Below are 72,089 nucleotides of genomic sequence, written 5' to 3' on the forward strand. Positions count from 1 at the left end.
CGAACATGGAGAGACATCGTCTGATTACCAGCCAATGATGTAAGCCATTAACAGACGCGAGAGGAATCACCGATAATGATAATGACCCTCAAGGTACTTCAGTACATTTTGCATGGTGTGAATAAATGATTTGATGTCAAACACCATACAAAGTCTTTTGGTCGAAGGCTAGTGATGTCAACCTATCACCAGAAGCGAGAAACCTACCATTGATGTATGCAAGCCTCAAGGTACTGAAGGGGTGTTTCTAAGTCAACTTCTTAGACGATGTGCTGATGTCGAAAAGAAGCGACTCATCGCAGGAGGCCTTGATGTATCCCACATCAATGTCACGAAACAAGGTAAATGATTTTGGAGATGAAACAACGACTGACGACACAAGGTTCAGGAATGGCGGGCATGAAAATGAAGGTTTATAATATTGTAAAGGATGAAGTTTTGAGCTGAATGACTTCTCTTGAACATATCAATGACACTGAAGTGAATTGGTAGCATTGACCCAAAACAAAGCAATGGATGGTATGATAGACCAATAGTGTGATAGCCATCAAGTTGAATGACCCAACCCACATAGTCATGATGATGAGGTGAAAGTGTCATGTTCAAGAGCGACTTGCTACCATCAAGTTTTCTCGGCTTTTTTCCATTTTCCCTAGTCATTTCTGACCAGTACCTCTTTATTTTTAATCAAGCTTGAGGAGGATAACATATGCTTGTTGTATAATTCCACCCTTCAGGTGAACCCATCGCTATCTGATGTTTTAAAGAGTCTAGCGAAGGTGAAACTCGGTCTTGTCTAGATGGACAAGTTTGTCGTTATTTAATGCTTTTTAACGAGTTTAACGACAAATATAACTCAATCCTTTTCACATTTAGAGAGTCTGAAAAGGGACTAAAAGGAAACTCCACAAGTTTTTTTTCGTAAATTTGTCTCTCAAGTCTGAAAAAGTATAAAATAATACTAGAGAGAACCTATTGATCATGTTTGATCAACAAGTACCTTTTTCGTAGTTAATCTATCTCAGCCCGAAGAAGGGGTAAAACTATACTGAGTAGATATCGATTCTAATCCATTAACGAGGTAGAAACGACAAGCGCTCAACAACCTTTTCATGTTTAGAGAGTCTGAAAAGAGCTTAAAGAGGACTCCATTTTGAGGAACGAGTGGTGTCTAGGGTAGCAGCTGGTTCTGGTGATGTTGTAACTTCTCAAATCATGTGGATTTATGTGAAGAGGCTAGCTAATAAGACCACTAATTGCAACTCCTCAAAAAAGGGTAAAACAACCAAGTGAAAGCGTATGATCGACCAAAGGGATGGTGGAGATTGGATAAAAATAACCAAGGCTCATCTAACGAAAAAGGCTGATAGAATGGAAATCATGAGGGTTAAAAATGGAAATGGGTTCATTTTTAGACAAGCTTGAACCATAGGGAACTATGCTCGGATTCAGTTTAATGTTTACACAAGCTTGAAACGAAAAACTATGCTTGGATTCAGTTTCATGTTTACACAAGCTTGAAACAAAAAACTATGCTTGGATTCAGTTTCATTTTTACACAAGCTTAAAATGTTGAGATTGGTTTACATGCCCCCAGCATGATGAAAGGGAGAGTCTCCTGTAACCAGATGGAAGTCATTGCGGTGAAGTAGGACGATTATCCAACACCTTTTCGGTTTTGTCCAGATAGGGACAAAGGTGAATGGGATGATTCCCTTCACATAACCTACAAGGAAACTTAACTTTACCACTAGGTGCATGCCCCCCAAGCTTCATTACATTCACCTAACTAGAATACTCGTGGCTATCAGGTGGATGGAATGAAGGTTCTTTTACGAGATCAAGTGAGAGACTCGACTGAGATTTTACAAGATCTACTCAAAGACTCAACTTGGAACTTTGCTCTAGGGGACACAAGACAAGGAACTATGCTCATTGGCCTATTTCATTTTTTAACGAGGTTGACATAGTAAAAGAACTGTCCTCATGGACCTGTTTCATTTTTTAACGAGGTTGACACAGTAAAAGAAATATCCTCATGCTCCTTTGTTTCATTTTTTAATGAGGTTCACAAAAGACAAGGAACTATCCTCATGGACCTTGTTTCATTTTTAACGAGGTTGACACAATACAATGAACTATCCTCAGGAGCTTTCGATCACAACTCATAAGTGGTCATGAAGGAGAGATCTGGTTCCAATGCCCCCAGTACATGATGTACAACATCACTGTATTGATCGTCAGTCGATGTAGGTATGGAACATGTTGCCACATAATTAACCCGTGGCGAGGATGATACCATTGGTACAAAAGGACCATTTATGGAAGATGGTTGACTAGGAGCCATATTTGGACGGGGAAATGAAAGCTGGTAAACAATGACAATTCTGCCTTCATGCAAGAAACAAATCACTCAAAATAGTGTTGAAACAATAGCTCCCATGTCATAAACATATTCGTGCCCAAGAATTAAATTGTAATCCAGAGGGCCTAGGACTACCATCACGTTCAGATAAATGATTTTTCCTCCCAAAGTAATGGGTAACCGAGGGAGGATCCTTAATGGTCGGCTGGTTCCTCTGTTAAAAGCCAATAGATTCTGGGTAACTAGCACAAGTGGCGGTGAACCAAGCGCTTGCCAAGCAATTGAGGAAAGGATACTCATAAATGCACCTTCATCTATAATAGTGCCAGATACAATCATATTACAAACCTGTACTATGATTTGGAAAGGCACATAAGAATGAAGGCAGAATCTTAACAATCAATTCCAATCAAAGGAAGTGACTAGACTACTTGAAGGGGGTACCGTAGAAACGGGAGAATTAACCCCTTGTGTTACCAGAGCGGGAGGATTTTCATCCTGTCTTGATGGAACAAGAGGATTGCCTCCAAGCTCATTAGAATTTGAAGAAACAAAAATAACCTGAGTGGTATCATTTTCACTCTCTTTGGGAAAGGTACGATTTGATGAAAGTGAAATCGGGTCAATTGTTACCTCGACCAGTTGATTTGGGTTAGGTATAGACTCATTGGATTTACTTTCAGAGAGAGTGGGTTTGACCGACAGTTGATTTAAGTCAGTAAATTCATCAACTAGTGAAGGATTTAGGGAAAGTTTCCTATAACCAGATGAAAGTTGTTGTGGTGAAGCAGGACGGTTATCCAACACTCTTTTGTCTTCGTCCAGATAAGGACAAAGGTGAATGGGGTGATTCCCTTCACATAACCTACAAGGAAACTTGACCTTCCCCTTCTCTCCATGAACTTTACTATCACTAGTTGATGTTGTGTCACCTGCAGATCTCAAGAAGTTGATGACACAGGATGATGTGAACAAGAAGACCATTCTTCTAATATCAGAGGAATATCAGGACAATTTTAAAGAAGATGTTCTCCCACGCAAAGTTTGCATGGATATCGAACTTTGTGAGGCTTGACGAGAAATTTCTCATCAAATGTTGCATTCAAAGAAATGGTTGTTTGGTTTCCCCTCTGTTGAATTTACTTCTCTTCTTCTTCTTAGCCACTTGGTTACTAGTACCAATATTTTCACCAAGCAAAGGGGAAGAAAGGGAGGAAGAAGGCAAAGGGTCAACTTTAGGATCAACTGGAGGTTGATTTTGTCCAGTTGGAGGAGTACTCGATTATGGAGAAATCACGACATTTTGAACCAAGGAGGTTGAAAACAACCATACTGGCAAGCCAATGGTAAATCCCGCAAGGGACAGTGTAGCCATATAAGGAGCACCAATATTTCCGAAAGGAGGAAAAGGACTAGGATTCCCATCAAAAGGAATTCCTTGATCAATGGACTCTGTATTTGTCGCCAGATGTTTCAACCTAAGATCAACTAAGGAATAAGCGTGGAGGATGTTATACGCGGTCAATTAATTTTTATGACACTGGAACACAACTTCGTTTTTTCATTTTTAAAGAGTCAAGAAAAAACAAAAGATGACTCTAGTCGCCTTCGATGTTTAATGAGCCTGAAAGGACAAGTGCTTAGATGATCCTTTTACTTTTAAAGAGTCTAAAAGGAACGAAAGTGACTACTCTAGAGATTCTAGACAAGAGTGTTTACCAGACAAATCGCAAAACTGCAATATTCACCTTGGTGATAAATGAAAGAGAAATGACCAAGGACTTTACGTACGACAGTCAATCTTCCCGAATGTTGTGTTTGGTGCGTTGCGATCGTTAAGGTGGCAAACTCGGCTTCCTAGGGATAAAGGATTTCAACCTATTAGGGTCTCTCACTATATAATCGACGGTACAGGGAGCACAAGTCCATACTAGTACTTATCGAATCAAAGAGGAATCACCCAACCAGTGAAAACGACAACCACTAGGTTTAAAAACGCTGGAACACGTCTCTAGCGTAGATCTATAGATGTTTTCGTTAAGTTCCAATGCATTATTAGATTAATTCAGATAAATTTTAAGTTGATCTTGCTTAAAATTTTCCTTTAAAGGTTCACCATGAGATGTTTTCCAAAATTCCTAAGAATGCAACTAGAATGAGAAGCACTCTTTCCATTTAATTTCAGCAATGAAAATCCTGGCTATGAGGGATAGAGCATACAAGTACTTTTTGAAAAAGCAACAAAGAGCACAAACTAATGCAATTCGCTAAACCATTCCTTTTGAACACACAAACTCAAACTCTAAAATGCAAATTGCATGTATTTCTTTTTCTTTTCGGTTTGTCTTAATGTGAATGATGCAATAAGAAAAACTAATACAAAAACAATTCAGAACTCTTTTCATAAAAAATGTGTATTTATCACAATTTCTTTTAAAGGGAAAGGAAGATTGTATGACACTTTCGATTTTAAATAAATGAAGATTTTTGACACTTTAAATGAAAATACAAATCAAATGCACACTTCAATCAATCGATCTTTCATGAACGAAGACTTTACAACAATTCAACTTTCGAAAGAAAGGACGATTTTACGACACTTTCTTTCGACAAAGATCAGTCAACTATATTCTAACTTTGACTATAGACTAATAATGACCAAGAAAACATTAAAGGAACATTAATGAATCCAATAAAAGTAGGGTTGGATTAAGGAGATGAAAAAAAATTGTTTTTAGAGATAAGACATCATTGATTTTCAGCAAGCAAGCAATCAGAAGAATTTTGGCAAAACTCAATCCAAAGGTGGGAATTTAACCTAAGGTTGATTAGCGCAAGTCACAGAGGAGCTAACTACGTTGTAGACCACTGGCTCTCACTAAAGATTGCGCTGATTTCAATGATTTCAAAATTGATCAGTGCAGGTCAAAGAGGGCCAATATGCACTAATCAACACAGGTCAAAGAGGGCCAAATTGCACTGATTAAAATATTCCAAGGTAAATCAATGCAGGTCAAAGAAGGCCTAACTGCACTGCAGCGCACTGTCTCTAAGGCTAGCCTGCACTGATTCCTATGAGGCCACTGAAGAGTGATCTAACCTCAAATTTTGACCAAAATTCAGTGCAAAAGAGCTAAGAAGGTGTCTAAGAAGGTGGATAAGCTACTAAAAGGGCTAAGATTTCCCCAATGGAGTCTCCAATTTGTTTTGGGAAAATTTAGTGTTTTATCAAACGCCTAACCCTCTATACTTAGTAGCTAGTCTAGAAACAACAGCCAAAGTAATTCGCTACATTTTCTTTATTCAACAGATAAGAGAGGTGAGAAGGGAAACCAAACTGTAGCTTTCACTTGCTCCCTCTCTCCCTTGACTGATTCCGCCACTCCTTTCTGTACTTAGCTTGCTTGGAAAGTACACGCACACAAGCTGAGATAGAAACCCATCAAAGCATAAAATAAAGATCTGTTAATTAAACATATCATAGAATCAAGAATACGATATACATCATATAAGAACATGAATGGAAAAAGCTTTGAATTATTTATTGATAAAAGGAAAGATTACAACCCATGAATGTTCATGCTTGATTCAATTTCTTCCTTCCAGTTTCGATCCATTCTCTCCTCATGAAGCAACAATTCAACATCATTACAATACTCTTACTAATCTCATTCAAAAAACATCTCCTTAGCTCAAGAAATTCCAACCTAGACCAGCCTTTGAATGCTTGATCAATTTATAGCTGAATGGAGGAGGTTAAGTCATTAATGGCCCTCATGAATGCTCTGCCAAAATTGGGAGGTGGTTCCATGGGGAAGGGATAAGGGATTAAGGTTCATTCATCCTCTTCCTCATCCAAATGCGAGCTCAATCCATCTGGAAACTTCTAGAAGCATCCATTGAATGAGGAATCCAATGGATTCATTTAAAAAATTCAATGAATCTCGCTCAACACAGGTGAAACAAAGGCCAACTGCGCTGCAGTGCACCTAGCCAGTGCAGTTCCTGCATTGCAATGCAGCCTGATAAAGGGCCACCTGCGCTAACCTCCTTATGGGAATTTTTTGGATGAATGGTGACATGGAAACTCTTGGGAGGCAAGCATGATGTAGGTTGAATTCATTAGGGAATGAAAACAACTAAATTAGGGATTGATGGACCCTAATAATACGGATCTGGAAGTTGGGGTTGATGTGCCCAAATTGACCTATAATAGGAGGGAAGGCTGGTTGCCCTCAAAAATTGTGCAATTTCTTAAGGGAGCTGCTCAGTCTGCAACTGGACCAAGTTCGGATAAACAACCTGTCAGGGGGAAGCAATAAGCTTAAATGGACAGGTTTTCATTTTGCAGGAAAATCAGTCAAGCTTGTGTACTTGATGAAGCAAGACATGCTGTTGTGGAAGGTTGGTAGGGAGGCTCCAAAACAAAGCTAAGGAATAATTTTGGAGGGCGGTTGTAGTCGCTACAACACAGTCATTCCACTCACAACAATTCTGATTGTTGGTACATCGACATCAGGAACTTCGACTTCAACAACCATCATAGTAGAGGGACAATCTACAGACACATCAACAGATTTAGTCAAAGCTATGGAGGACTTGTCTATCAAAGGGTAGGAGATTAAAGTTGAAAGCTCAAATAAACAATCTCCAAAACAAAAATTAAAGATTGATATTTTGAACATAGTAGAGCTTCAAAAGACTCGTAGGTTAACCTATAGAATTAAATAGTTAGAGAATCAATCTGCCATGGTCAAGACAATTGTACAGGAAAAGGAGAACATTTGGGTGGAAATCAATGAAGTTGTGGCTGAAATTTGGCCTTCTATTGAAATAATTTTCGAGCAGGAGGAATTAGTGCAGAGATCAAAAGATGTTATTGAAGAAATAAAAATAAAGTTTGAGACAGAAACTAGGTGAAGCTACTACCCTAATAAGGATTCTAAATTCAAAGACAAAGGAGGAACTAGAGGAATTTGAGATTGTAGATAGGACAAAAACAATCCTTGAGGTGAGAAGAGTCCTTACAAAAAGGAACTTCATGCTACAGTTGGAGAACAAATGTCATAACTTGGAGGCCAACATCCAAAAATTCCACAGAAAATTCATTGTACAAAATCAAAAGGGGCTACCAGGTTTGAAAGTAATTGGAGATGAGTTGGTCAAGTTAGATGATTATCAACAAAAGTTGTATACCATAGCCAGAAATAAGTCAAGGTTTTCCACCATCAAGAGAATCATCATAGGAAAGCTTTCATGGAAGGTTTGAAATTCGATTTACTTATCAAGCATGAGATAAAACATTTATTTGTAATTAAGCCCACCTTCCAAAATATACTGAGGTAGATGAAACCTATAGGAAGCTAATTAAAATTTTCTACCCCGAATGAAGATAGATGGGATCAACTATGTCAAATACTGGAGTAAAACAGGTGTTCATATTCAATAACAAAGAAACAATTTTCTAGGCTAAGTCAGCACTAGAATCCTTGAAGATAGTGCCAGAAATCTACAACAGTTTTATTTTCCTATATTTCCGTACTATTTTTGTAAACAATCTTTTAAGATATTTGTAAAAATCTTGATTTTTCAAATCAAGATAATTTGATAAGTTTTATATAAACACTTCATAATTTGAAGTACAAAGGGTTGGAACTTGTACCAAGAAAGCAAACCGTTGATGTAAAGCAATGTACTAAGCTAAAGTGATCATTTCATTAATACAGAAAATCCTTCCTTGATTCATGTGTGAGGAAAATTGGTGATGTTTTTCCTCTTATGTAATTGGTATTTCTCTGTTTCTCCATATGTTTTTCCTATCTATATTGTTTAAAGAAAATTAAGAGTTGAACTTGTTTAATTACTCTATGCTATGGATTATAAACAATATCTGTGTTTTCAAACTGAGATTAAATATATAATTCATTCTAAAATGCTCTATGTTTAATTGAATCTAAATCTTTTCCTCCCTTTCATTCCTCCAAAGCTCCAAAGATCCAATAGCCTGCCTAACGTTCCCTGTTACAATATGTTATGTTATTTCTATATCTGGTCAACCTAAGAATTGTTGATTCCATTGCCCAATGGCCTTTCCTTGCAGTTTCAACGAAACATTTGAAAAAACCAAAATCTTAACCTAATAACTAGCATAAAATCTCAAAACAACAAATCTAAATCCAATAGAGATATCCCTCTCTGAGTTTAGAAGGGCTAGCTTCTAAGCTTACAAGTGGATTTGTGGTTACTGTTGGATTTCTTTTACAACCTTAGGAAATTACAGAGTGATAACACTTTGCTCCCATACTGCTCACTAGCTACCCCTTAGTCCTTCAAAGGACAACACATCGAGACTCTAGGAGAACTGCCACGTAACATTGTTGCAAGTCACTTTTGTTGCGTGTACACGAGCTGATCTAATTTTCTCTCTAGGTTGGCCAATTCCCGAGCTCCAATTTGCCAATCTAGCAATCACTTTCTTGTTGCCCTCCACCAACCACTAAGTTCCCAATCCAATCACTATGAAATATGCTCCTAATCAAAGTATTCTTTTCACCCAAGTCAACTTAAATTCATGGCTCCCACAGGCTACATAAAAAATCGATCCAAAATTGGTCAAAAAAATGACCCAATGCAAGACAAAACTCAGTCAAAATATCCCTTTTGACTATTGTTCCAAACTGAAGTGAATTTATCTGATGAGACAGTCTGGTTAGGGCTTCCAACAAGCACTTTTTAGCCCACCCAAGCACCCTTAATAGCCTCCTATAGCTGCGATGTTATCTGTCATCCTTGTTGTTGTCCCATGTTGTAATATAGGGCCAAAACCAACCCCTATACACACCTAACAACCCTCTGTTTAGGGCTCAGCCTTCCTACACACAGACCTGTAGCTTACATTGCCCAAACAAAGGTAATTCCAGCCACCAAAACCTTCACAAACAACCAAAAATAGACCTCCTCTTCCTCGGCCCTCTAGGGAGGCTCGTCGACCCTCCAAACAACAACTTAGCCTCCACACGGTGACCCTAAAACATTCCTTTCCTTCGTTGGTTTGTCCCTTTCCTTATTGCGGCCAAAACAGAGAATGTCCTCCTCCAACGAGTTATTTTCTCCTTGTTTGTGTTGCACAATTAGATGAGGAAATTACTCCTCTATCACCTTCTATTTATACACTAATAGAAGGGATCCATGAATTGATGAAGGGTCATGTCTATTGGACGAATTCCTCAAGCCTACATGACTTGTCTTGTCCAAATATTAATGTCAACTTAAAAAATTCATAACTTCATTTCTAAAGCTCTGGTTTGAGTGATCTTTGGAGCGTCAGAATCAACACGCCAAGCTTTAACACCTCAAATTTTCTCATGCTCAAATTCATCATGGTTTTGACCCAAATCCTGATGGGTGCAAAACCCCTATCTTGGGTTCCAAGCCCATAAGTGACTCTTGTGGCACTTTTTCCCCTAATCCCAAACCCTAGGGCTTGGAGTACCTCCCAAGCTACTCAAAAATCAATTGACTTAATTAATTATGATTAATTAACTAGTTTTCCTAAGTTTGGATTTAGAAAACATTAAAAAAAACAGGTTAATAATCTAAATTAGTCATTTGTAGGTGGAATTTCGAGAAACGATTTATGGGTTTTGGAGATCTCACACATTCTAGCCTTTACACCAAATTTTGTGGCTAGAACACACCTCATACTACAAAAACTAACACAAAGAAGCAAGTTTACTTATCAAGAACACATGTCAGCTAGGAACAAAGTCAAGTTGACCTATTAGCATGGGTGAGAAGCTTATATATAGGAGGACACGACATCATTGAAGGATCAATCGATCATCCATCAAGAAGTTCAAATACAAGACAAGAAGAAGTCTCCTATCAAGCGAAGAAGACAAAGTAAAAAAGAAAGAAGGATTGAAGTAATTTAAGGTTTGTTTTTGGACTCTCTTTCCTCACACGTGCAAAGTTAGGGCATCACTCTTGCTATAATAGATACCGAATTCCAGTGCCTAAAAGAAGCTGAAAATTTTCCTTTAAGGAAGTCCCTTTGTAAGCCGAGTTCTCTAGGAGAGAGAATCAACCCAAGCAAAGAAGAAAGAAGGAAGAATCTACCTTAATTCTCTCACAGGCAAGATCTAGGGTTTCTGCAGAAGAAACTGTTGGAGAACGAAATTCTAGAAGAATCTATTGGGAGGTCGAAGTTGCAGAAGAATTTGTTGGGGATCAAAATTGCAAAAGTTGTTGCGGTTGAAATTAATGGACGGAGCACTCATCAAGGAGGAAAGGTGGGACTTGGTCTTAGAGGGGTCTTGGTTAAGGGTCACAGGTCTTCGAATTTTTCAATTGAAGTTCTATAATAGAAAGTTCTTATGGGTTTTCCTCTCATCAGGAGAGGTTTTGTGCCTAGATGATAGCTTATATCTTGTGTCCGCTTGTCTCATTCTTCTTCATGATATGGGAGCTGTTTGATGATAAGAATACTAAATATAATCAAGAGAAAGAAGAAGCTAATTAAGCTAAGTAAAAATGCATAACAAATAGTTATCAAAGAATGAGAAATCACCTTTTCTAGTTGTCTTAGATTTCTCAACAATCCCAAGTTAGGGTTTTTGCAGTAGAGGCCAAGAATTGCAGATCTGAAGTAGTGATCGAAAATCTGAAATAGAGGCTAAATTTTGAGAAGCTAGGTGGACTTGGGTTGAATTTGTGGAAGAGAAGAATCACAAAAAAAGAAGTTGAATTGGTCTTAGAGGTGTCTTTATCAAGAGTCTTAGGACTTGGAATTCGTCAATTGAAAATTCTATAACAAGATACTATTTCTTGTGGGTTTTCCTCTCAATAGGAGAGGTTTTGGCCCTGGCTAGCAGCCTATATTTTGTGTGCTCTTGTTTTTTTGATATTCATAGTTTGGTAGTTGTTTGATGATAAGAACACTATAATAATCAAGTAAAGAAGAAGCTAACTGCGAAGTACATCAAGTTAAGTAAAAGAACATCACAAGCAATTATCAAAATAAGAGAAATCACCCTAATGTAACTTCCCTTGATTTCTCAACAAGGTCATTGATATTATTAAATAATTAAGAAAATAGAGAAATAAAATATCAAATAATAAAAAAATTAGAATTGAATTTAAACTAAATTAAATTAGTATTAAGAAATAGAAATCATTATTAATAATAATGGGTCAAATATTTCATTAATGAAATAAAAAATTATGAAATAAGATCATGAGATAATAGGAAATGGAAAAATTAAAATGACGAGAAATTTGAATAAAATATTATAATTATATAATTAGAATGAGATTAATATGAGTTGAATTAGAATTAATATAAAATTAATGAATTAAATTAAATTAATGTTTAAAAGATATGACTTAAGGTAAGGAGATTAAATATTAAACACAAACATATTAAATGAAATTGGAGTAAATTTAAAATATAGAAAACGATAAGAAATGAGATTGAATAAGTAACATACAATGAATTTACAATTAAATAGAATCTAAAGAAAATTGATTAATTACTTTAAAAGAAGAGAAAAATAAGTTATTACCATTAAAATTATTACAATAGGAAGGAAGTAAAGGGGAATGGTAAACTGGACAGATAGGAACAAATAAATGAAGATCTGGAACAAATAAATGAGGAGGGACGAAAAGAAATAAAGAAAGATATAGGAAAAAGAGTTAGAACAAGGAGAGAGGAAAAAAGTGGAGTTTGGTTTATGTGGAGTTAAAATTGATATTAATATAAGGGGATTGGGTTTATAAATATATTTATTTTTTATAATTATTAATTATTTTTATATAAATTAATATCTTAATTATTTTTTTTTTTAATTTAATAGGTTTAAAAATATATATGATATAATAAACAAAACCATAAAAATAATATATTTACCCTAAGAACCTATAAAAGATAGAAATCAGTGAGGAAGTATGTTATAATAAATAATCATTATGAAAAAAATATGTTTCAATTCAAAGGATATGACTCTTTATAAAAGGGAACTTTTTGCGGTTTTTTTTTTTCATCTATATTAATTTATTTATATTATTCAATATATATCAGTTATGGATTACATAATATTCTATTTACTTTGGATTATTTAACTTGTAGCTCAGGTTTGACTATGATATTTGGTATTATTGAATTGGATAGTTTTTAGAATTAAGAAAAACGAGAAAAAAAAATAAAAAAATATCAAAGTCTTTTTATAGCTTTTCTAAAAGAGATAGTAATGTTATGAACATAAATATGTAAAGTAAAAATAATATGTATATATATAATCATGGTGAATCAATGACTTATTAAAGTAATTTGAGTGAGAGGCTAGATTAAATTTAATAATTGTCTCACACTAAAAGTATATCCAACATCCAAATATACTAGACATATTATGTAAAATAATATAAATAAATATTAAGTGATTAATAATAATAAATAATCTTTAGGAAAGTCGATGTCACAAAGTACATGACTCTTTTTGAAAACACACTCCCCTAACTATATAAATAGAGCCCCATTATATTTCATCCATATCACTTTATTCATACATTATTCAATATATATTTATTACTTAATATTTCAAATTTGTTGAATTATCTAACTTGTGAGCCAAATTTGACTATCACAACCTCTAAGTCGAGGAGTTGTCTTCCGAAGTAGCAAATTTACCTCAATGATAAAAAATTGGGAGAGCCTCATTATATTTCAACCATATCACTTCATTAATACATTATTCAATATATAATTATTACTTAATATTTCAAATTTGTTGAATTATTTAACTTGTGAGCCAAATTTGACTACCACAACTTCTAATTAGAGGCATTGTCTTCAGAAGCAACGAATTTACCCTGATGATAAAAAATGACCAGAATCAACAATTATTTTTTCAAAAAATGTAACATATGAGTATTTGAATTGTGTCTTTGATGATGGAAATGGATTCAACACGTCAAAAACACCTGAAACACCTAAAATATTGAAATTTAACAACTATAATCTAAATTTACAAAAACTTATACAATTTTATGCAAATCTTATCAAAATTTCAATAATTTTTTAAACAATTTTGAAACCTAATTAAACTACGACCTAATTACATATGTACCCACTAACTTCTACAAAATGTGAAAAGTGATAGGTGATTAACTCCAACCACGTGTTTGGACCAATTTTGTGATTTGAAAATATCCAATAGACTCTTTTTCAATCTTATCCGATAGGTAAAAGTACAAAATGCGACCTCAAATAATGTAGTGAGTCAGGTATACATATGATCCCACCAAGACCAAGAATGCTAGTTGGGCCATCTCCAATACGAAAAAGTACATTGTGTTTGTCCAGAATAAGATGAAGTGTTTGTGTTGGAATCTGATAAAACAAAGTGTTTGTGTTGGAATCTGATAAAACAAAGTATATAGTAGTTGGAAGCTGATGTGGAAAAAGGGAGACATTAAATTTGTGATTTCAAAATATTAACTAGATTTTTTTGCAATCTTATCCGATAGGTAAAAGTATAAAATGTGATCTCAAATGAGTGAGTGGTAGGAGTGAAAGTTGATGGTTTTTTATTAAGGGTAATTAGTCAGCGAATTAATTATGATATTACATTGTGGTTTCTTTGATTAACAGATTTGAGTCAATCTACATTCACAGATAACAACTAGAAATAACTATCTTCATTATTGATTTGACAACTAAATTATAATAAAATTTCTTTATAAAAACATATACTAATTTACATGAAATATAATCCATACACATAAACCATAAAAAACATCCCTAAATATTTTATATATGTTTTACAAACTTTTACCACCCTGAAATACCTGGTCACATCTCTGAATTTTACAGCCAAAAATTGCACGTCCAACTGCATCTGAGTTACGGGTTGTGATCCACACTAGTCAAAGTTCAACTCTGGGTTCTCGAGCCAGCTAGAAAGTACTAAATTTTAATTTGAATTACTTCTCTCGAAAAGTGGCTCCGTGTTTTATAAGCTGTATTTGAAGAGAATTCTAGGTTCATTCTGGATCCCTAAAGAAAAACTCAAAAAATATCTCTCAAAAAGGTACGAATAAATATGTCGATCTGTACAATTTCTGCAGTATCATACGTACTGACAGTAAGGGAGGGTTAGCTATAATAGTATTGACTTTGCACCAACTGAGGTATAAGCTTTAATATACAGGACAATTCCCGGGATGAAAATCTTGGAAGAGAATTCTGTGGCTCTTTTTCTTGGTTTTCACAAGAAATTATCGATGCAATTTGCGGGCCAACTTTTTGAGTCGGTGCATCGACTCATTTCGTGGTTACTGCCGGTAAATTCTTGAATGGCTGCAGAAATTTCTAGAACAAAAGCGACGATTAGTACGTCGACGCCTGTAGCTATAAAAAAAAATAAAGGATTTTCGTCCTGTAGTTTTCGTATAAGAAGTACAAATCGTCTAAAGAGAATAGTGCAATCGATTAATACGAAAAGAAATGGAGTTGTCTATAATGCGACTTTTTGAGATTCCGGTGACGGAATCCGGCGGAAGAAATTGAGATGAAATCATGATTTGTTGTAGTTAAAATGGTTTTTTAACTTCATATTCGGATTCAGCACCCTGAAAAACCCCTGGGACGCTTTCATTGTGCAGAAACTAGTTATCAAACTTGGATTTCAATAAATTACTGCCGGATTTTCACCGGAAAAAATCGCCGGAAAGGCTTTCAAAAAGTCGCGTTAAAGACTACGGCAAAAGAAATGGGACGCGTGACGGAGAGAATACGCGTGCTTTTAGCTCCAATTTCTTAAGGATCCGATTCTTTCGAGGATCTTGAAAAATGGCTCTAACTTCTGAAACAATTCCGTGGAGTCCGGTCAATATTTAATACCAGATCCGTAGAAGAATTATCCAGATTAGGGCATTATAAGCAATATCCGATTCGAGGTCGAAAGTAAATGTACTGTAATGCTTTACCGGGTTCTTGTAAAGCATTTATTCGAAAACATAGGGGAGTGACGCCATTACATTAACTATGCGCACTCCCCCTCCACTTTAGCGTTTTTCACATGGACGTGTGCTAAGTGGACTCTGGTCCATGTGCTAAGTGGAGTCTATTACGTGTTGCGGTGGGGGGGAGCATTTAATTTACCGTTTAAATCGCTGTTTAGGGTTTTATTGATGTTATTTTGTCTTATGTGTTTTCTGCCTTGTGTTGTTTTGTTTGGTCTAGTGTGTGGGCGATGCACTCCGCCTGCGATGGCTTGGGACGTCTCCAATACTTATGCGCTTTGTCCACCTTTTTTGACCTGCGAAGTTGCTTACTCTGTCTCGTTAGCAGTTTAGAGTTTACGTTGTGGTCGTTTGATTGCGCCTCCCATTGCAACCTGCTCACCTGACGAGGTTGCTTGCTTTGTCTTATTAGCAGTTTAGGGTTTATGTTGTGGTTGTTTGATTGCGCTTGCCATTGCCACCTGCTCACTTGACGAGGTTGCTTGCGCTGTCTCGTTAGCAGTTTAGGGTTTACGTTGTGGTTGTTTGATTGCGCCTGCCATTGTTGTTCAGGGTTTAGGGTTTTGTTTCATTCTCGCGCCCTGTGCGAAATTCTAACCAGTTCGAGGTCCATGAAGGAGCCAGTGCGAAATTCTAACGAGTTCAAGATCCATGAACGTAAATTTAGGTAAATTTCTAAATACATGGTTTTTTTTCAAATTCCTTGTAATTTGTTTGTATGTTTTTGCCATCCACTAATTTTTTCATTTTGGTTGCAGGTCTGACGAGGTCTGGGGGACGTTTGGACACAATGGTGGCTTCTGCATCTATCTGGTAGGATTCTAAAATCCTACCAGCGACTGTGTTTTTCAACACCTAAACTTGTTGTTCGGATTTTGGTTTTTTCCTCTTGTTGCGCTGTTGTGTTTATGAACACTTGAATTTACTGGGAAATTAGCTCTTATCACAAGTTTTCTGCAATTTCTTATAGTTTTTATCAATTTTGTTTGCTCTATTAACGTCCTCTTACCCTCCCCCTGTTCATGGACATGTGTTTTCTGCTATGGAGATGGAATTACAATGAGGACATTGAATCTTTTCATCTACGGCTTGGAGGGTAAATTGTTGTCCGAGTTAGGAGGGTTGAGGGGCATTATGTCTCTCGACATGAGCTACAACTCACTCTTAGGATAAATCCCTCCAGAGCTTTCTAACTGCAGCAGATTGCAGACTCTATTCTTGAACAACAGTTATTTCTCGTTTTTCAAGTTCGATTTGCATTGTGTTTTAATTCATTTGTCTATTGTTTGGAATAGAGTCTATGATAATAAGAACCCTTTTGTAAAATCGAATTGCTCTTGGCAAATTTGCATGTGCATTCTGTTTCTTTCTTTCTATTTTTGTAGAATGTGCTTAAATGGGTGGTCACCAGCTTTGAGTTGGGGGCTCTCTTTTGTTGTTTTCCCTTTATCTTCGTGGCATGTTGATATCCTTTAAACTCAAGGTCCTCTAACAAAAGAATCATTGTAAAGTCCTTTCTTGTATTTTATCTTTTCAAATTCATTGAGGAACGTTTTTCCTTCACTGTCCTCCGACCCAGAGATAGGAGGCTTCGGTGCATGAGTAGCACTTGGCAATTTTATTGTTCTTTGAAAAATGCATAGAGGAAGATACTTTAACATTGTGCAATTTTAGAAATGTTAAGATGACTTAATGCATGAGTGTATCTGTTATACTCTGACATTGTTTGCTTGACCCTTTCATTAGAGTTCAAAACTACCATCTCTGCAAGCTATATGGACACTAGGATGAAGTTGTTCCCATGATTACAAATTATTTTCTTGCTGAAATATAATGTTTAAAGTAAAACAAACTCCCCTTATAAATGGAACAGGTGGAGTCTCTCTATTCACATCTTCCTCCCTTTTACAATACATAATTGGAGGTATCGAGATGGAAAGTAACTTTTGTGCTATGAATATCAAAATGATTCTAGTCCATTTTATTTGAATTTGACTAATAACATTAATCTCCATGAAAATATATAAGATGGCAAATTTGCATGTGCATTATGTTTCTTTCTTTCTATTTATGGTAGAATGTGCTTAAATGGGTGGTCACCAGCGTTGAGTTGGGGGCTCTCTTTTGCTTTTTTTCCTTTATCTTCATGGCATGCTGATATCCTTTAAACTCAAGGTCCTCTCTCAGAATTCTTCTGTTAGAGCCATTAAGGACTTGTCTCGGGTTTACAAAATGATTAAAGGATAAATGGGTGCATTGTGTTTTCTGATTCACTTACAGTTAAAATATGTAATTTCACTTAATGTCTGGGTTGGAACGAATGTACAGTTGAAAGATGTTTGGGTTGGAACAAATGTACTTGTGTATTGACGTTTCATTCCTTCGTGGCATCTGGTTTGTCTAGAAATCTGGATTTTATGTCATTTTGGAAATGGTTTTGGATCTGGTCATATTTAGTATGTTGTCTTATTGAGTTGATATCAGATGGATCTAAGTTGTCCTTTTGTAAATTGCCATCTTGAGGACCTTCTTTATTGCTTTGTATCCATATTTGTTGATGTATTGAATGTTGGTTTATAAGGGAAATTCAATGCCCAGAGTGCATTGCCCATTTGTATTGTGTTTTAATTGGAAGTGCATTGATGTAAAAAGGTAAACTGATGCTCACAGAAATCTGTATACCAACTCATTTTGCATTGTATATTCATTTATAAGAGTCATTCAATGTCCATAGTTGGCAGAATTGGAGGTAAATTGATTTGTAAGAGCAACTTTGCATTGTGTTTGGATTCGAAGTAAATTGGGTTACAAGGGAAATTCAATGCCCAGAGTGCATTACCCATTTGTATTATGTTTTAATTGGAGGTACATTGATTTATAAAGGTATTTTGTGCTCATAGTGGGCAGTCCAGCCCATTTGCATTGTGTTTTAATTCATTTATCTATTGTTTGGAATAGAGTCTGTGATAATATGCAGAGGTTTCACATTCAGAGGCTTCACATTCGAACTTCTTAGACATATACTTTAAATGCAGTGACTGCATTAATATGTGAAATTAATTTTCCAATTCACTTACAGTTAAAAGATGTAATTCCACTTAATGTTTGGGTCAGAACGAATGTACTTGTGTATTGTTGTTTCATTCTTTTGTGGCATCTGGTTTGTGGAGAAATCTGGATTTTATGTCCTTTTGGAAATGGTTGTGGTTCTGGTCAGATTTAGTGTGTTGTCTTATTGAGTTGATATCAGATGGATCCAAGTTGTCCTTTTGTAAATTTCCATCTTGAGGAGCTTATTTAATGCTCTGTGTCCATATTTGTTGATGTATTGGATGTTGGTTTATAAGGGAAGTTCAATGCCGAGAGTGCATTGCCCATTTGTATTGTATTTTAATTGGAAGTGCATTGATGTAAAAAAGTAAACTGATGCTCATATAAATCTCGTTTACCATCCCATTTTGCATTGTATATTCATTTATAAGAGTCATTCAATGTCCATAGTTGGCAGAATTGGAGGTAAATTGATTTGTAAGAGAAACTTTGCATTGTGTTTGGATTTGAAGTAAATTGGGTTACAAGGGAAATTCAATGCCGAGAGTGCATTACCCATTTGTATTATGTTTTAATTGGAGGTACATTGATTTATAAAGGTATTTTGATGCTCATAGTGGGCAGTCCAACCCATTTGCATTGTGTTTTAATTCATTTATATGTTGTTTGGAATAGAGTTTGTGATAATATGCAGAGATTTCACATTCAGAGGTTTCATATTCTAACTTCTTAGACAAATACTTTAAATGCAATGACTGCATTAATCTATGAAATTCATTTTCCGATTCACTTATAGTTAAAGTTGTAATTGCACTTAATGTTTGGGTTGGAACGAATGTACAATTGAAAGATGTTTGGGTTGGAACAAATGTACTTGTGTATTGTTGTTTCATTCCTTTGTGGCATCTGGTTTGTGGAGAAATCTGGATTTTATGTCATTTTTGAAATGGTTTTGGTTCTGGTCAGATTTAGTCTGTTGCCTTATTAAGTTGATATCAGATGGATCTAAGTTGTCCTTTTGTAAATTGTCATCTTGAGGAGCTTCTTTATTTCTCTATCTCCATATTTTTTGATGTATTGAATGTTGGTTTATAAGGGAAATTCAATGCCCAAAGTGCATTGCCCATTTGTATTGTGTTTTAATTGGAAGTGCACTAATTTAAAAAGGTAAACTAATGCTCATAGAAATCTGGTCTACCAACCCATCTTGCATTGTATATTCATTTATAAGAGTCATTCAATGTCCATAGTTGGTAGAATTGGAGGTAAATTGATTTGTAAGAGCAACTTTGCATTGTGTTTGGATTCGAGCTAAATTGGGGTACAAGGGAAATTCAATGCTGAGAGTGCATTACCCATTTGTATTATGTTTTAATTGGAAGTAAGTTGTCCTTTGTAACTTGGTATGTCTCCATATTTTTTGATGTATGGAATGTTAGGTTCTTTGACATATTTGTTGATGCATGGAATGCTATATTCTTTGTGAATATGAAACCAATAGCTATGTACTTTTGTTGTTCACTGTTTTATGAAATTTTCATATTAAAATAAGTGACTTGTTCAAGATTTCATTATTCACTCGTTTGTCATCATATTTACAACTCGGTTATAAATGTATTGTAAATCATTTGGTATGTAGAGGCATAATAGAAAATCCAATTTGCATTCTCACGTAAGATTTCTACATTATAATAAACAATAGATGTTCCTTCTAAATTGTATTTTGGTTACAACGCCGCAAACAGTATGAAATAAAAACATCTTAGGTTGTAAGCCAAAATATTTATGTGACAAGAAAAAGATACAATTCATCCAAAATCCACATCATAATGTGGTTACAGCAAAAAACATATGACACCCCTATTCTTTATGGCCTTGAAAATCTTGAGTGCCAAATCTTCCCGAGTTACTTGCTTGAGTTAGGTAGGTTGGTTTACCTAAAAAGGGTTTATTAGGAAATGGTTGATTGCTGCCATATGATTGTGTCCAATTTGCACCTTCCAACTGTGGAGAAATGGAGTATACCTCACATTTGCACTACTAACCCCTGCATTAAGTGAAGGTGTGTAATGAGCATACATAGAATTGACACCTCCTCTGCTAGGAATAAGTGGGTAAACCCTCAGTTTCATAGTGAGGCACTTGAATGTTTATGAGGTCTTGGAATAATGGTGTTTATTCGCAATATTGTCCAATGATTTTGAAATAATCTTGGTTTCATCAGCTATGATTTCATCATTGTCAACCATATTGATCATCCCTTGTTCCTTTTCAAGCATTTGTTGTGTCTTTTTTGATTCCTTTTCATGTCTTGCCATTTGTTATTGTTGGTCCTTAACTTGCCTTTCTTTATCTCTTTCAAGCCTTTCATCTGCTCGACGTTGTGCTGCAACAATCCTTGTTTCCTTCTTCTCCTTGACTAGATCCTTCTTTTTCTGTTTTAATTCCTGCATTTCAAATTTCTTTTTTTCAGACTCAACTAACAGGTTTATATAGTCTTCTGAGGTGAGTAACTGTGAACTTTGGCCCAAATGAAGACTACCCGGTGTACCTTTCTTTTTTTCATTGATACTCTCTCTACTGGTAGCTTTAGGAACCAGCCAAGTATCTTCTCCACCCCTCCCACCTGCATGTCATTGCTTGGTACTTCCCTTTCAGTATCTGAGACAATTGATTGAACTATATCATTATCTTCATTTGATGCCTCATTATGTGCTTCATCTTCTTCCATTGATCTATTGTCCACAAAAAAATGAACAATTTCACTGTTCAATTCTGTTGGTTGTGAGGGCATGTTCATGCTTTGTTCATTGGTTGTTGAGACACTATGTCCATTCATATTAATCATGGTTTTTGCAAGCCATGACGGTGGGGTTGGATTTCTTTTACAACCTTAGGAAATTACAGAGTGATAACACTTTGCTCCCATACTGCTCACTAGCTACCCCTTAGTCCTTCAAAGGACAACGCATCGAGACTCTAAGAGAACTGCCATGTAACATTGTTGCAAGTCACTTTTGTTGCGTGTACACGGGCTGATCTAATTTGCTCTCTAGGTTGGCCAATTCCCGAGCTCCAATTTTCCGATCTAGCAATCACTTTCATCCATTAAGGTGCTGCTCATTAGGCTAAAAAAATTCACCCAATCTTCAGCTCTCTTCATCACTTCAAGATTTCTTGTCTGGGGCTACTTTGGTCACTTTCTTGTTGCCCTCCACCAACCACTAAGTTCCTAATCCAATCACTATGAAATATGCTCCTAATCAAAGTATTCTTTTCACCCAAGTCAACTTAAATTCATGGCTCCCACAGGCTACATAAAAAACCGATCCAAAATTGGTCAAAAAAATGACCCAATGCAAGACAAAACTTAGTCAAAATATCCCTTTTGACTATTGTTCCAAACTGAAGTGAATTTATCTGATGAGACAGTCTGGTTAGGGCTTCCAACAAGCACTTTTTAGCCCACCCAAGCACCCTTAATAGCCTCCTATAGCTGCGACGTTATCTGTCATCCTTGTTGTTGTCCCATGTTGTAATATAGGGCCAAAACCAACCCCTATACACACCTAAAAACCCTCTGTTTAGGGCTCAGCCTTCCTACACACAGACCTATAGCTTACACTGCCCAAACAGAGGTAATTCCAGCCACCAAAACCTTCACAAACAACCAAAAATAGACCTCCTCTTCCTCGACCCTCTAAGGAGGCTCGTCGACCCTCCAAACAACAACTTAGCCTCCACACGGTGACCCTAAAACATTCCTTTCCTTCGTTGGTTTGTCCCTTTCCTTATTGCGGCCAAAACAGAGAATGTCCTCCTCCAACGAGTTATTTTATCCTTGTTTGTGTTGCACAATTAGATGAGGAAATTACTCCTCTATCACCTTCTATTTATACACTAATAGAAGGGATCCATGAATTGATGAAGGGTCATGTCTATTGGACGAATTCCTCAAGCCTACATGACTTGTCTTGTCCAAATATTAATGTCAACTTAAAAAATTCATAACTTCATTTCTAAAGCTCTGGTTTGAGTGATCTTTGGAGCGTCAGAATCAACACGCCAAGCTTTAACACCTCAAATTTTCTCATGCTCAAATTCATCATGGTTTTGACCCAAATCCTGATGGGTGCAAAACCCCTATCTTGGGTTCCAAGCCCATAAGTGACTCTTGTGGCACTTTGTCCCCTAATCCCGAACCCTAGGGCTTGGAGTACCTCCCAAGCTACTCAAAAATCAATTGACTTAATTAATTATGATTAATTATCTAGTTTTCCTAAGTTTAGATTTAGAAAACATTAAAAAAAATAGGTTAATAATCTAAATTAGTCATTTCTAGGTGGAATTTCGAGAAACGATTTATGGGTTTTGGAGATCTCACACATTCTAGCCTTTACACCAAATTTTGTGGCTAGAACACACCTCATACTACAAAAACTAACACAAAGAAGCATGGGTGGGAAGCAAGAACACATGTCTGCTAGGAACAAAGTCAAGTTGACCTATTAGCATGGGTGAGAAGCTTATATATAGGAGGACACGACATCATTGAAGGATCAATCGATCATCCATGAAGAAGTTCAAATACAAGACAAGAAGAAGTCTCCTATCAAGCGAAGAAGACAAAGTAAAAAAGAAAGAAGGATTGAAGTAATTTAAGGTTTGTTTTTGGACTCTCTTTCCTCACACGTGCAAAGTTAGGGCATCACTCTTGCTATAATAGATACCGAATTCCAGTGCCTAAAAGAAGCTGAAAATTTTCCTTTAAGGAAGTCCCTTTGTAAGCCGAGTTCTCTAGGAGAGAGAATCAACCCAAGCAAAGAAGAAAGAAGGAAGAATCTACCATAATTCTCTCACGGGCAAGATCTAGGGTTTCTGCAGAAGAAACTGTTGGAGAACGAAATTCTAGAAGAATCTATTGGGAGGTCGAAGTTGCAGAAGAATTTGTTGGGGATCAAAATTGCAAAAGTTGTTGAGGTTGAAATTGATGGACGGAGCACTCATCAAGGAGGAAAGGTTGGACTTGGTCTTAGAGGGGTCTTGGTCAAGGGTCACAGGTCTTCGAATTTTTCAATTGAAGTTCTATAATAGAAAGTTCTTATGGGTTTTCCTCTCATCAGGAGAGGTTTTGTGCCTAGATGATAGCTTATATCTTGTGTCCGCTTGTCTCATTCTTCTTCATGATATGGGAGCTGTTTGATGATAAGAATACTAAATATAATCAAGAGAAAGAAGAAGCTAATTAAGCTAAGTAAAAATGCATCACAAATAGTTACCAAAGAATGAGAAATCACCTTTTCTAGTTGTCTTAGATTTCTCAACAATCCCAAGTTAGGGTTTTTGCAGTAGAGGCCAAGAATTGCAGATCTGAAGTAGTGATCGAAAATCTGAAATAGAGGCTAAATTTTGAGAAGCTAGGTGGACTTGGGTTGAATTTGTGGAAGAGAAGAATCACAAAAAAAGAAGTTGAATTGGTCTTAGAGGTGTCTTTATCAAGAGTCTTAGGACTTGGAATTTGTCAATTGAAAATTCTATAACAAGATACTATTTCTTGTGGGTTTTCCTCTCAATAGGAGAGGTTTTGGCCCTGGCTAGCAGCCTATATTTTGTGTCCTCTTGTTCTTTTGATATTCATAGTTTGGTAGTTGTTTGATGATAAGAACACTATAATAATCAAGTAAAGAAGAAGCTAAGTGGGAAGTACATCAAGTTAAGTAAAAGAACATCACAAGCAATTATCAAAATAAGAGAAATCACCCTAATGTAGCTTCCCTTGATTTCTCAACAAGGTCGTTGATATTATTAAATAATTAAGGAAATAGAGAAATAAAATATCAAATAATAAAAAAATTAGAATTGAATTTAAACTAAGATAAATTAACTAAATTAAATTAGTATTAAGAAATAGAAATCATTATTAATAATAATGGGTCAAATATTTCATTAATGAAACAAAAAATTATGAAATAAGATAATGAGATAATAGGAAATGGAAAAATTAAAATGACAAGAAATTTAAATAAAATATTATAATTATATAATTAGAATGAGATTAATATGAGTTAAATTAGAATTAATATAAAATTAATGAATTAAATTAAATTAATGTTTAAAAGATATGACTTAAGGTAAGGAGATTAAATATTAAACACAAACATAAACACAAACATATTAAATGAAATTGGAATAAATTTAAAATATAGAAAACGATAAGAAATGAGATTGAATAAGTAACATACAATGGATTTACAATTAAATAGAACCTAAAGAAAATTGATTAATTACCTTCAAAGAAGAGAAAAATAAGTTATTACCATTAAAATTATTACAATAGGAAGGAAGTAAAGGGGAATGGTAAACTGGACAGATAGGAACAAATAAATGAAGATCTGGAACAAATAAATGAGGAGGGACAAGAAAGAAATAAAGAAAGATATAGGAAAAAGAGTTAGAACAAGGAGAGAGGAAAAAAGGGGAGTTTGGTTTATGTGGAGTTAAAATTGATATTAATATAAGGGGATTGGGTTTATAAAATATATTTATTTTTTATAATTATTAATTATTTTTATATAAATTAATATCTTAATTTTTTTTTTTTTTAATTTAATAGGTTTAAAAATATATATGATATAATAAACAAAACCATAAAAATAATATATTTACCATAAGAACCTATAAAAGATAGAAATCAGTGAGGAAGTATGTTATAATAAATAATCATTATGAAAAAAATATGTTTCAATTCAAAGGATATGACTCTTTATAAAAGGGAACTTTTTGCGGTTTTTTTTTTTCAACTATATTAATTTATTTATATTATTCAATATATATCAGTTATGGATTACATAATATTCTATTTATTTTGGATTATTTAACTTGTAGCTCAGGTTTGACTATGATATTTAGTATTATTGAATTTGATAGTTTTTAGAATTAAGAAAAACGAGAAAAAAGAAGAAGATATCAAGTCTTTTCATAGCTTTTCTAAAAGAGATAGTAATGTTATGAACATAAATATGTAAAGTAAAAATAATATGTATATATATAATTATGGTGAATCAATGACTTATTAAAGTAATTTGAGTGAGAGGCTAGATTAAATTTAATAATTGTCTCACACTAAAAGTATATCCAACATCCAAATATACTAAACATATTATGTAAAATAATATAAATAAATATTAAGTGATTAATAATAATAAATAATCTTTAGGAAAGTCGATGTCACAAAGTACATGACTCTTTTTGAAAACACACTCCCCTAACTATATAAATAGAGCCCCATTATATTTCATCCATATCACTTTATTCATACATTATTCAATATATATTTATTACTTAATATTTCAAATTTGTTGAATTATCTAACTTGTGAGCCAAATTTGACTATCACAACCTCTAAGTCGAGGAGTTGTCTTCCGAAGTAGCACATTTACCCCAATGATAAAAAATTGGGAGAGCCTCATTATATTTCAACCATATCACTTCATTAATACATTATTCAATATATAATTATTACTTAATATTTCAAATTTGTTGAATTATTTAACTTGTGAGCCAAATTTGACTACCACAACCTCTAATTAGAGGCATTGTTTTTAGAAGCAACGAATTACCGGGATGATAAAAAATGACCAGAATCAACAATTATTTTTTCAAAAAATTTAACATATATTTGTTGAATTATTTAACTTGTGAGCCAAATTTGACTACCACAACTTCTAATTAGAGGCATTGTCTTTAGAAGCAGCTAATTACCGGGATGATAAAAAATGACCAGAATCAACAATTATTTTTTCAAAAAATTTAACATATATTTGTTTGAATTGTGTTTTTGATGATGGAAATAGATTCAACAGGTCAAAAACACCTAAAAGACCTAAAAAATTAAAATTTAACAACTATAATCTAAATTTACAAAAACTTATACCAGATTTTATCTTAATCTTATCAAAATTTCAATAATTTTTTAAACAAATTTGAAACCCAATTAAACTACGAGCTACCCACTAACTTCTAGAAAATGTGAAAAGTGATAGGCGATTAACTCCAACCACGTGTTTGGACCAATTTTGTGATTTGAAAATATGCAATAGACTCTTTTTCAATCTTATCCGATACGTAAAAGTACAAAATGCGACCTCAAATAATGTAGTGAGTCATGTGTACATATGATCCCACCAAAACCAAAACTGCTACTTGGGCCATCTCCAATACGAAAAAGTACATTGTGTTTGTCCATAATAAGATGAAGTGTTCTGTGTTCGAATCTGATAAAATAAAGTGTTTGTGTTTATCCAGAATAAGATGAAGTACATAGTAGTTGGAAGCTGATGTGGAAAAAGAGAGACATTAATTTTGTGATTTCAAAATATTCACTAGACTTTTTTGCAACCTTATCCGATAGGTAAAAGTACAAAATGTGATTTCAAATGAGTGAGTGGTAGGAATTTACTGGTAGTGTGGTTTTCTTATTTTTTAGTTAAGATGAATTTAAGTAGTTATGAGGGATTTGAATCGGTGACTTATCGCAAGGAGTGCTTTAACAGCGTACTTATTCACCGTTAATCCGAAGTCTAGTTGACAGTGTGGTTTTTTATTAAGGGTATATGATAAAGCTGTGGTTTCTTTGATTAATAGACATAAGTCAGCCTACATTCACGGATAACAACTAGAAATGACTATCCTCATTACTGATTTGACAACTAAATTATGATAAAATTTCCTTATAAAAAAACATATACTAATTTACATGGAATATAATCCATACACATCAACCATAAAAAATTCCCTAAATATTTTATATATTTTTTACAAACTTTTACCACCCTAAAATACCTTGTCACATCTCCGAATTTTACAGCTAAAAATTGCACGTCCAACTGCATCTGTGTTACGGGAACGCTATTTCCACCTCCATAGAAACATAAATGCCTGTCCTTACACCCCTCACGTCAATATGCCGATGCATGGTCGGGAACATGTGATGAGGTAAGAAGGAAAGGTGTCTGAGCTGTAAATGACGGCATTTATGTTTCTATGGAAATGGAAATAGACTTGCCCCGAGTTACATGTTGTGATCCACACTAATCAAAGTTCAACTATGGGTTGTGGAGCCAGCTAGAAAGTACTAAATTTTAATTTGAGTTACTTCTCTCGAAAAGTGGCTCCGTGTTTTATAAGCTGTATTTGAAGAGAAATCTAGGTTCATTCTGGAACCCCTAAAGAAAAACTCAAAAAATATCTCCTGCAAGATACGCTCTGAGATATTTGACCTCAAAAATGTACGAATAAATATGTCGATCTGTACAATTTCTGCAGTATCATACGTACTGACAGTAAGGTAAGGGAGGGTTAGCTATAAGAGTATTGACTTTGCATCAACTGTGGTATAAGCAATTCCCGGGATGAAAATCTTGGAAGAGAATTCTGTGGCTCTTTTTCTTGGTTTTCACAAGAAATTGTCGATGCAATTTGCGGGCCGACTGTTTGAGTCGGTGCATCGACTCATTTCGTGGTTACTGCCGGTAAATTCTTGAATGACTGCAGAAATTTCTAGAACAAAAGCGACGATTAGTCCGTCGACGCCTGTATGCAAACGGTACTCTGAAACATTGCTGCACAAAACGAAATAAAGTGATAAAGGTCAATGCAGTGACACCTACTATAAAGCTATAAAAAAATAAAGGATTTTCGTCCTGTAATTTTCGTATAAGAAGTACAATTTTTTTAAGAAGAATAGTCGAATCGATTAATACGAAAAGAAATGGGACGCGTGACGGAGAGAATATGCGTGCTTTTAGCTCCCATTCTTTAAAGATCCGATTCTTTAATCTTCGAAATGGCTCGAGGATCTTGAAAGATGGCTCTAACTTCTGAAACAATTCCCTGGAGTCCGGTCAATATTTAATATCAGGTCCGTAGGAGAATTATCCAGATTAGGGCATTATAAGCAATATCCGATTCGAGGTCGAAAGTAAATGTACTGTAATGCATCACCGGGTTCTTGTAAAGCATTTATTCGAAAATATAGGGGAGTGACGCCATTACATTAACTATGCGTACTCCCCTCCACTTCAGCGTTTTCTACATGGACGTGTGCTAAGTGGACTCTGTCCGGGGTTGTGGTGGGTGGGAGCATTTCACTTAGGGTTTAAATTCGCAGTTGTTTTTAAGAGATTTTTTGAAAACTTTTTCGATGGGTTTTTCAGTCAAAATCTGGCAGCAATTTATTGAAATCGCAAGTTTGAGTGGACTCTGTCCGGGGTTGTGGTGGGTGGGAGCATTTCACTTAGGGTTTAAATTCGCAGTTGTTTTTAAGAGATTTTTTGAAAACTTTTTTGGTGGGTTTTTCAGTCAAAATCTGGCAGCAATTTATTGAAATCGCAAGTTTGATAGCTAATTTCTGCACAATCAAAGCGTCCCAAGGGTTTTTCAGGTCGTTGAATCCAAATATGCAGTTAAAAAACCATTTTAAATAATACAAATCAAGATTTAACCTCAATTTTTTTCGCTGGATTCCATCACCAGAATCTCCAAAAAGTCGCACTAAAGACAACTCCTTTAAATTGTTGTTTAGGGTTTCATTGATGTTGTTTTATCTTATGTGTTCTTTACCTGTGTTGTTTTGTTCGGTCCGGTGTGTGGGCAATGCGCTCCGCCGGCGATGGCTTGGGACGGCTCCAATACCTATGCGCCTTGTCCACCTTTCTTGATTTGTCCACTCGGTGAGGTTGCTTGCTCTGTCTTGTTAGCAGTTTAGGGTTTACGTTGTGGTCGTTTGATTGCGCCTCCCATTGCGACTTGCTCACCCGACGAGGTTGCTTGCTCTGTCTCATTAACAGTTTAGGGTTTATGTTGTGGTTGTTTGATTGCACTTTCCATTGCCACCTGCTCACCCGACGAGGTTGTTTGCGTTGTCTCGTTAGCAATTTAGGGTTTATGTTGTGGTTGTTTAATTGCACCTGCCATTATTGTTCAGGGTTTAGGGTTTTGTTTCATTCTTGCGCCCTGTGCAAAATTCTAACCAGTTCGAGGTCCATGAAGGAGCCAGTGCGAAACTCTAACGAGTTCGAGATCCATGAAGGTAAATTTCTAAATACATGGGTTTTTTTTCAAATTGCCTGTAATTTGTTTGTATGTTTTTGCCATCCACTAATTTTTTCGTTTTGGTTGCAGGCCTAACGAGGTCTGGGGGACGTTTGGACACGATGGTGGCTTCTGCATCTATCTGGTAGGATTCTAAATCCTACCAGCGACTGTGTTTTTCAACACCTAAACTTGTTGTTCGGATTTTTGTTTTTTCCTCTTGCTGCGCTCTTGTGTTTGTGAACACTTGAATTTACTGGGAAATTAGCTCTTATCACAAGTTTTCTGCAATTTCTTATAGTTTTTATCAATTTTGCTTGCTCTGTTAACCTCCTCTTACCCTCCCCCTGTTCATGGACATGTGTTTTCTACTATGGAGATGGAATTACAGTGAGGACATTGAATCTTTCTGTCTACGGCTTGGAGGGTAAATTGGTGTCCGAGTTAGGAGGGCTGAGGGGCATTATGTCTCTCGACATGAGCTACAACTCACTCTCAGACAAATCCCTCCAAAGCTTTCTAACTGCAGCAGATTGCATACTCTATTCTTGAACAACAGTCATTTCTCGTTTTTCAGGTTCAATTTGCATTGTGTTTTAATTCATTTGTCTATTGTTTGGAATAGAGTCTATGATAATAAGAACCCTTTTGTAAAATCGAATCGCTCTTGGCAAATTTGCAAGTGCATTCTGTTTCTTTCTTTCTATTTATGGTAGAATGTGCTTAAATGGGTGGTCACTAGCTTTGAGTTGGGGGCTCTCTTTTGTTGTTTTCCCTTTATCTTCGTGGCATGTTGATATCCTTTAAACTCAAGTTCCTCTAACAGAAGAATCATTGTAAAGTCCTTTCTTGTATTTTATCTTTTCAAATTCATTGAGGAACGTTTTTCCTTCACTGTCCTCCGAACCAGAGATAGGAGGCTTTGGTGCATGAGTAGCACTTGGCGGTTTTATTGTTCTTTGAAAAATGCATACAGGAAGATACTTTAACATTGTGCAATTTTAGAAATGTTAAGATGACTTAGTGCATGAGTATATCTGTTATAATATGATTCTTGTACGTTGTTTGCTTGACCCTTTCATTAGAGTTCAAAAATGTCATCTCTACAAGCTATATGGACACTAGGATGAAGTTGTTCCCATGATTACAAATTATTTTCTTGCTGAAATATAATGTTTAAAGTAAAACAAACTCCCCTTATAAATGGAACAAGTGGAGTCTCTCTATTTACATCTTCCTCCCTTTTACAATACACAATTGGAGGTATCGAGATGGAAAGTAACTTTTGTGCTATGAATATCAAAACAATTCTAGTCCATTTTATTTGAATTTGACTAATAACATTAATCTCCATGAAAATATATAAGATGGCAAATTTGCATGTGCATTATGTTTCTTTCTTTCTATTTATGGTAGAATGTGCTTAAATGGGTGGTCACGAGCGTTGAGTTGGGGGCTCTCTTTTGCTTTTTTCCCTTTATCTTCATGGCATGCTGATATCCTTTAAACTCAAGGTCCTCTCTCAGAATTCTTCTGTTAGAGCCATTAAGGAATTGTCTCGGGTTTACAAAATGATTAAAGGATAAATGGGTGCATTGTGTTTTCCGATTCACTTACAGTTAAAAGATGTATTTTCACTTAATGTTCGGGTTGGAACGAATGTACAGTTGAAAGATGTTTGGGTCGCAACAAATGTACTTGTGTATTGATGTTTCATTCCTTTGTGGCATCTGGTTTGTGGAGAAATCTGGATTTTATGTCATTTTGGAAATGGTTTTGGATCTGGTCATATTTAGTATGTTGTCTTATTGAGTTGATATCAGACGGATCTAAGTTTTCCTTTTGTAAATTGCCATCTTGAGGGCCTTCTTTATTGCTTTGTATCCATATTTGTTGATGTATTGAATGTTGGTTTATAAGGGAAATTCAATGCCCAGAGTGCATTTCCCATTTGTATTGTGTTTTAATTGGAAGTGCATTGATGTAAAAAGGTAAACTGATGCTCATAGAAATCTGGTATACCAGCTCATTTTGCATTGTATATTCATTTATAAGAGTCATTCAATGTCCATAGTTGGCAGAATTGGAGGTAAATTGATTTGTAAGAGCAACTTTGCATTGTGTTTGGATTCGAAGTAAATTGGGTTACAAGGGAAATTCAATGCCGAGAGTGCATTACCCATTTGTATTATGTTTTAATTGGAGGTACATTGATTTATAAAGGTATTTTGTGCTCATAGTGGATAGTCCAACCCATTTGCATTGTGTTTTAATTCATTTATCTATTGTTTGGAATAGAGTCTATGATAATATGCAGACGTTTCACATTCAAAGGCTTCACATTCAAACTTCTTAGACAACTTTAAATGCAGTGACTGCATTAATATGTGAAATTCATTTTCCGATTCACTTACAGTTAAAAGATGTAATTCCACTTAATGTTTGGGTCAGAACGAATGTACTTGTGTATTGTTGTTTCATTCCTTTGTGGCATCTGGTTTGTGGAGAAATCTGGATTTTATGTCCTTTTGGAAATGGTTGTGGTTCTCGTCAGATTTAGTGTGTTGTCTTATTGAGTTGATATCAGATGGATCTAAGTTGTCCTTTTATAAATTTCCATATTGAGGAGCTTATTTAATGCTCTATGTCCATATTCGTTGATGTATTGAATGTTGGTTTATAAGGGAAGTTCAATGCCGAGAATGCATTGCCCATTTGTATTGTATTTTAATTGGAAGTGCATTGATGTAAAAAAGTAAACTGATGCTCATATAAATCTCGTCTACCATCCCATTTTGCATTGTATATTCATTTATAAGAGTCATTCAATGTCCATAGTTGGCAAAATTGGACGTAAATTGATTTGTAAGACAAACTTTGCATTGTGTTTGGATTTGAAGTAAATTGGGTTACAAGGGAAATTCAATGCCGAGAGTGCATTACCCATTTGTATTATGTTTTAATTGGAGGTACATTGATTTATAAATGTTTTTTGATGCTCATAGTGGGTAGTCCAACCCATTTGCATTGTGTTTTAATTCATTTATCTATTGTTTGGAATTGAGTTTGTGATAATATGCAGAGATTTCACATTCAGAGGTTTCATATTCTAACTTCTTAAACATATACTTTAAATTTAAAGACTGCATTAATCTATGAAATTCATTTTCCGATTCACTTATAGTTAAAGTTGTAATTGCACTTAATGTTTGGGTTGGAACGAATGTACAGTTGAAAGATGTTTGGGTTGGAACAAATGTACTTGTGTATTGTTGTTTCATTCCTTTGTGGCATCTGGTTTGTGGAGAAATCTGGATTTTATGTCATTTTGGAAATGGTTTTGGTTCTGGTCAGATTTAGTCTGTTGCCTTATTAAGTTGATATCAGATGGATCTAAGTTGTCCTTTTGTAAATTGTCATCTTGAGGAGCTTCTTTATTGCTATGTCTCCATATTTGTTGATGTATTGAATGTTGGTTTATAAGGGAAATTCAATGCCCAAAGTGCATTGCCCATTTGTATTGTGTTTTAATTGGAAGTACACTAATTTAAAAAGGTAAACTGATGTTCATAGAAATTTGGTCTACCAACCCATCTTGCATTGTATATTCATTTATAAGAGTCATTCAATGTCCATAGTTGGTAGAATTGGAGGTAAATTGATTTGTAAGAGCAACTTTGCATTGTGTTTGGATTCGAGGTAAATTGGGGTACAAGGGAAATTCAATGCTGAGAGTGCATTACCCATTTGTATTATGTTTTAATTGGAAGAAAGTTGTCCTTTGTAACTTGGTATGTCTCCATATTTGTTGACGTATGGAATGTTAGGTTCTTTGACATATTTGTTGATGCATGGAATGCTAGATTCTTTGTGAATATGAAACCAATAGCTATGTACTTTTGTTGTTCACTATTTTATGAAATTTTCATATTAAAATAAGTGACTTGTTCAAGATTTCATTATTCACTCATTTGTCATCATATTTACAACTCGGTTATAAATGTATTGTAAATCATTTGGTGTGTAAAGGCATAATAGAAAATCCAATTTGCATTCTCACGTAAGATTTCTACATTATAATAAACTATAGATGTTCCTTCTAAAATGTATTTTGGTTACAATGCCACAAACAATATGAAATAAAAACAACTTAGGTTGTAAGCCAAAATATTTATGTGATAAGAAAAAGATACAATTCATCTAAAATCCACATCATAATGTGGTTACACCAAAAAACATATGACACCCCTATTCTTTATGGCCTTGAGAATCTTGAGTGCCAAATCTTCTCGAGTTACTTGCTTGAGTCAGGTAGGTTGGTTTACCTAAAAAGGGTTTATTAGGAAATGGTTGATTGCAGCCATATGATTGTGTCCAATTTGCACCTTCCAACTGTGGAGGAATGGAGTATCCATACCTCACATTTGCACTACTAAGTCCTGCATTAAGTGGAGGTGTGTAATGAGCATACATAGAATTGACACCTCCTCTGGTAGGAATAAGGAAAGTGGGTAAACCCTCAGTTTCATAGTGAGGCACTTGAATGTTTATGAGGTCTTGGAATAATGGTGTATTATTTGCAATATTGTCCAATGATTTTGAAATAATCTTGGTTTCATCAGCTATGATTTCATCATTGTCAACCATATTGATCATCCCTTGTTCCTTTTCAAGCATTTGTTGTGTCTTTTTTTATTCCTTTTCCTGTCTTGCCATTTGTTGTTGTTGGTCCTTAACTTGCCTTTCTTTATCACTTTCAAGCCTTTCATCTGCTCGACGTTGTGCTGCAACAATCCTTGTTGCCTTCTTCTCCTTGACTAGATCCTTCTTTTTCTGTTTTAATTCCTTCATTTCAAATTTATTTTTTTCAGACTCAACTAACAGGTTTATGTAGACTTCTGAGGTGAGTAACTGTGAACTTCAGCCCAAATGAAAACTACCCGTTGTACCTTTCTTTTTTTCATTGATACTCTCTCTACTGTAGGAACCAGCCAAGTATCTTCTCCACCCCTCCCACCTGCATGTCATTGCTTGGTACTTCCCTTTCAGTATCTGAGACAATTGATTGAACTATATCATTATCTTCATTTGATGCCTCATTATGTGCTTCATCTTCTTCCATTGAGCTGTTGTCCACAAAAAATGAACAATTTCACTGTTCAATTCTGTTGATTGTGAGGGCATGTTCATGCTTTGTTCATTGGTTGTTGAGACACTATGTCCATTCATATTAATCCTGGCTTTTGCAAGCCATGACGGTGGGGTTACTTGGCTTGGCAATGTCAATTGGTCATTGTCAATTGCATGTTCAACAATGTCATTAACAATATCAACAACAAGAGCTTCATGTTCTTGAGTTGGTAGAATAATCTCCAAGTTACTGTGAATTTGTTCATGATTATACCGTGTTTCACATACAGTGGCATCATCTTCATCATATAAGTGTCCTTGAGAGAGGGAAATCATATTACCAGCTACAACCACATCATCTTGTTCATCTACTTCTTGCACTTCAACACCTGTTTGGACATGCCCTTCTTCCTGAACATCCACATGAAACGCCTGGCTACAACTAGTACCATGCATAAGAGCATCATAATTCAACAGCCAGATTCCTGTCCTCCTAAAGTCAACCTTGATATTTGATGGTGTCAGAGCCCTTTTAAAAGCTTTACTTGCAAGCTCTGATAGCTCGAACCTTTTCACCTCAACCCCTGGATTCTTTGCCATCCATGCATCATGCTCTAACCTAAAATAGTTCTTGAAAGGTCCAAACACACTAACATCAAGGGGTTTCAATCCGTGAGTGGTATGAGTGGGCAATGTCAATAGGTCGATGCCTAAATTGTTTTCTTCCTCAATTGTTTGTACAACCATGTGGCTCCCATGGCCATCTAATATCAATAGGTGCATGTTATTAGGTGAGACACCACCTGGTACTGATGCAACAAAGTGAAAAAGCCAACTTAAAAATTGTTCTTTAGTCATCCATGCATGGGGATGTGCAACCATGCATGCACCTGGTTCACAATTCTGTATATAGTTTTTCAGTTGTTTTTTACCTTTGAATAGATAAAATCTTGGGATCAAAGTACCAATTGCATTGACACAACATAAAATAGTTATCCACTCCCTGCTCTAGGGAAAAATCTTTGGCACATTTCGGCTCCCTCTCTTGGCAATTGCTCACATGCCATAATTCCTCCTTGCCTGTAAACCTGTTTCATCACAGTTCCATATATGGTCTTCTCCATAAGAATGTTTATCGTAAGCACTAGAAAGAGTGTCATAGAACTTCTACACAATTGCATGGCACAAATTTAATTCTGTGTCTCTATTAGGGCCCTCAATTGTATGCAATAAAAGGTATGGATGCCTTTTTTTAACCCCAAACCGCCATTATTTACCAGGAAACCCATCTTTGAATGGGTTTGGCCTCCCTTGACAGATTTGAACAACTGTGGATTTGAGTTTTATCAAGTTACTCTAACCCATGTCCCAATTGGGCCATCTCTTTACACCACTCAACCACCTCGCCCTCCTGCTCATCATTCATAGCTGTAAGAGGCCCTCTACGTTTTGTATGAGTCAGTCCATTTATCCAATAATGTATTGATGAGGGAGGAATACCATGTTTTTTTTGCATATGCCTGAATTGAGTATCCATTAAACTCTATGTTGTCAATTGCAACTAAAATTTCTTCCTTTTTCCGTCCTCTTATATCACTAATCTTTTTAGTTGAACTTTCCCCTTAGACTATTATTGACAGTGGCTCTGTGGGTGATGGTGTGACAACATCAACTTCAGTTGCATGGTCATCCTCAACAATGTTCCTTGGGGCGTTGTTGACATTGAAATCACATGTCCTGACCTCATCCGATGATGGGAATCGCAACTGGGCACCTCTTGTTACTCTCCTGCCACTTCTCCTTGTACGAGCAACATAACTAACTTTTGCGATAGATGCAACAACCTGCAGAATTATTGCATGCATTTAGTTAAGAATATTTGTAAATTATGCTTTCATACAAGGCAAAAATACTTCTACTTTATTACAAGGAATTATCAACATGTATGTTAGTATCCTTGAAAAATCAAATATACAGAATCATTTTGTTGTATGTATTCAAAATGATCAGTGATTGTTGTTTTGATAACTTGTTTTTACACTTAAAATACCATAACTCTATTTGTACTTGGAAAACTACTGTCAGTTTCCACCTTCTTCTAGTACTATGAGAAGATCTGGTAGTTACTGTTGTTTGAATTAATTTGTTTAAACTCTTGTTTGTTATCGCAATTGAATTCTTTCATGGCCCACTTTGTCTCTCAAAGTGGACTTGCATTTTTAATCATGTAGTTCAAGTAGTGTTTGCCTTATGTTGCTTTCAAGTTGAAAAGAACTTTTGAGTAATAAGAAACTTCCATTGTACCAGAAGTTTCTCCTACAAGATTTGATCGAGGATTGCTAATGTCAATATTGCAGGCTTGTCTTGGTGTTTTCATATATTCTAGCCAATGCCAAAAACAATGGTCTGAGTTACCATAAACAACCTGAGAGCATAGTGAAGGGATTGGTTGTTTGCCTACAAAGTAATGAACTCGAAGATGAGGTCAACATTTGGTATTCTCAAGGATGCACTAATTGGAGTGGGCTCATGTGTTTGGTAGGATGTATTTGAGAGTTATATAGTTGGAGGATTAGGTAGTTCAAGTAGTGTTTGCCTTATGTTGCTTTCAAGTTGAAAATAAATTTTGAGTAATAATAAACTTCTACTATGTTAGTATCCTTGAAAAATCAAATATACAGAATCATTTTGTTGTTTGGCTTCAAAATTATTAGTGGGTGTTGTTTTGATAACTTGTTTTTACACTTAAAAAACCATGACTCTATTTGTACTTGGAAAACTACTGTCGATTTCCACCTTCTTCTAGTACTATGAGAAGATACGGTAGTTACTGTTGTTTGAATTAATTTGTTTAGACTCATGTTTGTTATCGCAATTTAATTCATTCATGGCCCACACTGTCTCACCAAGTGGACTTTCATTGTCAATCATGTAGTTCAAGTAGTGTTTTCCTTATGTTGCTTTCAAGTTGAAAAGAAATTTTGAGTAATAAGAAACTTCCATTGTAGTAGAAGTTTCTCCTGCAAGATTTGATCCAGGATTGCTAGTGTCAATATTGCAGGCTTGTCTTGGTGTTTTCATATATTCTAGCCTCTGCCAACAACAATGGTCTGAGTTACCATAACCAACCTAAGAACATAGATTGGTTGTTTGCCTACAAAGGAATGAACTCTAAGATGAGGTCAACATTTGGTATTCTCAAGGATGCACTGATGGGAGTGGGCTCATGTGTTTGGTAGGATGTATTTGAGATTTGTATTGTTGGAGGATCATGTAGTTCAAGTAGTGTTTGCCTTATGTTGCTTTCAAGTTGAAAATAACTTTTGAGTAATAAGAAACTTCTGCTCTATTAGTATCCTTGAAAAATCAAATATACAAAATCATTTTGTTGTATGTCTTCAAAATTATTAGTGGCCGTTGTTTTGATAACTTGTTTTTACACTTAAAATACCATGACTCTATTTGTACTTGGAAAACTATTGTTGGTTTCCACCTTATTCTAGTACTATGAGAAGATCTGGTAGTTACTTTTGTTTGAATTAATTTTCTTAGACTCATGTTTGTTATCGCAATTGAATTCATTCATGGCCCACGCTATCTCACCAAGTGGACCTGCATTGTCAATCATGTAGTTCAAGTAGTGTTTGCCTTATGTTGCTTTCAAGTTGAAAAGAACTTTTGAGTAATAAGAAACTTCCATTGTTACAGTAGAAGTTTCTCCTACAAGATTTGATCCAAGATTGCTAGTGTCAATATTGCAGGCTTGTCTTGGTGTTTTCATATATTCTATCCTTTTCCAACAACAATGTTCTGAGTTACCATAACTAACCTGAGAACATATTGAAGGGATTGGTTGTTTGCCTACAAAGTAATGAACTCTAAGAAGAGGTCAACATTTGGTATTCTCAAGGATGCACTGATGGGAGTGGGCTCATGTGTTTGGTAGGATGTATTTGAGAGTTATACTTTTGGAGGATCTGTAGTTCAAGTAGTGTTTGCCTTATGTTGCTTTCAAGTTGAAAAGAAATTTTGAGTAATAAGAAACTTCTACTATGTTAATATCCTTGAAAAATCAAATATAAAGAATCATTTTGTTGGATGTCTTCAAAATTATCAGTGATTGTTGTTTTGATAACTTCTTTTTATACTTAAAATACCATGACTGTATTTGTACTTGGAAAACCACTGTCGGTTTCCACCTTCTTTTGGTACTATGAGAAGATCTGGTAGTTACTGTTGTTTTAATTAATTTGTTTAGACTCCTGTTTGTTATCACAATTGAATTCATTCATGGTCCACATTGTCTCACCAAGTGGACCTGCATTTTCAATCACGTAGTTCAAGTAGTGTTTGCCTTATGTTGCTTTGAAGTTGAAAATAAATTTTGACTAATAAGAATCTTCAATTGTAGTAGAATTTTCTCCTGCAAGATTTGATCCAGGATTGCTAGTGTCAATATTGTAGGCTTGTCTTGGTGTTTTCATATATTCTAGCCTCTGCCAACAACAATGGTCTGAGATACCATAACCAACCTGAGAACATATTGAAGGGAATGATGTTTGCCTACATAGTAATGAGCTCTAAGATGAGGTCAACATTTGGTATTCTCAAGGATGCATTGATGGGAGTGGGCTCATATGTTTGGTAGGATGTATTTGAGATTTATACTGTTGGAGGATTATGCGATGATTTTTCATGAGGACAACACAAACATTTCCTTTGTTGGAGAAGGATAAACTTTTTATCATTAGAGACCATGGGGCTTAGATAGTGCCAATGGTTAAGAAGAGTAGTGTGGGATATCATTCAATGATATTCACAGTTGTGTTGTATGAGATAGATCCTCAGTCACATAAGTTTGAGAAGGGGCCAACCCTATATCATGATCAATAAGAAAGGGAGAAGGTGGATGTTCCTACATGAGTATCTTAAATTGACAATATGAGTCAATTTGTAGGTTGGGTAGGAGAAGTTGGATCTTAAATTTAGACCACACAGATAATGCCTTCTGGGTTTGTTGTTCGATCTTCAACAAGACTCTTTGCAGGTTCACAAAATACAGAGAGATTGAAGATGATCTTCGCCTCTTTGTCACTATTAAGACTTGGATTTCAGACCTCGAAGATAACTCCCTTTATAAGGACTATCTCTACAAACTATGATTCGGTCAAGTACATAGTGTTAACCTCGGCCAGAAGAATCAGCCCTGCTGTTACTAACTCCTTGATTAGGATTTCAGCTTTCATGCCTAGAATTTGATTTAATGTCTCAAGGAGCTTGGTCCTGGGAATGATTATGATTTTTGAACAAATGAAGCCTGAATGGGGAGAGACTTCATCCAAGTGTCTTCACCAATAGTGTGATGTCAAAGTGAGAGGCCCAAGTGCTTCTTCTAATGAGGATGATTTTAGTGCATAAGTGGATGATAGAGATTCTATTGGTATTGTGGATTATTGCAAATATGTGATGGGGATATATGATTTTCAATTGATTGAGAAATGGCTTGCAAATATGAGTTGCTCGAAGACAGAGATTGAAGGAGTGCGAAGATACACAAGGAAAATACTTTTGTTAGATACCTTAGTTGCTTAGAGTCAAGGGAGTGACTTTCGAGTCTTCCCATCTATATAAAATCTTTTGTGTGAGGGATGACTGACTGCCTTAGCATAGAAATTTCTCCTGCAAGATTTGATCCAAGATTTCTAGTGTCAATATTGTAGGCTTGTCTTGGTGTTTTCATATATTCTAGCCTCTGCCAACAGTAATGGTCTGAGTTACCATAACCAACTTGAGAACATATTGAAGGGAATGATAGAGATTCCAGGGACACCTGCACTGACCTCCTTATGGGCATTTTTTGGATGAATGGTGACATGGAAACTCTTGGGAGGCAAGGATGATGTAGGTTGACTTCATTAGGGAATGAAAACAACTGAATTAAGGATTGATGGACCCTAATAATACGGATTTGGAAGTTGGGGTTGATGTGCCAAAATTGACCTGTAACAGTTGCCCCCTAAAGCATGAAGTCGAAAATAAACATGTTGAGTGAGATGCTTTACCACTTGAAGAGAAGGTTTCGAAATGGAAGGAGACCTGCATCAATTACAATACACATATCATGATACTTCGATTTTTTTTCACAAACTAGCTGAGGGAAAGCATACCGATGCTCAACTTATAAACTTTCATTACACGTACAAATATAGTCGTCTACAGATATATACCCATGAATGGATTACCATGAATGTAAGGCCATTGTACATTTGATATAGTACTCCTGAAAAATATATCGCAGCCTGGACAAATGAAACTAGATCCGGGGTCTTCAATATCACCCAATCTTTCACTTAAGTACAAGTTTAACCATGTGAATAGATGACTTGAGGTCGAACATGGAGAGACATCGTCTGATTACCAGCCAATGATGTAAGTAGTTAACAGACGCGGGAGGAATCACCGATAATGATAATGACCCTCAAGGTACTGCAGTACATTTTGCATGGTGTGAATAAATGATTTGATGTCAAACACCATACAAAGTATTTCGGTCGAAGGCTAGTGACATCGACCTATCACCGGAAGCGAGAATCCTACCATTGATGTATGCAAGCCTCAAGGTACTGAAGGGGTGTTTCTAAGTCAACTTATTGGATGATGTGTTGATGTCGACAAGAAGCGACTCATCGCAGGAGGGCCTTGATGTATCCCACATCAATGTCACGAAACAAGGTAAATGATTTGGAGATGAAACATCGACTGACGACACAAAGTTCAGGAATGGCGGACATGAAAATGAAGGTTTACAATATTGTAAAGGATGAAGTTTTGAGCTGAATGACTTCTCTTGAACATATCAGTGACACTGAAGTGAATTGGTAGCATTGACCCAAAACAAAGCAATGTATGATAGACCAACAGTGTGATAGCCATCAAGCTGAATGACCCAACCCACATAGTCACGATGATCAGGTGAAAGTGTCATGTTCAAGAGCGACCTGCTACCATCAAGTTTTCTCGGCTTTTTCCCATTTTCCCTAGTCATTTCTGACCAGTACCTCTTTATTTTTAATCAAGCTTGAGAAGGATAACATATGCTTGTTGTATAATTCCACCCTTCAAGTGAACCCATCGCTATCTGATGTTTTAACGAGTCTAGCGAAGGTGAAACTTGGTCTTGTCTAGATGGACAAGTTTGTCGCTATTTAATTTTTTTTAACGAGTTTAACGAAAAATATAACTCAATCCTTTTCACATTTAGAGAGTCTGAAAAGGGACTAAAAGGAAACTCCACAAGTTATTTTTCATAAATTTGTCTCTCAAGTCTGAAAAAGTATAAAATAATACCAAAGAGAACCTATTGATCATGTTCGATCAATGAGTACCTTTTTCGTAGTTAATCTATCTCAGCCCGAAGAAGGGGTAAAACTATACTGAGTAGATATTGATTCTAATCCGTTAATGAGCTAGAAATGACAAGCACTCGACAATCTTTTCATGTTTAGAGAGTCTGAAAAGAGCTTAAAGAGGACTCCATTTTGAGGAACGAGTGGTGTCTACGATAGCAACTAGTTCTGGTGATGTTGGAACTTCTCAAAACATGTGGATTTATGTGAAGATGCTAGCTAATAAGACCACTCATTGCAACTCCTCAAAAAAGGGTAAAACAACCAAGTGAAAGCGTATGATCGGCCAAAGGGATGGTGGAGATTGGATAAAAATAACCAAGGCTCATCTAACGAAAAAGGCTGATATAACGACAATCATGAGGGTTAAAAATGGAAATGGGTTCATTTTTAGACAAGTTTGAACCATAGGGAACTATGCTTGGATTCAGTTTCATGTTTACACAAGCTTGAAACGAAAAACTATGCTTGGATTTAGTTTCATGTTTACACAAGCTTGAAACGGAAAACTATGCTTGGATTCAGTTTCATTTTTACACAAGCTTAAAATGAAAAACTATGCTTGAGATTGGTTTACATGCCCCCAGCATGATGAAAGGGAGAGTCTCCTGTAACCAGATGGAAGTTGTTGCGGTGAAGTAGGATGATTATCCAACACCTTTTCGGTTTTGTCTAGATAGGGACAAAGGTGAATGGGATGATTCCCTTCACATAACCTATAGGGAAACTTAACTTTACCACTAGGTGCATGCCCCCCAAGCTTCATTACATTCACCTAAGTAGAATACTCTTGGCTATCAAGTGGATGGAATGAAGGTTCTTTTACGAGATCAAGTGAGAGACTCGATTGAGATTTTACAAGATCTACTCAAAGACTCAACTTGGAACTTTGCTCTATGGGACCTTGTTTCATTTTTTAATGAGCTTGGCACAAGACAAGGAACTATGCTCATTGGCCTATTTCATTTTTTAACGAGGTTGACATAGTAAAAGAACTGTCCTCATGGACCTATTTCATTTTTTAACGAGGTTGACACAGTAAAAGAAATATCCTCATGCTCCTTTGTTTCATTTTTTAACGAGGTTGACAAAAGACAAGGAACTATCCTCATGGACCTTGTTTCATTTTTTAACGAGGTTGACACAATACAATGAACTATTCTCAGGAGCTTTCGATCACAACTCATAAGTGGTCATGAAGGAGAGATCTGGTTCCAATGCCCCTAGTACATGATGTACAACATCACTGTATTGATCGTCAGTCGATGTAGGTATGGAACAGGTTGCCACATAATTAACCCGTGGCGAGGATGATAACATTGGTACAAAAGGACCATTTAGGGAAGATGGTTGACTAGGAGCCATATTTGGACGGGGAAATGAAAGCTGGTCAACAATGACAATTCTGCCTTCATGCAGGAAACAAATCACTCAAAATAGTGTTGAAACAATAGCTCCCATGTCATAAACATAGTCATGCCCAAGAAGTAAATTGTAATCTAGAGGGCCTAGGACTACCATCATGTTCAGATAAATGATTTTTCCTCCCAAAGTAATGGGTAATTGAGGGAGGATCCCTAATGGTCAGCTGATTCCTTTGTTAAAAGCCAACAGATTCTGGGTAACTGGCACAAGTGGCGGCGAACCAAGCGCTTGCCAGGCAGTTGAGGAAAGGATACTCATAGATGCACCTTCATCTATAATAGTGCCAGATACAATCATATTACAAACCTGTACTATGATTTGGAAAGGCACATAAGAATGAAGGCAGAATCTTGACAGTTGATTCCAATAAAAGAAAGTGACTAAACTACTTGGAGGGGGTACCGTAGAAACGGGAGAATTAACCCCTTGTATTACGAGAGCGGGAGGATTTTCCTCCTATCTTGATGGAATAGGAGGATTGCCTCCAATCTCATTAGAATCTAAAGAAACGAAAAGAACCTGAGTGGTATCATTTTCACTCTCTTCGGGAAAGGTGTGATTTGCTGAAAGTGAAATCGGGTCAATTGTTACCTCGACCAGTTGATTTGGGTAAGGTATAGACTCATTGGATTTACTTTCAGAGAGAGTGGGTTTGACCGACGGTTGATTTAAGTCAGTCAATTCATCAACTAGTGAAGGATTTAGGGAAAGTTTCCTGTAACCAGATGAAAGTTGCTGTGGTGAAGCAGGACAATTATCCAACACTCTTTTGGCTTCGTCTAGATAAGGACAAAGGTGAATGGGGTGATTCCATTCATAACCTACAAGGAAACTTGACTTTCCCCTTCTCTCCATGAACTTTACTATCACTAGTTGATGTTTTGTCACCAGCAGATCTCAAGAAGTTGATGACATAGGATGATGTGAACAAGAAGACCATTCTTCTAAGATCAGAGGAATACCAGGACAATTTCAAAGAAGATGTTCTCCCACGCAAAGTTTGCATGGATATCAAACTTTGTGAGGCTTGATGAGCAATTTCTCATCAGATGTTGCATTCAAAGCAATGGTTTTTTGGTTTCCCCTCTGCTGAATTTGCTTCTTCTTCTTCTTCTTCTTCTTCCATTTCTTCTTCTTCTTAGCCACCTGGTTACTAGTACCAATACTTTCACCAAGCAAAGGGGAAGAAAGGGAGGAAGAAACAATCGAGGAAGAAAGAAAAGGGTCAGGATCAACTGGAGGTTGATTTTGTCCAGTTAGAGGAGTACTCGATTGTGGAGAAATCACTACATTTTGAACCAAGGAGGTTGAAAACAACCATATTGGCAAGCCAATGGTAAATCCCGCAAGGGACAATGTAGCCATATAAGGAGCACCAATATTTCCGAAAGGAGGAAAAGGACTAGGATTCCCATCAAAAGGAATTCCTTGATCGATGGACTTTGTATTTGTCGCCATATGTTTCAACCTAAGATCAACTAAGGAATGAGCATGGAGGATGTTATCCGCAGTCAATTAATTTTTATGACACTGGAACAAAACTTCGTTTTTTCATTTTTAAAGAGTCGAGAAAAAACAAAAGATGACTCTAATCGCCTTCAATGTTTAATGAGCCTGAAAGGACAAGTGCTTAGATGATCCTTTTACTTTTAAAGAGTCTAAAAGGAATGAAAGTGACTACTCTGGAGATTCTAGACAAGAGGGTTTACCAGACAAATCGCAAAACCGCAATATTCACCTTGGTGATAAATGAAAGAGAAATGACCAAGGACTTTACGTATGGCAGGCAATCTTCCGAATGTTGTGTTCGGTGCGTTGCGATCAGTAAGGTGGCAGACTCGGCTTCCTAGGGATAAAGGATTTCAACCTATTAGGGTCTCCCACTATATAATCGATAGTACAGGGAGCACAAGTCCGTACTAGTACTTATCGAATCAAAGAGAAGGAATCACCCAACCAGTGAAAACGACAACCACTAGGTTTAAAGACGTTGGAACACGTCTCCAGCCTAAACCTCTAGATGTTTTTGTTAAGTTCAAATGCGTTATTAGATTAATTCAAATAAATTTTAAGTTGATCTTGCTTAAAATTTGCCTTTGAAGGTTCACCACGAGATGTTTTCCAAAATTCCTAAGAATGCAACTAGAATGAGAAGCACTCTTTCCACTTAATTTTAGCAATGAAAATCCTGGCTATGAGGGATAGAGCATACAAGTACTTTTTGAAAAAGCAACAAAGAGCACAAACTAATGCAATTCCCTAAACCATTCCTTTTGAACACACAAACTCAAACTCTAAAATGCAAATTGCATGTATTTCTTTTTCTTTTCGGTTTCTCTTAATGTGAATGATGCAATAAGAAAAACTAATGCACAAACGATTCAGAACTATTTTCATAAAAAATGTCTATTTATCACAATTTCTTTTAAAGGGAAAGGAAGACTGTACGACACTTTTGATTTTAAAGAAATGAAGATTTTTGACACTTTAAATGAAAATACAAATCAAATGCACACATCAATCAATCGATATTTCATGAATGAAGACTTTACAACAGTTCAACTATCGAAAGAAAAGACGATTTTACGACAGTTTCTTTCGACAAAGATCAATCAACTATATTCTAACTTTGACTATAGACTAATAATAAAAAAGAAACATTAATCAATCCAATAAAAGTAGGGTTGGATTAAGGAGATGAAAAAAAAATGTTTTCAAAGATAAGACATCATTGATTTTCAGCAAGCAAGCAATCAGAAGAATTTTGGCAAAAGTCAATCCAAAGGTGGGAATTTAACCTAAGGTTGATCAGCGTAGGTCACAGAGGAGCTAACTGCGCTACAGAGCACTGGCTCTCACTAAAGACTACGCTGATTTCAATGATTTCAAAATTGATCAGCGCAAGTCAAAGAGGGCCAATATGCACTGATCAACGCAGGTCAAAGAGGGCCAAATTGCGCTGATTAAAATATTCCAAGGTAAATCAGCGCAGGTCAAAGAAGGCCTAACTGCGCTGTAGCGCACTGTCTCTAAGGCTAGCCTGCACTGATTCCTATGAGGACACTGAAGAGTGATCTAACCTACCAAAATTCAATGCAATTGGCTGAATTACAACAAGTAAAGTATGTCAAGGTGTCTAAGAAGGTGGATAAGCTACTAAAAGGGCTAAGATTTCCCCAATGGAGTCTCCAATTTGTTTTGGGAAAATTTAGTGTTTTATCAAATGCCTAACCCTCTAGACTTAGTAGCTAGTCTAGAAACAACAGCCAAAGTAATTCACTACCTTTTCTTTATTCAACAGATAAGAGAGGTGAGAAGGGAAACCAAACTGTAGCTTTCACTTGCTCCCTCTCTCCCTTGACTGATTCCAATGCTCCTTTCCGTACTTAACTCACTTGGAAAGTACCCGCACACAAGCCGAGATAGAAACCCATTAAGCATACAATAAAATCTGTTAATTAAACATATCATAGAATCAAGAATAAAATATACATCATATAAGAACATGAATGGAAAAAGCTTTGAATTCTTTATTGATAAAAGGAAAGATTACAACCCATGAATTTTCATGCTTGATTCAATGTCTTCCTTCCAGTTTCGATCCCTTCTTTCCTGATGAAGCAACAATTCGACATCATTACAGTACTCTTACTAATCTCATTCAAACAACATCTCCTTAGCTCAAGAAATTCCAATCTAGACCAGCCTTTGAATGCTTGATCAATTTATAGCTGAATGGAGGAGGTTAAGCCATTAATGGCCCTCATGAATGCTTTGCCAAAATTGGGAGGTGGTTCCATGGAGGAAGGGATAATGGATTAAGGTTCATTCATCCTCATCCTCATCCAAATGCGAGCTCAATCCATCTGAAAACTTCCAAAAGTATCCATTGGATGAGGAATCCAATGGATTCATTTAAAAAATTCGATGAATCTCGCTCAGTGCAGGTGAAACAAAGGCCAACTGCACTGCAGTGCAGTTCCTGCATTGCAATGCAGCCTGATAAAGGGCCACCTGCGCTGACCTCCTTATGGGCATTTTTTGGATGAATGGTGACATGGAAACTCTTGGGAGGCAAGCATGATGTAGGTTGGCTTCATTAGGGAATGAAAACAACTGAATTAGGGATTGATGGACCCTAATAATATGGATCTGGAAGTTGGGGTTGATGTGCCCAAATTGACCTATAACAAGAGGGAAGGCTGGTTGCCCTCCAAAATTGCACAATTTCTTGAGGGAGCTGCTCAATCTGCAACTGGACCAAGTCTAGATAAACAACCTGTCAGGGGGAATCAATAAGATTTGATGGACAGGCTGTCATTTTGCAAGAAAATCAATGAAGCTTGTGTACTTGACGAAGGAAGACATGTTGTTGTGGAAGGTTGGTAGGGAGGCTCAAAAACAAAGCTAAGGAATAATTTTGGAGGGTGGTTGTAGCCGCTACAACACAGTCATTCCACTCACAACATTTCTGATTGCCGGTACATCGACATCGGGAACTTCCACTTCAACAACCATCATAGTAGAGGGACAATCTACAGATACATCAACAGATTTAGTCAAAGCTATGGAGGACTTGTCTATCAGAGGGCAGGAGATTAAAGTTGAAAGCTCAAATAACCAATCTCCAAGAACAAAAATTAAAGATTGATATTTTGTACATAATAAAGCTTCAAAAGACTCACAGGGTAACCTATAGAATTAAATAGTTGGAGAATCAATCTGCCATGGTCAAGACAATTGTACAGGAAAAGAAGAACATTTGGGTGGAAATCAATGAAGTTGTGACTGAAATTTGGCCTTCTATTGAAATAATTTTCAAGCAGGAGGAATTAGTGCAGAGATCAAAAGATGTTATTGAAGAAATAAAACAAAGTTTGGGACAGAAACTAGGTGAAGCTACTACCCTAATAAGGATTCTCAATTCAAAGACAAAGGAGGAACTAGAGGAATTTGAGATTGTAGATAGGACAAAAACAATCCTTGAGGTGAGAAGAGTCCTTACAAAAAGGAACTTCATGCTACAGTTGGAGAACAAAGGTCATAACTTGGAGGCCAACATCCAAAAATTCCACAGAAAATTCAATACTAAATCAAAAGGGGCTACCGGGTTTGAAAGGAATTGGAGATGAGTTGGTCAAGTTAGATGATTATCAACAAAAGTTGTATACCATAGCCAGAGATAAGTCAAGGTTTTCCACCATCAAGGGAATCATCACACGAAAGCTTTCATGGAAGGTTTGAAATTCGATTTACTTATCAAACATGAGGTAAAACATTTGTTTGTAATTAAGCCCACCTTCCAGAATATACTGAGGTAGATGAAACCTATAGGAAGCTAATTAAATTTTCTACCCCGGATGAAGATAGATGGGATCAACTATGTCAAATACTGGAGTAAAACAGGTGTTCATATTCAATAACAAAGAAACAATTTTCCAGGCTAAGTCAGCACCAGAATCCTTGAAGATAGTGCCAGAAATCTACAACAGTTTTATTTTCCTATATTTCTGTACTATCTTTGTAAACAATCTTTTAGGATATTTTGTAAAAATCTTGATTTTTCAAATCAAGATAATTTGATAAGTTTTATATAAACACTTCATAATTTGAAGTATAAAGGGTTGGAACTTGTACCAAGAAAGAAAACCATTAATGTAAAGCAATGTACTGAGCTAAAGTGATCATTCCATTCATACATAAAATCCTTCCTTGATTCATGTGTTAGGAAAATTGGTGATGTTTTTCCTCTTATGTAATTGGTATTTCTCTGTTTCTCCATACGTTTTTCCTATCTATATTGTTTAAAGAAAATTAAGGGTTGAACTTGTTTAATTACACTATGCTATGGCTTATAAACAATATATGTGTTTTCAAACTGAGATTAAATATATAATTCATTCTAAAATGCTCTATGTTTAATTGAATCTAAATATTTTCCTCCCTTTCATTCCTCCAAAGCTCCAAAGATCCAGTAGCCTGCCTACCATTCCCTGTTACAATATGTTATGTTATTTCTGTATTTGGTCAACCTAAGAATTGTTGACTCCATTGCCCAGTGGCCTTTCCTTGCAGTTTCAACCAAACATTTGAAAAAACCAAAATCTTAACCTAATAACTAGCATAAAATCTCAAAACAACAAATCTAAATCTAATAGAGATATCCCTCTCTGAGTTTAGAAGGGCTAGCTTCTAAGCTTACAAGTGGATTTGTGGTTACCCTTGGATTTGTTTTACAACCTTAGGAAATTACAGAGTGATAACACTTTTCTCCCATACTTCTCACTAGCTACCCCTTAGTCCTTCAAAGGACAACGCATCGAGACTCTAGGAGAACTGCCACGTAACACTGTTGCAAGTCACTTTTGTTGCGTGTACACGGGCTGATCTAATTTCCTCTCTAGGTTGGCCAATTCCCAAGCTCCAATATGCCAATCTAGCAATCACTTTCATCCATCAAGGTGCTACTCATTAGGCTAAAAAAATTCACCTAATCTTCAGCTCTCTTCGTCACTTCAAGATTTCTTGTCTGGGGCTACTTTGGTCACTTTCTTGTTGCCCTCCACCAACCACTAAGTTCCCAATCCAATCACTGTGAAATATGCTCCTAAACGAAGTATTCTTTTCACCCAAGTCAACTTAAATTCAAGGCTCCCACAGGCTACATAAAAAATAATCCAAAATTGGTCAAAAAAATGACCCAACGCAAGACAAAACTCAGTCAAAATATCCCTTTTGACTATTGTTCCAAACTGAAGTGAATGTATTTGATGAGACAGTCTGGTTAGGGCTTCCAACAACCACTTTTTAGCCCACCTAAGCACCCTTAACAACCTCCTACAACTGCGACATTATCTGTCATCCTTGTTATTGTCCCATGTTGTAATATAGGGCCAAAACCAACCCCTATACACACCTAACAACCCTCTGTTTAGGGCTCGACCTTCCTGCACACAGACCTGTAGCTTACACTGCCCAAACAGAGGTAATTCTAGCCACCAAAACCTTCACAAACAACAAAAAATAGACCTCCTCTTCCTCGGCCCTGTATGAAGGCTCTTCGACCCTCCAAACAACAACTTGGCCTCCACACGGTGACCCTAAAACAATCCTTTCCTTCGTTGGTTTGTCCCTTTCCTTGTTGCGGCCAAAACAGAGAATGTCCTCCTCCAACGAGTTATTTTCTCCTTGTTTGTGTTGCACAATTGGATGAGGAAATTACTCCTCTATCACCTTCTATTTATACACTGATAGAAGGGATCCATGAATTGATGAAGGGTCATGTCTATTGGACGAATTCCTCAAGCCTACATGACTTGTCTTGTCCAAATATTAATGTCAACTTAAAAAATTCATAACTTCATTTCTAAAGGTCTAGTTTGAGTGATCTTTGGAGCGTCAGAATCGACACGCCAAGCTTTAACACCTCAAATTTTCTCATGCTCAGCTTCATCATGGTTTCGACCCAAATCTTGATGGGTGCAAAACCCCTACCTTGGGTTCCAAGCCCATAAGTGACTCTTGTGGCACTTTTTCCCCTAATCCCAAACCCTATGGCTTGGAGTACCTCCCAAGCTTCTCAAAAATCGATTGACTTAATTATTGTGATTAATTAACTAGTTTTCCTAAGTTTAGATTTAGAAAACATTAAAAAAATAGGTTAATAATCTAAATTAGTCATTTCTAGGTAGAATTTCGAGAAAAGATTTATGGGTTTTGGAGATCTCACACATTCTAGCCTTTACACTAAATTTTGTGGCTAGAACACACCTCATACTACAAAAACTAACACAAAGAAGCAAGTTTACCTATCAAGAACACATGTCAACCTAAGACCAAAGTCAAGTTGACCTATTAGCAAGGGTGAGAAGCTTATATATAGGAGGACATGACATCATTGAAGGATCAATCAATCATCCATCAAGAAGTTCAAATACAAGACAAGAAGAAGTCTCCTATCAAGCGAAGAAGACGAAGTAAAAAAGAAGGAAGGATTGAAGTAATTTAAGGTTTGTTTTTGGATTCTCTTTCCTCACACGTGCAAAGTTAGGGCATCACTCTTGCTATAATAGATACCGAATTCTAGTGCCTAAAAGAAGCTGAAAATTTTCCTTTAAAGAAGTCCCTTTGTAAGCCGAGTTCTCTAGGAGAGAGAATCAACCCAAGCAAAGAAGAAAGAAGGAAGAATCTACCATAATTCTCTCACGGGCAAGATCTAGGGTTTCTGCATAAGAAACTGTTGGAGAATGAAATTATAGAAGAATCTATTGGGAGGTCGAAGTTGCAGAAGAATTTGTTGGGGATCAAAATTGCAAAAGTTGTTGAGGTTGAAATTGGTGGAAGGTGCACTCATCAAGGAGGAAAGGTTGGACTTGGTCTTAGAGGGGTCTTGGTCAAGGGTCACAGGTCTTCGAATTTTTCAATTGAAGTTCTATAAGAGAAAAGTTCTTATGGGTTTTCCTCTCATCAGGAGAGGTTTTGTGCCTAGATGATAGCTTATATCTTGTGTCCTCTTGTCTCATTCTTCTTCATGATTTGGTAGCTGTTTGATGATAAGAGCACTAAATATAATCAAGAGAAAGAAGAAGCTAATTAAGCTAAGTAAAAATGCATCACAAATAATGATCAAAGAATGAGAAATCACCTTTTCTAGTTGTCTTAGATTTCTCAACAATCCCAAGTTAGGGTTTTTGCAGTAGAGGCCAAGAATTGCAGATCTGAAGTAGTGATCGAAAATCTGAAATAGAGGTTAAATTTTGAGAAGCTAGGTGGACTTGGGTTGAATTTGTGGAAGAGAAGGCTCATAAAAAAAGAAGTTGAATTGGTCTTAGAGGTGTCTTTATCAAGAGTCTTAGGACTTGGAATTCGTCAATTGAAAATTCTATAACAAGATACTATTTCTTGTGGGTTTTCCTCTCAATAGGAGAGGTTTTGGCCCTGGCTAGTAGCCTATATTTTGTGTCCTCTTGTTCTTTTGATATTCAGAGTTTGGTAGTTGTTTGATGATAAGAACACTATAATAATCAAGTAAAGAAGAAGCTAACTGCGAAGTACATCAAGTTAAGTAAAAGAACATCACAAGCAATTATCAAAGTAAGAGAAATCATCCTAATGTAGCTTCCCTTGATTTCTCAACAAGATTGTTGATATTATTAAATAATTAAGGAAATAGAGAAATAAAATATCAAATAATAAAAAAGTTAGAATTGAATTTAAATTAAGATAAATTAACTAAATTAAATTAAATTAGTATTAAGAAATAGAAATCATTATTAATAATAATGGGTCAAATATTTCATTAATGAAATAAAAAATTATGAAATAAGACCCTGAGATAATAGGAAATGGAAAAATTAAAATGACGAGAAGTTTGAATAAAATATTATAATTATATAATTAGAATGAAGTTAATATGAGTTAAATTAGAATTAATATAAAATTTATGAGTTAAATTAAATTAATGTTTAAAAAATATGACTTAAGGTAAGGAGATTAAATATTAAACACAAACATATTAAATGAAATTGGAATAAATTTAAAATATAGAAAACGATAAGAAATGAGATTGAATAAGTAATATACCATGAATTTACAATTAAATAGAATCTAAAGAAAATTGATTAATTACCTTAAAAGAAGAGAAAAGTAAGTTATTACCATTAAAATTATTACAAGAGGAAGGAAGTAAAGGGGAATGGTAAACTGCACAGATAGGAACAAATAAATGAAGAGGAGGGACGAGAAAGAAATAAAGAAAGATATAGGAAAAAGAGTTAGAACAAGGAAGAGAGGAAAAAAGGGGAGTTTGATTTATGTGGAGTTAAAATTGATATTAATATAAGGGGATTGGGTTTAGAAAATATATTTATTTTTTATAATTATTAATTATTTTTTAATATAAATTAATATTTTAATTAATATTTTTTTAATTTAATAAGTTTAAATATATATATATATATGATATAATAACCAACAAAACCATAAAAATAATATATTTACAATAAAAAACTATAAAAGATAGAAATCACTGACGAAGTATGTTATTAATTAATTTTTGTAAAATAATATAATAAACAACCATTAGGAAAAATAATATGTTTCAAAGGATATGACTCTTTTATAAAAGGGAACTTTTGCGGTTTTTTTTTTTCCAACCATATTAATTCATTTATATCATTCAATATATCAGTTATGGATTACATAATATTCTATTTATTTTGGATTATTTAACTGGTGGCTCAGATTTCACTATGATATTTGGTATTATTGAATGTGGTAGTTTTAGAATTAAGAAAAACTAGACAGACAAGAAGATATCCAGTTTTTTTATAGTTTCTAAAAAGAGATAGCAATGTTATGAATATAAATATGTAAAATAAAAATAATATGTATATATAATCGTGGTGAATCAATGACTTATTAAAATAATTTGAGTGAAGGGCTAGATTAAATTTAATAATTGTCTAACACCAAAAGTATATTCAACATCCAAATATATTAGATATATTATGTAAAATAATATAAATAAGTACTAAGTGATTAATAATAATAAATAATCTTTAGGAAAGTAGATGTCACAAAGTACATGACTCTTCCTGAAAACACACTCCCCTAACTATATAAATAAAACCCCATTATATTTCATCCATATCACTTCATTTATACATTATTCAATATATATTTATTACTTAATATTTCAAATTTGTTGAATTATCTAACTTGTGAGCCAAATTTGACTATCGCAACCTCTAATTAGAGGCGTTGTCTTCAGAAGTAGCAAATTTACCGCAATGATAAAAAATTGGGAGAGCCTCATTATATTTCAACCATATCACTTCATTAATACATTATTCAATATATATTTATTACTTAATATTTCAAATTTGTTGAAGTATTTAACTTGTGAGCCAAATTTGACTACTACAACTTCTAATTAGAGGCATTGTCTTCAGAAGCAGCGAATTTACCGGGATGATAAAAATGGCCAGCAATTATTTTTTCAAAAAATTTAACATATACGTGTTTGAATTGTGTCTTTGATGATAAAAATGAATTCAACACGTAAAAAACAAACACCTAAAATATTAAAGTTTAACAACTATAATCTAAATTTACAAAAACTTATACCGAATTTTATCCAAATCTTAACAAAATTTCAACAATTTTTTAAACAAATTTGAAACCTAATTAACCTATGACCTAATTACATATGTACCAACTTCTAGAAAATGTGAAAAGTGATAGGTGATTAACTCCAACCACGTGTTTGGACCAATTTTGTGATTTGAAAATATCTCATAGACTCTTTTTCAATCTTATCCGATAGGTAAAAGTACAAAATGCGACCTCAAATAATGTAGTGAGTCAGGTGTACATATGATCCCACCAAGACCAAGAATGCTAGTTGGGCCATCTCCAATACGAAAAAGTACATTGTGTTTGTCCAGAATAAGATGAAGTGTTTGTGTTGTGGAAAAAGAGACATTAATTTTGTGATTTCAAAATATTCCCTAGACATTTTTGCAATCTTATCCGATAGGTAAAAGTACAAAATGTGATCTCAAATGAGTGAGTGGTAAGAGTGAAAGTATATTTTTTTTGGACACCCGCGAAAGTAATGAGTCAGCGAATTAATTATGATAATGTGGTTTTTTTGATTAATAGGCCTAAGTCAATCTGTATTTACCTCTAACAATTAAAAATGAGTATTTTCATTATTGATTTGACAATTAAATTATGATAAATACTAATTTACATGAAATATAATCCATACACATAAACCATAAAAAATGCCCTAAATGTTTTGCTCTGAATTTTACAGCCAAAAATTACGCGTCCAACTGCATCTGAGTTACGGGTTGTGATCCACACTAGTCAAAGTTCAACTCTGGGTTCTCGAGCCAGCTAGAAAGTACTAAATTTTAATTTGAATTACTTCTCTCGAAAAGTGGCTCCGTGTTTTATAAGCTGTATTTGAAGAGAATTCTAGGTTCATTCTGGAACCCCTAAAGAAAAACCAAGATACGAATAAATATGTCGATCTGTACAATTTCTGCAGTATCATACGTACTGACAGTAAGGGAGGGTTAGCTATAATAGTATTGACTTTGCATCAACTGTGGTATAAGCTTTAATATACAGGACAATTCCCGGGATGAAAATCTTGGAAGAGAATTCTGTGGCTCTTTTTCTTGGTTTTCACAAGAAATCATCGATGCAATTTGCGGGCCGACTGTTTGAGTCGGTGCATCGACTCATTTCGTGGTTACTGCTGGTAAATTCTCGAATGACTGCAGAACTTTCTAGAACAAAAGCGACGATTAGTCCGTCGACGCCTGTATGCAAACGGTACTCTGAAACATTGCTGCAATAAAAAAATAAAGGATTTTCGTCCTGTAATTTTCGTATAAGAAGTACAAATCGTTTAAAAAGAATAGTGAAATCGATTAATACGAAAAGAAATGGGACGCGTGACGGAGAGAATACGCGTGCTTTTAGCTCCAATTCTTTAAAGATCCGATTCTTTAATCTTCGAAATGGCTCGAGGATCTTGAAAGATGGCTCTAACTTCTGAAACAATTCCCTGGAGTCCGGTCAATATTTAATACCAGGTCCGTAGAAGAATTATCCAGATTAGGGCCTTATAAGCAATATCCGATTCGAGGTCGAAAGTAAATGTACTGCATATAACGCCTGCTATAATGGTTTATATGTATCTTTTTATATTTTCTCAATGGCTGATTTTCACTCTCTGAAAAAAAACGCATACTTCACCGGGTTCTTTTTTTCCACTGGAAAAATCAGTAACTTTCATTAATGTTTGAAAATTACATAAAGCAGATGCCGATGCATTACTGGATTGTTCATACAAAATTCACCTCATCAAGGTGTTGTTCTGTAAGTATAAGCAAAATTGTTCTGTGTACATTCATCTGACTGTGCATTCTATCCGTTGTCCGAAAGAGGACTCTGTTTATAAACATAATATCCATGTTCTATATATGTCTATTAACAAAAAACAAAAACGCCATTGACTATCAGCTGTTGGGACTGTTGTCCCTTTGTTCTCTTTGATCTATGAATGGCCTGTGGTAAAATTGATACTCCTCTGCTCCATTCTGCTCCACTATTATCCCCTCGCCTCGTGGAAGTAACGAGGCCTCTTTGGATAATTTGTCAGCCTCGCTGTTATGCTCTCTGTAAATATGTAAACATGTGCAATGGTTAAATGCTGCTTTGAGTATGAGTGCATCATGTAATAAATTGCTGAGAGTGTGTGTATGACAAGTCGTGATATTGTTAATCCAGTTAACAACCACCAATGAGTCCCCAAATATATTGATTCTTGTATGATGATGTGATAATGCAAAATGTAGGAGATTGTGGACAGCCGAGAGCTCAGAGAAATTATTTGATCCATTGCCAAAGCCCATTTTTGCAAGGTATCGATGGTGTTCATTTATGTGCAATACAAAACCCCCGCCACATCCATCTTGATTTGCTGCTCCGTCGAAGAATGCCCACGGGATGGTTCTATCAAAGTTGGGCATGGGCTGTATGGATCTCGGTCTCGGGGGTGGAGGGTCTGGTAACTCATGATATGCTGCAATGATGGTGGCCTCAACCCGATTCCATGATATCAATCGGTCTTCAAATATAGCCCGATTTCGAGCAAGCCATATATGCCAAGTAGCCACAGGTGGAAGGTTTTGTAATTTAGTGCCCGGATGACAGTGAGACCAAGTATCCCAAGCACTCCTAATATCGATCCCTTTCCAATTGACAGCGATACCCAACAGATTACATATGTTGTTCCATAGGTTGAGGATGACAGGGCAGAGGAGGAATATATGATCCTGAGTCTCTGATGCATTTTTACAGAAGATACACCATGATGGGCCAAAAATGGCTCTGCGGGTGAGATGTTCCCCTGTGGGTACATTGCCGTTTAGTGCACACCAAAGGAAAAGTTTGGTCCGGGGAGGAGCCTTGAGCTTCCAAATGGATTGCCACCATGACTGTAACGATTCAGGCATTCTGTGAGAAATGAGAGCAGTGTATCCAAATTTTGGAGCATATATACCATGATCAACAATGCACCAAATAAGTTCATCCGGTCCTTGTTTTATACGAATGTGAGATTCATATAATGCCTCAGTATAGCGATCCCATTCCTAATGCTAATGTAAAGGGAGATCCAATTGCTGTGCGGATTTCCAAGCCTGGGAAAATATATCAGTGCGCTGTTGGTCTGCGATCTGTGCAAAATGTCGGATATCCCGGGCCTGTAGGTGCATTATAAGATCTGGATTAAGGATATGTCTACCCCCACAGTTAATCCAAGGGTCCAAACCAATTCTGCCTGTCAATCCATCATTAATGCGCCAAGCAAGATTGTTCCGAATGAGAGGAAGGGATTGAAGCAAGGCCTTCCAAACCGATGAGCATCCCATTGTTGACCAAGTAGGGAAACGGGCCCAATCCAAAATATTATGAGGCCAAATGTATTTATAATAGACTACCTGTGTCCAGAGATTTTGACAAGTAAGCAGAGTCCACCCCATCTTGGCGGCCAGTGCTTTTGCAAATTCAGGTAGTTCCTTTAGTCCCCATCCTCCCCACTTTTTGGGCAGTGAGATTTTCTTCCATCCGATCCATGCAAATACTCTTTTATCCTGACTCCCATTCCAGAGGTATCGGTTGCATAATTGCTGTAGCCGCCCCAGGATGTTTCTAGGAATCCAGGCTAGGGCCATCCAGAACACCGGGGTGGCTTCTAATACAGACTTTATGAGCAACTTCACCGGGTTCTTGTAAAGCATTTATTCGAAAATATAGGGGAGTGACGCCATTACATTAACTATGCGTACTCCCCTCCACTTCAGCGTTTTCTACATGGACGTGTGCTAAGTGGACTCTGTCAGGTGTTGTGGTGGGTGGGAGCATTTTACTTACAGTTTAAATTCGTAGTTGTTTTTAAAGAGATTTTTTCGAAGTTTTTTTGGTGGGTTTTTCCAGTCAAAATCCGGCAACAATTTATTGAAATCGCAAGTTTGATAGCTAATTTCTGCTCAATCAAAGCGTCCCAAGAGTTTTTCAGGTCGTTGAATCCAAATATGCAGTTAAAAAACCATTTTAAATAATACAAATCAAGATTTAACCTCAATTTTTTTCGCCGGATTCCGTCAGCAGAATCTCCAAAAAGTCGCACTAAAGAAAACTCCTTTAAATTGTTGTTTAGGGTTTCATTGATGTTGTTTTATCTTATGTGTTCTTTACCCTGTGTTGTTTTGTTCGGTCCGGTGTGTGGGTGATGTGCTCCGCCGGTGATGGCTTGGGACGGCTCCAATACCTATGCACCTTGTCCACCGTTCTTGACCTGTTCACCCGGCGAGGTTGCTTGCTTTGTCTCGTTAGCAGTTTAGGGTTTACGCTGTGGTCGTTTGATTGTGCCTCCCGACGAGGTTGCTTGCTCTGTCTCATTAGCAGTTTATGGTTTTTGTTGTGGTTGTTTGATTGCGCCTGCCATTGCCACCTGCTCACCCGACGAGGTTGCTTGCGCTGTCTGGTTAGTAGTTTAGGGTTTACGTTGTGGTTGTTTCATTGCGCCTGCCATTGTTGTTCAGGGTTTAGGGTTTTGTTTCATTCTCGCGCCCTGTGCGAAATTCTAACCAGTTCGAGGTCCATGAAGGAGCCAGTGCGAAATTCTAACAAGTTGGAGGTCCATGAAGGTAAATTTCTAAATACATGGGTTTTTTTTCAAATTGCCTGTAATTTGTTTGTATGTTTTTTCCATCCACTAATTTTTTCGTTTTGGTTGCAGGTCTTACGAGGTCTGGGGGACATTTGGACACGGTGGTGGCTTCTGCATCTATCTGGTAGGATTGTAAATCCTACCAGCGACTGTGTTTTTCAACACCTAAACTTGTTGTTCAGATTTTTGTTTTTTCCTCTTGCTGTGCTATTGTGTTTGTGAACACTTGAATTCACTGGGAAATTAGCTCTTATCACAAGTTTTCTGCAATTTCTTATAGTTTTTATCAATTTTTCTTGCTCTGTTAACATCCTCTTACCCTCCCCCTGTTCATGGACATGTGTTTTCTGCTATTGAGATGGAATTACCGTGAGGACATTGAATCTTTTCGTCTACAGCTTGGAGGGTAAATTGGTGTCCGAGTTAGGAGGGCTGAGGGGCATTATGTCTCTCGACATGAGCTACAACTCACTCTCAGGACAAATCCCTCCAGAGCTTTCTAACTGCAGTAGATTGCAGACTCTGTTCTTGAACAACAGTCATTTCTCGTTTCTCAGGTTCGATTTGCATTGTGTTTTAATTCATTTGTCTATTGTTTGGAATAGAGTCTGTGATAATAAGAACCCTTTTGTAAAATCAAATCGCTCTTGGAAAATTTGCATGTGCATTTTGTTTCTTTCTTTCTATTTATGGTAGAATGTGCTTAAATGGGTGGTCACCAGCTTTGAGTTGGGGGCTCTCTTTTGTTGTTTTCCCTTTATCTTCATGGCATGTTGATATCCTTTAAACTCAAGATCCTCTAACAGAAGAACCATTGTAAAGTCCTTTCTTGTATTTTATATTTTCAAATTCATTGAGGAACGTTTTTCCTTCACTGTCCTCCGAACCAGAGATAGGAGGCTTCGGTGCATGAGTAGCACTTGGCGATTTTATTATTCTTTGAAAAATGCATACAGGAAGATACTTTAGCATTGTGCAATTTTAGAAATGTTAAGATGACTTAATGCATGAGTGTATCTATTATAATATGATTCTTGTACGTTGTTTGCTTGACCCTTTCATTGGAATTCAAAACTACTATCTCTGCAAGCTATATGGACACTAGGATGAAGTTGTTCCCATGATTACAGATTATTTTCTTGCTGAAATATAATGTTCAAAGTAAGGCAAACTCCCCTTATAAATGGAACAGGTGGAGTCTCTCTATTTACATCTTCCTCCCTTTTACAATACACAATTGGAGGTATCAAGATGGAAAGTAACTTTTGTGCTATGAATATCAAAATGATTCTAGTCCATTTTATTTGAATTTGACTAATAACGTTAATCTCTATGAAAATATATAAGATGGAAAATTTGCATGTGCATTATGTTTCTTTCTTTCTATTTATGGTAGAATGTGCTTAAATGGGTGGTCAACAGCTTTGAGTTGGGGGCTCTCTTTTGCTTTTTTCCCTTTATCTTCGTGGCATGCTGATATCCTTTAAACTCACGGTCCTCTCTCAAAATTCCTCTGTTAGAGCCATTAAGGAATTGTCTCGAGTTTACAAAATGATTAAAGGATAAATGGGTGCATTGTGTTTTCTGATTCACTTACAGTTAAAAGATGTAATTTCACTTAATGTTTGGGTTGGAACGAATATACAGTGGAAAGATGTTTGGGTTGGAATGAATGTAATTGTGTATTGATGTTTCATTCCTTTGTGGCATCTCGTTTGTGGAGAAATTTGGATTTTATGTCATTTTGTAAATGGTTTTGGTTCTGGTCAGATTTACTCTGTTGTCTTATTGAGTTGATATCAGATGGATCTAAGTTGTCCTTTTGTAAATTTCCATCCTGAGGAGCTTCTTTATTGCTCTGTCTCCATAATTTTTGATATATTGAATGTTGGTTTATAAGGGAAATTCAATGCTTGGAGTGCATTTCCCATTTGTATTGTGTTTTAATTGGAAGTGCATTGATGTAAAAAGGTAAACTGATGCTCATAGAAATCTGGTATACTAGCCCATTTTGCATTGTATATTCATTTATAAGAGTCATTCAATGTCCATAGTTGGCAAAATTGGAGGTAAATTGATTTGTAAGAGCAACTTTGCATTGTGTTTGGATTCGAAGTAAATTGGGTAACAAGGGAAATTCAATGCTGAGAGTGCATTACTCATTTGTATTATGTTTTAATTGGAGGTACATTGATTTATAAAGGTGTTTTGATGCTCATAGTGGGCGCTCCAGCCCATTTGCATTGTGTTTGAATTCATTTATCTATTGTTTGGAATAGAGTTTGTGATAATATGCAGAGATTTCACATTCGAACTTCTTAGAAAGATACTTTAAATGCAGTTACTGCATTAATCTGTGAAATTCATTTTCCGATTCACTTGCAGTTTAAATATGTAATTGCACTTAATGTTTGGGTTGGAACAAATGTACTTGTGTATTGTTGTTTCATTCCTTTGTGGCCTCTGGTTTGTGGAGAAATCTGGATTTTATGTCATTTTGGAAATGGTTTTGGTTCTGGTCAGATTTAGTTTGTTGTCTTATTGAGTTGATCTCAGATGAATCTAAGTTGTCCTTTTGTAAATTTCCATCTTGAGGAGCTTATTTATTGCTCTGTCTCCATATTTATTGATGTATTGAATGTTGGTTTATAAGGGAAATTCAATGCCAAGAGTGCATTGCCCATTTGTATTGTGTTTTAATTGGAAGTGCATTGATGTAAAAATGTTAACTTATGCTCATAGAAATCTGGTCTCCTAGCCCATTTTGCATTGTATATTCATTTATAAGAGTCATTCAATGTCCATAGTTGGAAGAATTGGAGGTAAATTGATTTGTAAAAAAAACTTTGCATTGTGTTTGGATTCGAAGTAAGTTGGGTTACAAGGGAAATTCAATGCTGAGAGTGTATTACCCATTTGTATTATGTTTTAATTGGAGATACATTGATTTATAAAGGTATTTTGATGCTCATAGTGGGCAGTCCAACCCATTTGCATTATGTTTTAATTCATTTATCTATTGTTTGGAATAGAGTCGGTGATAAAATGCAGAGATTTCACATTCAGACGTTTCACATTCTAACTTCTTAGACAGATACTTTAAATGCAGTGAGTGCATTAATCTTTGAAATTCATTTTCCGATTCACTTACAATTAAAAGATGTAATTTCACTTAATGTTTGGGTTGGAACGAATGTACTTGTGTATTGTTGTTTCATTCCTTTGTCGCATCTAGTTTGCGGAGAGATTAGGATTCTATGTCATTTTGGAAATGGTTTTGGATCTGGTCATATTTAGTATGTTGTTTTATTGAGTTGATATCAAATGGATCTAAGTTGTCCTTTTGTAAATTGTCACCTTGAGGAGCTTCTTATTGCTCTGTATCCATATTTTTTGATGTATTGAATGTTGGTTTATAAGGGAAATTCAATGCTCATAGTGCATTGCCCATTTGTATTATGTTTTAACTGGAAGTGCATTGATGTAAAAAGGTAAACTGATGCTCATAGATATTTGGTCTACTAGTCCATTTTGCATTGTATATTCATTTATATGAGTCATTCAATGTCCATAGTTGGTAGAATTGGAGGTAAATTGATTTGTAAGAGAAAATGTGCATTGTGTTTGGATTCGAAGTAAGTTGGGTTACAAGGGAAATTCAATGTCGAGAGTGCATTACCCATTTGTATTATGTTTTAATTGGAAGTACATTGATTTATAAAGGTATTTTGATGCTCATAGTGGGCAGTCCAGCCCATTTGCATTGTGTTTTAATTCGTTTATCTATTGTTTGGAATAGAGTCTGTGATAATATGTAGAGATTTCACATTCAGAGGTTTCACATTCGAACTTCTTAGACAGATACTTTAAAGGCAGTGACTGCATTAATCTGTGAAATTCATTTTTTGATTCACTTACAGTTAAAAGATGTAATTGCACTTAATGTTTGGGTTGGAACGAATGTACAGTTGAAAGATGTTTGGGTTGGAACGAATGTACTTTTGTATTGTTGTTTCATTCCTTTGTGGCATCTGGTTTGTGGAAAAATTTGGATTTTATGTCATTTTGGAAATGGTTTTGGTTCTGGTCAGATTTAGTCTGTTGTCTTATTGAGTTGATATCAGATGGATCTAAGTTGTCCTTTTGTAAATTTTCATCTTGCAAAGCTTCTTTATTGCTCTGTCTCCATATTTTTAGATGTATTGAATGTTGGTTTATAAGGGAAATTCAATACCCAGAGTGCATTGCCAATTTGTATTGTGTTTTAATTGGAAGTGCATTGATGTAAAAAGGTAAACTGATGCTCATAGAAATATGGTCTACCAGCCCATTTTGCATTGTATATTCATTTATAAGAGGTATTCAATGTCCATAGTTGGTAGAATTGGAGGTAAATTGATTTGTAAGAGAAAATTTGCATTGTGTTTGGATTCGAAGTAAATTGGGTTACAAGGGAAATTCAATGCCGAGGGTGCATTACCCATTTGTATTATTTTTAATTGGAGGTACGCTGATTTATAAAGATATTTTGGTGCTCATAGTGGGCGGTCCAGCCCATTTCAATTGCGTTTTAATTCATTTATCTATTGTTTGGAATAGAGTCTGTGATAATAAGCAGAGGTTTCACATTCAAACTTCTTAGACATATACTTTAAATACAGTGACTGCATTAATCTGTGAAATTCATTTTCCGATTCACTTAGAATTTAAATATGTAATTGCACTTGATGTTTGGGTTGGAACGAATGTACTTGTGTATTGTTGTTTCATTCCTTTGCGGCATCTGGTTTGTGGAGAAATCTAGATTTTATGTCATTTTGGAAATGGTTTTGGTTCTGGTCAGATTTAGTTTGTTGTCTTATTGAGTTGATATCAAATGGATCTAAGGTTTCCTTTTGTAAATTGCCATCTTGAGGAGCTTCTTTATTGCTATGTTGCCATATTTGTTGATGTATTGATTGTTGGTTTATAAGGGAAATTCAATGCCCAGAGTGCATTGCCCATTTGTATTGTGTTTTATTTGGAATTGTATTGATGTGAAAAGGTAAACTGATGCTTATAGAAATCTGGTCTACCAACCCATTTTTCATTGTATATTCATTTATAAGAGTCATTCAATGTCCATAGTTGGCAGAATTGGAGGTAAATTGATTTGTAAGAGAAACTTTGCATTGTGTTTGGATTCGAAGTAAGTTGGGTTACAAGGGAAATTCAATGCCAAGAGTGCATTACCCTTTTTATTATGTTTTAATTGGAGGTACATTGATTTATAAAGGTATTTTGATGCTCATAGTGGGTAGTCCAACCCATTTGCATTGTGTTTTAATTCATTTATCTTTTGTTTGGAATAGAGTCTGTGATAATATGCAGAGATTTCACATTCATAGGTTTCATACTCGAACTTCTTAGACAAATACTTTAAATGCTATGACTGCATTAATATGTGAAATTCATTTTCCAATTCACTTACAGTTAAAAGATGTAATTGCACTTAATGTTTTAGTTGGAACAAATGTACAGTTGAAATATGTTTGGGTTGGAACGAATGTATAGTTGAAATATGTTTGGGTTGGAACGAATGTACTTGTGTATTGTTGTTTCATTCCTTTGTGGCATCTGGTTTGTGGAGAAATTTGGATTTTATGTCATTTTGGAAATGGTTTTGGATCTGGTCAGATTTAGTATGTTGTCTTATTGAGTTGATATAAGATGGATTTAAGTTGTCCTTTTGTAAATTGCCATCTTGAGGAGCTTCTTTATTGCTCTGTCTCCAATATTGTTGATGTATTGAATGTTGGTTTATAAGGGAAATTAAATGCCCAAAGTGCATTGCCCATTTGTATTGTGTTTTATTTGGAAGTGCATTGATGTAAAAAGGTAAACTGATGCTCATAGAAATCTAGTCTACGAGCCCATTTTGCATTGTATATTCATTTATAAGAGTCATTCAATGTCCATTTGGCAGAATTGGAGATAAATTGATTTGTAAGAGAAACTTTGCATTGTGTTTGGATTCGAAGTAAGTTGGGTTACAAGGGAAATTCAATGCCAAGAGTGCATTACCCATTTGTATTATGTTTTAATTGGAGGTACATTGATTTATAAAGGTATTTTGATGCTCATAGTGGGCAATCCAATCCATTTGCATTGTGTTTTAATTCATTTATCTATTGTTTGGAATAGAGTTTGTGATAATATGCAGAGATTTCACATTCGAACTTCTTAAACAAATACTTTAAATGCAATGATTGCATTAATCTATGAAATTCATTTTCCAGTTCACTTATAGTTAAAGATGTAATTACACTTAATGTTTGGGTTGGAACGAATGTACAGTTGAAAGATGTTTCAGTTGGAACGAATGTATAGTTGAAAGATGTTTGGGTTGGAACAAATGTACTTGTGTATTGTTGTTTCATTCCTTTGTGGCATTTGGTTTGTGGAGAAATCTTGATTTTATATCATTTTGGAAATGGTTTTGGTTCTGGTCAGATTTAGTCTGTTGCCTTATTGAGTTGATATCAGATGGATCTAAGTCGTCCTTTTGTAATTTTCCATCTTGAAGAGCTTCTTTATTGCTCTATCTCCATATTTGTTGATGTATTGAATGCTGGTTTATAAGGGAAATTCAATGCCCAAAGTGCATTGCCCATTTGTATTGTGTTTTAATTGGAAGTGCATTGATTTAAAAAGGTAAACTGATGCTCATAGAAATATGGTCTACCAACCCATCTTGCATTGTATATTCATTTATAAGAGTCATTCAATGTCCATAGTTGGCAGAATTGGAGGTAAATTGATTTGCAAGAGCAACTTTGCATTGTGTTTGGATTCAAAGTAAATTGGGTTACAAGGGAAATTCAATGTCAAGAGTGCATTACCGATTTGTATTATGTTTTAATTGGAAGTAAGTTGTCCTTTTGTAACTTGATATGTCTCCATATTTGTTGATGTATGGAATGTTAGGTTCTTTGACATATTTGTTGATGTATGGAATGCTAGGTTCTTTACCAATAGCTATGTACTTTTGTTGTTCATTGTTTTATGAAATTTTCATATTAAAATAAGTGACTTGTTCAAGATTTCATTATTCACTCGTTTGTCATCATATTTACAACTCGGTTATAAATGTATTGTAAATCATTTGGTGTGTAGAGGTATAACAGGAAATCCAATTTGCATTCTCGGGTAAGATTTCTACATTATAATAAACTATAGATGTTCCTTCTAAAATGTATTTTGGTTACAATGCCGCAAACAGTATGAAATAAAACAACCTAGGTTGTAAGCATATAATTCATCCAAAATCCACATCATAATGTGGTTACACCCAAAAACATATGACACCCCTATTATTTATGGCCTTGACAATCTTGAGTGCCAAAACTCCCTGAGTTAGCTGCTTGAATCAAGTAGGTTGGCTTACCTGAAAAGGGTTGATTAGGAAATTGTTGATTGCTACCATATGATTGAGTCCAATTTGCACCTTCCAACCATGGAGGAATTGAGTACCCATACCTCACATTTTCACTACTAACCCCTGCATTAAGTGGAGGTGTATAATGAGCATACATAGAATTGACACCTCCTCTGGTAGGAATAAGGAAAGTGGGTAAACCCTTAGTTTCATAGTGAGGCACTTGAATGCTTATGAGGTCTTAGAATAATGGTGTATTATTTACAATATTGTCCAATGAGTTTGAAATAATCCCGCTTGCATCAGCTATGCTTTCATCATTGTCAACCATATTGATCATCCCTTGTTCCTTTTCAAGCATTGTTGTGTCTTTCTTGATTCCTTTTCCTGTCTTGCCATTTTTTTTTGTTGGTCCTTAACTTGCCTTGCTTTATCTCTTTCAACCCTTTCATCTACTCGACGTTGTGTTGCAACAATCCTTGTTGCCTTCTTCTCCTTGACTAGATCCTTCTTTTTCTATTTTAATTCCTACATTTCAAATTTCTTTTTTTTCAGACTCAACTAATAGGTTTATATAGTCTTCTGAGGTGAGTAACTGTGAACTTCAGCCCAAACAAAAACTATTAGGTGTACCTTGTTTTTTTTTCATTGATACTCTCTCTACTGGTAGCTTTAGGAACCAACCAAGTATCTTCGCCACCCCTCCCACCTGCATGTCATTGCTTGGTACTTCCCTTCTAGTATTTGAGACAATTGATTGAACTATATCATTATCTTCATTTGATGCCTCATTATGTGCTTCATCTTCTTCCATTGGTTTGGTGCCCATAAAAAAATGAACAATTTCACTATTCAATTCTGTTGGTTGTGAGGGCATGTTCATGCTTAGTTCATTGGTTGTTGAGACACTATGTTCATTCATATTAATCATGGCTTCTGCCAGCCATGACGATGGGGTTACTTGGCTTGGCAATGTCAATTGTTCATTGTCAATTTCATTTTCAACAATGTCATTAAAAATACCAACAACAAGAGTTTCATGTTCTTGATTTGGTAGAATGATCTCTATGTTACTGCAAATTTGTTCATGATTATATTGTGTTTCGCATACATTTTCATCATCTTCAGCATGTAAGTGTACTTGAGAGAGGGAAATCATATTACCAGCTACAACCACATCATCTTGTTCATCTACTTCTTGCACTTCAACACCTATTTGGACATGCCCTTCTTCCTGAACATCCACATGAAACGCATGGGTACAACTAGTATCATGCATAAGAGCATCATAATTCAGTGGCCATATTCCTGTCCTCCTAAAGCCAACCTTGATATTTGATGGTGTCAGAGCCCTTTTATAAGCTTTACTTGCAATCTCTGATAGATCTAACCTTTTCACCTCAACCCCTGGATTCTTTGCCATCCATGCAACACGCTCTAACCTGAAATAGTTCTTGAAAGGGCCAAACACACTAACATCGAGGGGTTGTAATTTGTGAGTGGTATGAGCAGGCAATGTCAACAGGTCAATGCCTAAATTGCTTGCTTCCTCAATTGTTTGTACAACCATGTGGTTCCCATGGCCATCTAATATCAATAGGTGTCTGTTATTAGGTGAGACGCCACCTGGTACCGATGCAACAAAGTGAAAAAGACAACTTAAAAATAGTTCTTTAGGCATCCATGCATGGGGATGTGCAGCCATGCGTGCACCTGGTTCACAGTTCTATATATAGTTTTTCAATTGTTTTTAACCTTTGAATAGATAAAATCATGGGATTGAAGTACCAATTGCATTGACACAACGTAAAATAGTTATCCACTCCCTACTCTTAGGAAAAATCTTTGGCACATTTTAGTTCCCTCTCTTGGCAATTGCTCGCTTGCCACAGTTCCTCCCTGCCTGTAAACCTGTTTCATCGCAGTTCCATATATGGTCTACTCCATAAGAATGTTTATGGTAAGCAATAGAAAGAGTGTCATAGAACTTTTGCACAACTGCAAGGCGCAAATTTAATGCTCTGTCTCTGTCAGGGCCCTCAACTGTATGCAATACAAGGTCTAGATGCCTTTTTTTAAACCCAAACCGCCATGATTTACCAAGAAACCCATCTTTGAATGGGTTTGGCCTCCTTTGATAGATTTTAGCAACTATGGATTTGAGTTGTATCAAGTTACTCTAACCCATGTCCCAACTGGGCCATCTCTTTACACCACTCAACCACCTCGCCCTCCTCCTCGTCAATCATAATTGTAACCTACCACCTAATTACATATGTACCAACTTCTAGAAAATGTGAAAAGTGATAGGTGATTAACTCCAACCACGTGTTTGGACCAATTTTGTGATTTGAAAATATCCAATAGACTCTTTTTCAATCTTATCCGATAGGTAAAAGTACAAAATGCGACCTCAAATAATGTAGTGAGTCAGGTGTACATATGATCCCACCAAGACCAAGAATGCTAGTTGGGCCATCTCCAATACGAAAAAGTACATTGTGTTTGTCCAGAATAAGATGAAGTGTTTGTGTTGTGGAAAAAGAGACATTAATTTTGTGATTTCAAAATATTCCCTAGACATTTTTGCAATCTTATCCGATAGGTAAAAGTACAAAATGTGATCTCAAATGAGTGAGTGGTAAGAGTGAAAGTATATTTTTTTGGACACCCGCGAAAGTAATGAGTCAGCGAATTAACTATGATAATGTGGTTTTTTTGATTAATAGGCCTAAGTCAATCTGTATTTACCCATAACAATTAAAAATGAGTATTTTCATTATTGATTTGACAATTAAATTATGATAAATACTAATTTACATGAAATATAATCCATACACATAAACCATAAAAAATGCCCTAAATGTTTTGCTCTGAATTTTACAGCCAAAAATTACGCGTCCAACTGCATCTGAGTTACGGGTTGTGATCCACACTAGTCAAAGTTCAACTCTGGGTTCTCGAGCCAGCTAGAAAGTACTAAATTTTAATTTGAATTACTTCTCTCGAAAAGTGGCTCTGTGTTTTATAAGCTGTATTTGAAGAGAATTCTAGGTTCATTCTGGAACCCCTAAAGAAAAACTCAAAAAATATCTTCCGCAAGATACGAATAAATATGTCGATCTGTACAATTTCTGCAGTATCATACGTACTGACAGTAAGGGAGGGTTAGCTATAATAGTATTGACTTTGCATCAACTGTGGTATAAGCTTTAATGTAAAGGACAATTCCCGGGATGAAAATCTTGGAAGAGAATTCTGTGGCTCTTTTTCTTGGTTTTCACAAGAAATCATCGATGCAATTTGCGGGCCAACTGTTTGAGTCGGTGCATCGACTCATTTCGTGGTTACTGCCGGGAAATTCTTGAATGGCTGCAGAAATTTCTAGAACAAAAGCGACGATTAGTACGTCGACGCCTGTATGCAAACGGTACTCTGAAACATTGCTGCACAGAACAAAATAAAGTCATAAAGGTCAATGCAGTGACACCTATAAAGCTATAAAAAAAATAAAGAATTTTCGACCTGTAATTTTCGTATAAGAAGTACAAATCGTCTAAAGAGAATAGTGAAATCGATTAATACGAGAAGAAATGGGACGCGTGACGGAGAGAATACGCGTGTTTTTAGCTCCGATTCTTTAAAGATCCGATTCTTTAATCTTCGAAATGGCTTGAGGATCTTGAAAGATGGCAACTTCTGAAACAATTCCCTGGAGTCCGGTCAATATTTAATACCAGATCCGTAGAAGAATTTTCCTGATTAGGGCATTATAAGCAATATCCGATTCGAGGTCGAAAGTAAATGTACTGTAATGCATACTTCACCGGGTTCTTGTAAAGCATTTATTCGAAAATATAGGGGAGTGACGCCATTACATTAACTATGCGTACTCCCCTCCACTTCAGCGTTTTCTACATGAACGTGTGCTAAGTGGACTCTCCCACGTGTTGTGGTGGGTGGGAGCATTTCTCTTATCGTTTATCGTTTAAATTGTTCAGGGTTTCATTGATGTTGTTTTCTCTTATGTGTTCTTTACCTGTGTTGTTTTGTTCGGTCTAGTGTGTGGGCGATGCGTTCCACTGGCGATGGCTTGGGACGGCTCCAATACCTATGCGCTTTGTCCACCTTTCTTGATCTGTCCACCCGGTGAGGTTGCTTGCTCTGTCTTGTTAGCAGTTTAGGGTTTACGCTGTGGTCGTTTGATTGTGCCTCCCATTGCGACCTGCTCACCCGACGAGGTTGCTTGCTCTGTCTCATTAGCAGTTTAGGGTTTATGTTGTGGTTGTTTGATTGCACTTGCCATTGCCACCTGCTCACCCGACCAGGATGCTTGCGCTGTCTCGTTAGCAGTTTAGGGTTTGCATTGTGGTTGTTTGATTGCGCCTGCCATTGTTGTTCAGGGTTTAGGGTTTTGTTTCATCTCGCGCCCTGTGTGAAATTCTAACCAATTCGAGGTCCATGAAGGAGCCAGTGCGAAATTCTAACGAGTTCGAGGTCCATGAAGGTAAATTTAGGTAAATTTCTAAATACATGGGTTTTTTTTCAAATTGCCTGTAATTTGTTTGTATGTTTTTTCCATCCAGTAATTTTTTCGTTTTGGTTGCAGGTCTGACGAGATCTGGGGGATGTTTGGACACGATGGTGGCTTCTGCATCTATCTGGTAGGATTCTAAATCCTACCAGCGACTGTGTTTTTCAACACCTAAACTTGTTGTTCGGATTTTTGTTTTTTCCTCTTGCTGCGCTCTTGTGTTTGTGAACACTTGAATTTACTAGGAAATTAGCTCTTATCACAAGGTTTCTGCAATTTCTTATAGTTTTTATCAATTTTGCTTTCTCTGTTAACCTCCTCTTACCCTCCCCCTGTTCATGGACATGTGTTTTCTACTATGGAGATGGAATTACAGTGAGGACATTGAATCTTTCCGTCTACGGCTTGGAGGGTAAATTGGTGTCTGAGTTAGGAGGGCTGAGGGGCATTATGTCTCTCGACATGAGCTACAACTCACTCTCAGACAAATCCCTCCAAAGCTTTCTAACTGCAACATATTGCATACTCTATTCTTGAACAACAGTCATTTCTCGTTTTTCAGGTTCAATTTGCATTGTGTTTTAATTCATTTGTCTACTGTTTGGAATAGAGTCTATGATAATAAGAACCCTTTTGTAAAATCGAATCACTCTTGGCAAATTTGCAAGTGCATTCTGTTTCTTTCTTTCTATTTATGGTAGAATGTGCTTAAATGGGTGGTCACTAGCTTTGAGTTGGGGGCTCTCTTTTGTTGTTTTCCCTTTATCTTCGTGGCATGTTGATATCCTTTAAACTCAAGTTCCTCTAACAGAAGAATCATTGTAAAGTCCTTTCTTGTATTTTATCTTTTCAAATTCATTGAGGAATGTTTTTCCTTCACTGTCCTCCGAACC

The sequence above is a fragment of the Pinus tabuliformis genome, chromosome 2_1, assembly GCF_031772625.1.
Source record: "Pinus tabuliformis cultivar Carrire ecotype Pingquan chromosome 2_1, CPIR1, whole genome shotgun sequence".
Classification (NCBI taxonomy): Eukaryota; Viridiplantae; Streptophyta; class Pinopsida; order Pinales; family Pinaceae; genus Pinus; species Pinus tabuliformis.